Here is a 67,365-nt window from a genome sequence, read left to right as displayed (position 1 = left end):
TCGGCTGTAAATCTCTCCCTCCTCGACTAGATTCCTTTGTACCCCACTGTACCCACAAAGTTGTCCGTCTTTGTAATGAGCTTCCATAGTGGTTTCATGATTGCAGCTTGATTAACCTTTCTATGCTTCGAATCCCTAAGCCACCTTCCTCATATGGATAACAGATATCATCCCATCCTATCAAGGCATGAGATTGTTTGTAGTCTGGCCCTGTCCATAGAAAGTTCCTGAAAATTTTATTGATGTCATCAATTATTTTTTGAGGTAGTGTGAATGCAGCCATCCAATACACACTCAGATTATTCAACACTGCCTTTACTAATTGTAATCTTCCGGCGTAAGAAAGTAATCTTCCCTTCCAACTTTGAATACGCCCTGTAATCTTTGATATTAAAGGACAACAATCTGTGGACTTCAGCCTTTGTAGTGATTAAAGGCGGGCCTAGATACTTCACGGGCAGCTCACCCTAGGAAATAGAAGTATTTGCTCTATGGTCGTACTTGTACTATCATCCACTCCGCAAAGAAAATATTGCTTTTTGTACATTCACTTCCAACCCCGATACTCTCGCTGAAAATATGGAGGTTATCCTTCAAATTTTAGTAGTTGTCTTCTATCATCTCGTACATAAAACACCATCAAGTCATCCGCAAAGGATAAATGTGTAATAATAGGTTTCGCACACTTAGCATGTAACTGATACTGGCCTTCTCTAACACTGTGATGCATGATTTCCGTAAATAAATCCATCACCAGAACAAACAGATAAGGCGATATTGGGTCACCCTGTCTAATCCCTCTTTTTCCTTTGAAGTATCCATACGACGATCCATTAATCATAACTGAATAAGACGCTATCTCCATACACAGTTTCACCCATTTAATGAACCTTTCTGGCATCCCAACTCTTCTCATAGCAAACTCAACTGATTCCCATCTAACTGAATCATATGCCTTTCTTAAATCTACTTTTGCCGCACATCTTGGTGGATATTCATTTCTGTGATAATTATGTACTAATTCTTGAGATAACAGAATATTATCCTGGATACTTCTTCCACTGATTAAGGCTGATTGGTTAAGATTCACTAACTGTGGCATTAATTCCTTCATGCTCCTTGTCATTACCTTGGTTATGCACTTATATATAACCCCGCAACAAGCAATATGTCTATAATCTGATAAAGACAGAGGTACTTGTACTTTTGGTATAAGTGTAATACACGTAGCATTTACCTCACTGAGCATCTGGTTCGAGTAGAAAATTTTTTGTATAGCCTTGATGAAATCATCACCAATGATCCTCCAAGTGCATTTGAAGAAAAAAGCAGAGAAACCATCACTTCCCGGTGCTTTTTCATCACCAATGTTTGCTAGAGCTTCTATTATTTCATCTCTAGTTACCTCTCTTTGTAACTCCTCATAGTTCTGTGTGCTGATTTGCTGCCTTGACCCAATACCATTAAAAATCGAGACATCCACATCCATCATCATATTAGGGCAGTAAATTCCTTTGTAGTACTCCACACATTCATTACCAATCTCATTGTAGTCCTGTATTACATTCCCTCCTCGCATCCCAAGTAAACATGTAATCTTGTTTGTAACTCTCCTTGCTTGCACTGATTTAAAAAGTAAGTCGTATTATTATCTCCTCCCCTATCACTTGATCTCTTGACTTTTGTCTATACATATCTTCCTCAGTTGTCGTTGCTTGTGCATAGGCTGTAATCACTTGTCTTTCTTTCATAATAATCTCACTGTTCTGCGGTTGAGTTTGTAGTTCTGTTTGCACCTTATCCATTTATTGTTTTATTTCTCTAACCCGGTCCACTACACTTCCCACTTTGTCTCTATTCCATTGTATAAGTGCTGTCTTCATCAGTTTTAACTTTCTCATGAAGACATACATCGGATTCCCGACCACCTCGCTTCCCCAAGCCTTTGCTACTGGATGTATTCATAAAATCCTTTTCTCTATACCAGAAGTTAAAAAATTTAAATGCTCGCTTCTTTTGATTCCTTTGTATCACTGAATTCACTATCATGGGCGTATGGTCAGAGACGACACCTGAATTCAAGAACTCCGCTTCATGGTTCTCATATGCCCCAACCCACTCGCAGATTCGCCATTACTCGATCTAGTTTTGCATTTTAATCCTATCAACTCGCCTGTTGTTCCAAGTATATAGATTACCTTTAAACTTGATATCTACCAGCCCAGCTTGGTTTACGCAGTCCAAAAAATCTGCATAGTTCTGTGGCCTGACTTCCAACCCACCGACTTTTTCACTTGAGTTCAGTATAGAGTTGAAATCACCCATTAGCATCCAAGGCTTCTGAATTTGGCATGCTAACTCTCCTAGGCTTCTCCATAATTCTCTCCTTGCATTCATGTCTGTACTCGCATACACAACAGATATTACCACCTCATCTCCTGATATCATGCTTACCTCCATTGTTATGTCTTTGTGAGTCCTTCTTTAATAACCCATTTGTACACTACCGATCCCAACAAACCCCATATATTACCTCCATCAATGTCATTGTAATTGTCCTCTAGTTGCCATTGATTAAAAGTTTTCCTAAAAATCCTATCTCGATTTTTCTTTTTAACTCTTGTTTCTACTACTCCCATCATACTAATATCATACTTCCTCAACATTTCTTTAACTTCTACTTGTTTGAATCCTTTATTGAAACCCCTCACATTCCAACAGGCGTAATTAATCATTAAGATTTTGAGTTTGTGCTAAGAGGCTTAGCTTCTCCCCTTCTTTGCTGCCCCTACTGCCCTCCGTCTGCTTTATGTGATTTCCCCTTATCTTTGCTCCATCTGATCGTGTAACATCACCTGATGGTTCATTCAAACCTTCATCCATCCCCTCTTCCCCTTCAGAACTCAGCACAAGATGTTTAAAACGATTATCTCCTTGTGGCAGCACCATCCTTTCATTCACTGCTGGGTTTCGTTCATTACTATTTTTTCCATTTCCAGCTGCATTCCTTTCACTACTGCTATGACTTGTACCAGTACCGCACTCTACTACCTTTCCCCCATTGATGCTTCTCGCCTTATAGCTATGTTTCTTCTTTGGCGATTGCCACTCAGGCCCTCACCGACCGGGAGTGTACTTTGTACTTCTCCGTCTTCTAACTAACTGCTTTGCATTGTTCCCCTTAATACCATCGTGTATTTTTCCATTACTATTTCAGCCCCTTTTTCCTTCAGATCCTCTCGCCACTCTCCTTCGCACCCTCTATGTCCGAAGTTTTGGATTGTATTCCTTCAGAATTCCTTTGTCTCCCTTTTTTCAGCCATACTTTTCTTTTGCTTTTTTTTCACTTTGGTCGCTTGGGCAAGTAATATCAAGATGACCAAACACCTTGCAACCACTACAAAGACGGTGGTCTCCAATTGTACTCGAACTCTATCTTGTACGCTCTTCGTTGATCCAATACTACTGGGATTCCCTCTGGATACGGACATGAGGTATCTATCTCTATACACACTCTTGCATACGAAGTTCTTGCCATATTCTCCGTTAGGCGATCTGCGGAACATCGGTATCCCAATCGCACTCCCCATTTGGCTAAAGCCATTCTTATTCCACATTTCCATAGGTAATCCTTTTACCACTACCCAAATAGGTATCGTTTTCAACTCTCGCGTTTCTGCCTCAACAAAAAGTCTCCAAGGCCTAACAACGAACAGCTTGCTTGCGATATGGAAGGATCCAATATCCAACGCTACCTTATGTTCTTCTTCCTTCTCAAACTGAAAAGTGAACATTGTATCCGCATAAGGCTTCATAATAAACTTTTTGTCCTCCATGTTCTCCCTACTATCTCCTTAACATAGTTGTAATTCATACGTTTTCCCACAAACGACCCAACCACCAAATTCTCGAATTTTTATTGAACTCGATTGAACGTGAGCTCGCACATGGATAATCTGCTTTCCATTGACACAATCGGTGGAATGTAACTCAGTTCATCTTTTTCCAGCAGGACCCTTTCCCAATTACCTCGCCAAGAGCTTTTGACTCTTGATGTTCCCTTTAACATTAACATTAATCGGATTTCCACTTTCTGTTCCAACCGTACTCTTTCCAATCACTTCGAAATATCATGGTTATCGGTCCCTCTTTTTCCTTTTCGTTTGAGATCCTATAATATCGGTGTTGTCATCATTGGTGATACCTTCAACTCCTCGAAGTTCTTGTTTTCCTTACCATAGTAATCAGACGTCTTCTTGTAGTTTATTCAGCGTTTCTTGAGTGCTCGAGACGCGTACTTCCCACTACCAAGTCGTGAGTTTCCTTTCCCTTCCCATCAAGATTATGCTCAAGATCAAGCAGCAGCTATATCAAGGGCAAGGTCCTTTAATACATGTTTTCCTGTTCGAAAGTTATGTCCCCTAGCTCAAATTTCTCTGCAAAGTCTATTCTTTTCCTGAATCTTTCTAACGAACCCACTCCGTACTTCTTGATGAAAGCAGAGTTTACTAAATCCATATCACTCTCCTCACTCGATGGTGAAATACTAAAAGAGTCATCTTCCTCATCCCTAACTCTAGCTGGTGTGCTAGGGTTTATTGCATTTGAAAAACCTAAACCGTGTGTTTTTTTCATGTTTTTTGTGTTTATTTTGTAAAAAGACCTAACTACCCCTAAGGTTTAAAATCCCCCCTAAGAAGTCCCCATTAACAACTAACAAGCTCTAACTAAGACTAATAAAGACATTCCAAAAAATATTCTAAACCATGGTTAAATCAAATAGAGACACATGTTATTAGGGGTGGAACTTGGGTCGGTCTAGCCCAAGCCCGATGAACTAAAATCCGATTTTTGTTGGTCCTGGGCTAACATGCCAGATACGTTATCCGGGTTTTGTAAAATCAAGATCTGACTCGATTTTGGATTGGGCTCAGGTTAGAATATAAAAAAAAAATAAAAAAACCCGAGTCCGTGTGCATATGTGTATGTATATCTTTCAATCATTCTATTATTGTAAAAAATAAGATTTAGAATCTCTATTTTATAGAGAATAATGTAATCAACAAAAATATTTTCCCTTTCAAACAACTAAATATCTTTGATTTCATTAGAAGATTTTAATTTCCGTCTAGGATTTGGATTGAAAATTTAAAGACCGACTAGGACTTGGTCTCGGGCTCGGGTTGAAACATTTGAAACTCAGATTGAACTCGGGTTATGCCTCAACCCAACCCAACCTGCCCGAGTTCCACCCCTACGTGTTATTAAACTTTAAAATGGGCTAAATCTTTACTTTGCTAGTTGCAATTTTCTACATGGCGCAGGTTTAGTAACTCACTAAAAATTTTAAACTTATAAATAGTTACAAAATCATAAATATAAAAACATAAAATCTCTCAATCTCTTTATAGTTTATAACGTGTGTACAATTTTTTAGGTACATTCTTGCACCGGCCCATGGAAATCTCAGAGCCGACCATGCTTATAGGGCCATTGCAGTAAAACTTTTGATTTGATTAACTAGTGTTGGTTAGAAGGACGAAAAGAATCATAACCTGTAAAAAGATGTATTCCTCTTTTCTCACACAAATCAAACAGTTTGACCTAAAAATGTGCTCGAAAATGGCTAAATGGCAAAATTTGTAGTCCTTTCCTTAATTTGCACTTGGAGTCTTGGACTAGTATTTGCCTATGCCGTATGACATAATTGTAAAAAGTCCAGCCCAAATCTGCCGACTTAAAAAGCCCAACAACCCAAATAGTCCGGACATCAAATTGTTAGTGTTTAGTCGCAAAGTGTTTAGGGGACTAATGTTGCAACAACCCAAATAATATAAATAGGCCAGAAATAAAAAATTCAGCCCAAATAGTTAAGAGTGTCTAGTCCATACAACCTTTATGGACTACTATTTTATTGGTGTGATTTTAAGAAAATATACAACATTAGAACTTGAAAATCTGTTTGAGTCAAAAGATAGGAGGCCCTGCAGGCCCTATACTTTTCTAATTTGTTAAACGGATAGTTGTTACCAAAGTCATAGAACACAAACACGCTTTTATGTGATTTTGTGACATCACATATACCATCCATTTTCAATGGGAGGCTGGGAGATAGTGAGGTTATAGACTTATATATTATAAGACTTCTAATTCTGCACGTTTCTGGGTGACAGTAAGGTCAGCAATGCACCACCTCAAGTCCTCGCTCCTCACTCCTCAACCAAGGACCAAAAGTCCAAAACGTCTCAAGTCCGAAGGGCTGAAAAACCAAAGCCCACCTTACTAAATGAAGGTATTGCAGTTGCCAATTGGCAATTAGCAGGCAAAAAAACAAACTTAATATTAGAAGGATCCCCAAATGATAATCCCATTCCCTTAAACTTGTTTCAAGTACATAGGCCAATGTGACAACATCAAGCACTGTGATCCATTTTTAAATACCTGTCTTGTGTGACTAATAATGACCAACCTAGTGATATCAACAAAAGTATCAATTATCATTAAAAAAGAACTGCTAATAAAATACCCAGATACATTATTTTATCATCAAAAGTACTGTTTTAAAATTGATTGAAGTAATTAACAAAGATATTGTTTGACCCAGATCCACATGAGAGGAACACAGATGACATATCAATGACAAATTCCATCACTCAAGTCCTAGAATAGGAAAATGAAAGTTAAAGTACAACTAAAAGAAGATGACAATCAATACACCAGCATTCATAAGCAAAAACAACAATCTAAAACACCCTAACATGCTCTCACACTCACACTCGCATCACTATCCACTAATTACCTCATCAATCACTATCTTACAAACCACGCTTCATTACCAACCAATTTCATAAGAAAAAACCAAAAATTAATTACTAATAATAGTTTAAAGAATATATCTCAGTAAGAAAAACACAAGGGCAAATTTATGTCGATACAAATAAAATAAAAATCTTATGTAAACGTCTGGGCCCTCCATTGGAGTACGTAAAATAAAATAAAAAAACACCAATCTATCTAGCACATTACATATCTATGCTGATTCCTGATCTAGTAATCTTCCTGTTTTGAATTGAATATACCTTTACAGATTAGAAACATTCTTTTACCAACGTTATTCTCCATCAATCAAAGATAGAAATAATGTAAAGGAACACTTAAAGCTACCTTTTCCACTGCAACATGAACACACACACATAACATGTACACATGTATGTGGGTCTATAAATGGTACGTAGTAGAGAAGCACTTAAAACTAGTCCAAGTCTCAAAACCTTAGAAACTAACAAACTTCACTTCAACAGATCACAAGTTCCAGAGAGAGAGAAACATAGATCTTTCAGAACCCAACTCTTTGATTCTCTCTCTTTATAACAAAAATATTACACTCTTAACACTGTTTAATTACTCTGCACACTTTCTGTTTTATTCTACACAGAGAAAAAACAGAGCAGTCCTCATAATCTGCACACAAAAAAAAAAAAAAAAAAAAAAATCATCAAGACGATATTTTGAGAGATATTCAAGTAAGTTTATGCGATTTTATGTCAAGGGGTTATTTCAAAATTTGATATTTTGTTTATTTTTGTCTGGTTATGGGGTTTTTTTTGTTGGCTTTCTGCCCATAGATAAAGTAGTAGTATTATGATATAGTATCTCTTTGGGTTGTGTGTGAAAATGTGAAATAATGAGATGAATACAAAATATTAATTTGTTTTTATGTGCAATGTGTCTGCAGATTATCTCTCTTGCATTCTGCAATCTGTCAAAGTTTTGAGCTTATATCATTACATCTTTCCTTTCAACACAAGACCCAGATGGTGAAATGCTGTTAATAAGTGATTCTTTAAGCTCAAACTTATTGTTGGTCACCAGCATTCAATCTTTAATAATCATCTTCATCAATTGTTTTAATCAGCAGAATGCATGATAATAGGACTACCCTTTTTGTTAAAGGGTTTATCGAGTTGCCCATATTGGAGAGAATATCAGTTTCAATCAATTTAGTACTATTTGTTCTGTTCCTGTTCTTTGTATTGGCAAAAGGGTTGTTAGCTTCTCTTGGGCGTGTTCATCTTGTTAAGGAAGACGGTTCGAATGCGAATTCAACGGATATTATTCGGCGTGGGGAAGATGGTGTTTTGAACAAGATTGAGATTGGTACTGGTTTTAAGATTTCTATATTTTGCTGTTTCTATGTTTTGTTCTTGCAAGTATTAGTTTTAGGGTTTGATATTACTGGTTTAATTAGAGAGGCAGTACATGGGGTGGAGAAGGATTGGAACCTTCTTTACTTCTCTATTGCTCAAGGGTTAGCTTGGTTTATATTGAGCTTTTCAGCTGTACATTGTAAATTCAAGGCTTTGGAAAAATTTCCATTGTTAGTGAGGATATGGTGGTTTGTGTCATTTGTCATTTGCTTGTGTACTTTGTATGTTGATGGGAAAGGTTTGTTTGAAGATGGGTCTAAGCACTTGAATTTGCATGTTTTTGCAAATTTTGCTGCCACGCCGGCTCTTGGTTTCCTATGTTTTGTTGCAATTCGAGGTGGTACCGGTATACAAGTATGTAGAAATAGCGATCTTCAAGAGCCTTTGCTGGTCGAAGAAGAACCAGGTTGTCTTAAGGTGACCCCTTATAGCAATGCTGGAATATTTAGTTTGGTCACACTTTCCTGGCTAAACCCTATTCTGTCAATTGGTGCAAAGAGGCCTCTTGAGCTTAAGGACATTCCACTTCTTGCTCCAAAAGATCGGTCAAAGACATCTTACAAAGTATTGAACTCGAATTGGGAGAAACTGAAAGCTGAAAACACTTTGAAGCAGCCATCTTTAGCTTGGGCAATTTTGAAGTCATTCTGGAAGGAAGCTGCATTGAATGCTATCTTTGCCGGATTGAATACACTTGTTTCATATGTAGGTCCATATTTGGTCAGCTACTTTGTCGACTATTTAGGAGGGATTGAGACTTTCCCCCATGAAGGTTACATCCTAGCTGGAATCTTCTTTGCTGCCAAACTAGTGGAGATTTTAACCACTAGGCAATGGTACTTAGGGGTTGACATCTTGGGCATGCATGTAAGGTCTGCTCTAACGGCTATGGTTTATCGAAAGGGGCTTAGAATTTCAAGTTTAGCAAGGCAGAGTCACACCAGTGGTGAAATTGTAAACTACATGGCAGTTGACGTGCAGAGGGTAGGTGACTACTCATGGTATCTCCATGACATATGGATGCTTCCTATGCAAATTATACTGGCCTTGGCAATTCTTTATAAGAATGTCGGGATCGCAGCAGTAGCAACACTAGTTGCAACTATTGTCTCCATTGTTATTACTGTGCCTCTGGCTAAGATGCAAGAGGAGTATCAAGACAAGTTAATGACTGCCAAGGATGAAAGGATGAGGAAAACCTCCGAGTGTCTCAGGAACATGAGGATTCTTAAATTACAAGCATGGGAGGACAGGTATAGGTTGATACTGGAGGACATGCGGAATGTTGAATTCAGATGGCTTCGAAAGGCATTGTATTCACAGGCTTTTATAACATTCATCTTCTGGGGATCCCCCATCTTTGTATCAGTTATCACTTTTGGCACTTCTATATTGTTGGGCGGTCAGCTTACAGCCGGAGGTGTTCTTTCGGCTCTTGCAACTTTCAGGATACTCCAAGAACCGCTTAGGAATTTTCCTGACCTGGTCTCAATGATGGCCCAGACAAAAGTCTCTCTCGATCGAATTTCTGGGTTTCTACAAGAGGAAGAGCTCCAGGATGATGCCACAATCACTCTACCTAAGGGACTCACAAATGTAGCAATAGAAATTAAAGATGGTGAGTTCGGCTGGGATCCTTCCTCCTCAAAGTCAACATTGGCAGGAATAAAGATGAGAGTGGAGAAGGGAATGCGTGTAGCTGTCTGTGGCATTGTTGGTGCTGGAAAATCCAGCTTCCTTTCGTGCATCCTTGGGGAGATACCGAAAATCTCTGGTGAAGTGAGTTTCTTATATCGAGTCAATTTTCTGTGTCCAGTTTTTTTTTTTTTTTTTTTTTTCCTCCGGCTGAATTATTTTTAAGGTATTACGGTTTCTTGTACTCCTGATGGCTTTAGGTAAGAATATGTGGGTCTGCAGCTTATGTTTCTCAGTCAGCTTGGATACAATCTGGAAACATTGAGGAAAACATTCTTTTTGGAAGCCCAATGGACAAGGCGAAGTACAAAAGTGTTATCCATGCTTGCTCACTGAAAAGAGATTTGGAACTTTTCTCTCATGGTGACCAGACCATCATTGGAGATAGAGGCATTAATCTCAGTGGTGGCCAGAAGCAAAGGGTGCAGCTTGCCAGGGCACTTTATCAAGAAGCAGACATTTATTTACTTGATGATCCTTTTAGTGCTGTTGATGCTCATACTGGCTCGAACTATTTAGGTAAGCGATAGTTTGCTGATTATAGAGTCTGCATTTCTGAACTACTTTGTCTTGAACTACTGTCAACATTTGAACTTTTGAAGATTCTGTGTTATTGTTTGGTTAACTTTACAGTATGATACTGTAGGAATATATTTTGACTGCACTGGCTACAAAGACCGTGATTTTTGTTACCCATCAAATTGAGTTTCTCCCATCTGCTGATTTGATACTGGTATGTGGTCCTTATTTGTCATTTTATGCAATAGATTGTTCATCTGTATGTATTCAAGAATGGAAAACTTGGTAACGTTTCTCCTATGACAAAATGTGTATCTGCTATATCCTTCACCATCTCTTTTTCCATTTTTGCAGGTTCTCAAGGAGGGGTGTATTATACAGGCTGGGAAATATGATGATCTATTGCAAGCTGGAACTGACTTTAACGCATTGGTTTCTGCTCATCATGAAGCGATTGGAACAATGGATATCTCTGCAAATGCATCTGAAGATTCAGATGAAAATGCTCCTTTGACCGGGTCGGTTATGTTTAGTAAAAAGTGTGACTCAATAGCAAGTAACATTGATAGTTTGGGGAAGGAAGTGACAGAGCATGAATCATCTTCAGACAGGAAGTTAATTAAGGAGAAAAAGAAAGCCAAACGCGCGAGGAAAAAGCAACTTGTCCAGGATGAGGAAAGGGAGAGAGGAAAAATCAGCATGAAGGTGTACTTGTCCTATATGGCTGCAGCATATAAGGGGCTATTGATCCCAGTGATTATCCTTGCACAGACATTATTTCAGTTGCTCCAGATAGCCAGCAACTGGTGGATGGCTTGGGCCAATCCACAAACTAAAGGAGACCAACCTAAGACGAGCAGTGTAGAACTTCTTGTTGTTTATATGGCCCTTGCTTTTGGGAGTTCATGGTTTGTATTCATAAGAGCCGTTCTTGTTGCTACATTTGGTCTAGCAGCTGCACAAAAATTCTTTGTAAAAATGCTTAGAAGTGTCTTTCGTGCTCCAATGTCCTTTTTTGACTCTACACCTGCTGGACGGATCTTGAATCGTGTAAGCTTTTGTCTATGAATATTTTTTTAAGTGAAAGCCCTATAGGAAGACCATGTTACTTTTTGAGTTTCTGTTCCTTTGAATTAGTTATCGTCGTGAATTACCAGGTATCTGTAGATCAAAGTGTTGTGGATCTTGATATTCCTTTCAGACTTGGTGGATTTGCGTCAACAACAATACAACTTATTGGAATAGTTGGTGTAATGACAACAGTTACGTGGCAAGTTTTACTCCTTGTTGTCCCAATGGCCATTGCTTGCTTGTGGATGCAGGTAATTAAATAGTTCGTTGCCGGCAATCCTTTTAAGATGAAAGATGAAGAAAATTCAGAATCACACTTTCCTTTGTATCTGCATCCCACTTGACACAATTTAAAACTTTGAATGTTGGAGACTTGGAGTTGAGCAGTTGTGACTTGATTATGTTCGTGCTTTGTTTGTACCATATTATTTTTCGACGGATTTGTTGTTCTGTTAGTAAAATGTTCAGGCGAAAGCAATCTATTAATTAGTAAAAATAGTATATGTAGTCTTTTTCAACTGTTTCTTTGTGAATGCAGAAATATTATATGGCTTCTTCCAGGGAACTTGTTCGCATTGTTAGCATCCAGAAATCACCTGTCATCCATCTCTTTGGAGAATCAATTGCTGGGGCGGCTACAATTAGAGGTTTTGGTCAAGAGAAGCGGTTCGTGAAGAGGAATCTGTATCTTCTTGACTGTTTTGCTCGCCCTTTCTTCTGCAGCATAGCTGCCATTGAGTGGCTTTGCTTGCGCATGGAATTACTCTCGACTTTCGTCTTTGCATTCTGCATGTTTCTGCTTGTAAGCGTGCCACACGGAAGCATTGATCCAAGTATATAACTCTTCCATTCTTTCTCTTTATATCTGAGTCCTGCTCATTTTCTTGAAAAACATCCCAATACTTGACTTCAGATGATGACAATGTATCATAAATATAGTTTGAGTTGAGCACTTACTGCAGTCCCCTATTATCAGATCTTTAAGGTGTTGGAAGTGCTTCTGTGCAGGTATGGCAGGTCTTGCTGTGACGTACGGCCTTAACTTAAATGCACGCTTATCACGGTGGATACTGAGCTTTTGTAAGCTTGAAAACAAAATTATTTCTATTGAGCGTATTCATCAGTATTCTCAACTCCCAAGTGAGGCTCCACTTATCATTGAGGACTCTCGCCCTCCATCCTCATGGCCAGAGAATGGAACAATTGAACTTACTGATCTGAAGGTTAGTTAGGCTTTTCTTTTATGATTGCACTCACTTTGTTAATGATTGCTATGATTATATCCATAAAACTTATATAAAAATGATTCATTCACGTTATTTTGTCAAACTGATTATCCCTATTTTCTGAAAATTATTATTTTTTGAAGGTTCGTTACAAGGAGAGTCTTCCTGTTGTCCTTCATAATGTATCATGTTCATTTCCTGGTGGAAAGAAGATTGGAATAGTAGGGCGTACTGGAAGTGGTAAATCAACGCTTATCCAAGCTCTATTTAGACTAATCGAACCAGCAGGGGGAAGGATCATCATAGATAACATTGATATCTCTAGTATTGGCCTTCATGACTTATGTGAGCCGCCTGGGTATTATTCCACAAGATCCAACGCTGTTCGAGGGGACAATAAGGGGAAATCTTGATCCCCTGGAAGAGCATACTGATCATGAAGTTTGGCAGGTGATTGTCAGTCTTTCACCTTTTGAATTTGCGAGGTGTGTAAAAAAAATTTCAAAAATTGATAATAGGTTGAATTTCTGTAGGCTCTTGACAAATCACAGCTTGGAGAGGTAATCCGCCAAAAAGAGCAAAAGCTTGACGCTCCAGGTGTGTTTAATTGCTAATGTTAAAATAATGTACTACATACGAAAATGGACACATTAGATTGACGCTTCAGTTGTTGTTTTGTTGTTTTTGAGCCAAGGAACTAACAATATGGTGAATTTTGTGTCAAAATGGCAGTGCTAGAGAATGGAGAAAACTGGAGTGTTGGACAGCGTCAACTCGTCTCTCTAGGCAGAGCTCTGCTGAAACAGGCCAGGATATTGGTTCTTGATGAGGCAACGGCCTCAGTTGATACAGCTACGGACAATCTTATCCAGAAAATCATACGTACAGAATTCAAAGACTGCACAGTGTGCACTATTGCTCATCGTATCCCAACTGTTATTGACAGTGATCTAGTTCTGGTCCTCAGTGATGGTGAGTACAACTTTACCCTGAGGATACCTTCCATTACAAAGGCTAGTGTGTTTCGATGATTAGATTTATGTTAGACGATAAATGGATCGAGGCATTTAGGTCGGGTATTGACATTGTGGCATAAGACCTCACTGCAAGGAGCTTACGAGTCAATCCAAAGATTGAGAAGTAAAAATAATGTGAAAAAAATAAAAAAATCCTAGAGCTAGACATTAATCACCTTCAGCATTTAAGTAGGACACCATGAACACCTGCAAGCTGTTATTAAAATGCCTGTGTTTCCAATTTGAAGTTTATTACCAGAGGCATCACTTTGTTATTTCAGTCATGCCTGTTAATGAATTGTCAAAATTATTTGGGTGTCCTGTTTCAGGTCGTGTTGCAGAATTTGACAGTCCGGCACGATTGCTGGAGGACAAATCATCCATGTTTTCAAGGCTGGTGGCTGAGTATTCTTCTAGGTCGAGTGGCATCCCAGAATTCTGAAGTCAAGGGCAAACACTCCACACCTTCAAGAAAGACGACAAAAGAAAACTAGAGAGAACATGAGCACCAGCTGCTCTCGCTACCACCATATTTGACTGGTCAGGATGATGATGGGAGCTAAAGGTACATATGCTATCTGACCGACCGACGAAGAGAAAGATAATTACTCAAGTGATTATGGGTTATTCTTGCATTTGAAGCAGGATTGAAACTGCAGCGTGGTCTTCCAAATGAGTAATAAGCACCAATTGTAATTATAGAGATTAGAAATAATTATGCGAAGCGAAGGAAATGTGCAGTTGAGATTGTTCCACGCGCAGTTTTGGCTTGTAATTCCACAGATGCTAACTTTCTTTAATAAAACGTAGAGCATTAACATTCTTATGATCTTATCTATTCTACTTTCTGTTCACTTAAATTATGTCTCAAACTCTCAATGATCTAAATCTTAAATATTATTAGTCTCCCAAGTCCCAAATTAGCAGAGAACTTTTACTGCCACAGGCAAACCAAAATTTGCTTCACAAATTACTCCAAAACATTGTGGAGAGTCTAGGGGTCGAACTCGGCAGGTTGGGTTGGGTTGAGGCATAATCTGAGCCTAACTTGAATTTCAAATGCTTTAACCTGAGTCCGGGCCAAGCCCCAATTGGTTTTTAAATTTTCAAACCAAGCCCTAATCCGACCAATTCGGGTTGGGTCAGATTATGTCGGATTGGTTAAACTTCTCGGGTTTTCTTTTAGAATCAAGATGGAAAAAACATCGAAATTGAAATATTCTAATGAAATAAAAGAGATTTGATTGTTTGTAAGGAAAACTAAACTTATTGATTACATTATTTTTTCTAAAATAGAGATTCTCAATCTTATTTTTAATAAAAATATAAAGATTGAAAGATATACGAACATATATACACACGGGCTCAGGTTTTTCGATTTTTTGATATTCTAACCCCGAACCCAATCCAAAACCTTGATTTGTTCGTACATAACCAAGCCTAGACCACAGATATGACATGTTAACAAAAATTGGATTTTAGTCTATCAAACTTGGGTTAACCCGACCCAAGTTCCACCCCTACGTGGAGTTTGTAGATCGGGCTTCTCTAGGGGCCACGCGAAAATCTATACGACTACAAAGTGCAAAAACTGAACAAAACTTTTCAGTGTACGCGTGGAATAATGATCAGTTGACAAATACATAGAGGCCCAATTGGAAGCCCAATATGCTATATAATGGGCTTAAGCCCAAAGCCCATAAAAAAAACTTGTTCTTCTTTTACATTATTCTCATTATTTTTTCTTGTTTTGAGGTGACCCCAAAAAAAGCAGTGAGGAAAAAAAATGATGCAGAATTATTCTAGAAAATTTGGGCAGAAATTATTGAACCCATCATCATCATCTACATTACTATCTTCATCGTCACTCAATTCACACTCTTCATTATTCGATTCCACGTGTAAGTTTCTCCTCTTTTTTAAATAGTTGAATTGAATTATTAATTGATTGTGTTGTTTTCAAATTTTAGATTATGGAATTGATCGGCCTAGACACGTGTCGAGTCTTGCGAATAGAGGAGTTGGGCATCTTGTTAGGAAAGGAACAGGTGGAAGATCATCTGTGAGGTATAATAATTTATTTTAGAATTGAAATTGATAGTTTGTTTGAGTTTTTGTGGAATGATGTGTGTGGTTTGGTTTGATTTTGGGCAGTGGCATTGTTGCTGCAGTGTTTGGAGCTACTGGGTTCCTTGGCCGTTATGTCGTACAACAACTCGGTAAAGCTGCATTACAATTACTTGTTATTGTATGAAGCTTTTGAGCTTGAATAGGTCAATTTATTTCAAAAGATCATTTATTACTATAGCCAAAATTACTACCATGAAATATCATTGGCAATATGGATGTAATGCTTTGTTTGATAGTGCAGAAATATAGTCATAGAGAAATTTTCTACCGTAGTTTTCCCACAAACGTGTTTGATAGGCTTGAGTTGATAGTCCTGTGGATAGATTGTTCTCACTTGGTACACACAAGAAAGTTTTTCGATTATCAACAGAGCCATAAGTGTTTGGGAAATATGAAATTCATTGGAGTTATAAACATAAGTGTTTAACTTGTGAGAAATCTAGTGGCGCTGTCTTTACTTTGTATACTTCTCTATGCATTCAAAGCCTCGTCTAGGATCTAGTCTTAACCCAAGTGCCTAGGGTTGCCTAGGCATGGACTAGGGGTTAGCGCTTGCGTCCTTAACTGGATAGAATCTATGTATTAATTCATGGCCAATTTTGATATTACTACTTCTATCAACGGATTTCCCTTATCCTGCCCACCTACCATGTCTGTAAGCTGTCTCCTTTTCTAGTCATACAGAGTTATCTGGAGTTCTGGAATCTGGATTCGAATGGTCTCCATAAATTGAGATTGATATATACAAGCTCTTCTGTTTCTTTCCAGCTAAAACGGGTTCTCAAGTTCTCGTTCCTTTTCGTGGTTCTGAGGACTCTCCTCGACATCTCAAATTGATGGGTGACTTGGGTCAGGTACAATTTTGTTCTACAAGTTTTGTGCAACCGGAATTCATATTTTGGTTTCTTTTATAATGCGCGCCAATAGTTTTTTGGCCTTCTATGATGCATTCAGATAGTACCAATGAAATACAACCCAAGAGATGAAGACTCAGTTAAGGCAGTGATGGCAAAGGCTAATGTTGTTCTCAATCTGATCGGTATGTTATTCTCGTGGAAAACCTAATTGTTGTGTATATAGGAGGTTATGTAATTGTATCATGCTGATTAACTATTGCTTTGATAGGAAGGGAGCACGAGACAAGAAATTATAGCTTTGAGGAAGTCAACCATTCTATGGCTGCAAATCTTGCTATGGTAAGCTCCTACTTACTTTTCTTACCTTCACAATTCACTCATTTGTACGTGTATATAATCAAAAGGAGGTTACGTTACACACTTACACTTTAGCATAGGGATTCCTTATTAATGGATGATATCTCACACTGTGGAAATTAAGTTTCATATATTCTATCATTTACGTTGATGATGAGAACGGACTTCCTTCCAGTTACTTATGTACTTTTGTACCATGTGAGAAAAGTTTGGTACTTTATGCAGATTGCTAAAGAACATGGTGGCATCATGAGATTTGTACAAGTTTCTTGCTTAGGGGCAAATCCATCCTCACCTTCCAGAATGTTAAGAGCGAAAGCTGCTGCAGAAGAAACTATTATGAAAGAATTGCCTGAGGTATTATTTCTGCTATTTTTTTCCTAGCTTGTTCTTCTTTGACTTCTTCGTTGTTAATTAAAAGATATTATGTTGATACACGAAACCATCTATCTACATCGTTTTGCCATTAGCCAGGACCTAATGTCATAAGTCCCACCAATGTAGCACCCCAAATAGGCCTAATTAAAACCAACAAAATCTGCGTTTTATAACTATTGCTAGCTTTTTTTGTTCTTTTTCTTTAAAATAGTGAGTTTATTATTATTATTATTACTATTACTATTGGTTTGGGCTTAATAGAGTAGCAGAAATATACTCTTGATTTTAAACTACCAATATGCGATAATGCTATTATGGGGACAAAACTGATAAGGACAAAATTCCGAAATAATAAACCCAAAAAACCACCCTCATTTCAAAAACACTCTTAAGGACAATAGTCGACTCTTGTCCGAAAGAGACAATATTACCCCAGTATACACAAGTATTGGTGCATACCGCATTAGGTATGCACAGACGTCTGTGCATACCAAGCATCACAAGAAAATGGTATGCACAGACATCTGTATGTGCATACCAAGCATAGAAGGGTAAAATTGAAACCAGATGTCTGTCCTAATTAATAATCGGGAAATTTGGTTTTTCTAGTAGTTATAACTTATAAGCCAAAAAATGTCCTTATCAATGGTTTCAGCTGTCTTAGACTATGATTAAAATTGGAAGGTGGGCCTTTTGGCTTATTTCTTGTAATGCTTTATATTCAACATGCACACTCACTTGTAGCGTTACTTGAGCCTAACATGTGGGTGGGTGATGTTGGGCCATTGAGCCAAACTGGAATAGTCAGGTCTGATACCATCTGAACTCTAGAGCAGCCAACTAAAAACCATAGGAAAATGTTTGGAGCAGTGTCAACACAATGAGCGTGCTCTGACACATCTTGGCGGGCTTTCTTAATAATATATTTGGATTCGGATTGCTAGCGATTTCCTTTTTATGTATCTTTTGTGGTTGGAAGTCTCTTCCACCCTCTTGTTGACAAGATTCCAGTATATTGTTTATCACCGATTAACAGCACATCCTTAACTCCTTCAGTATAATGTTTCGACACACTCCATGGGTTCCATGGTATTTTATTCGTACAAATGTCAATAACCATTATATGATTCTAATAAAATTTAACCTTTACCGATCAAAAAAAAAAACAGTCATATAGATGTAAGAGTATAAGACATACTTTTCCATATCTATATTCTAGATGTTTATATATATTTAAATACAAAACATTTTTACATGAAAATAGAAAAGCGGTTCATTATGGAAACAATTCCGTAAGAGAGGACAATGGTAATTTCTACCTTTCTTTTCAATTTATTTCTTTTGCTCAATTAATTTCTTTGTTTAAAATATGCATTTTTTTTCCAAAAAGACTACCATTTTTTTTAAATATTCTTTGGTACCTCATTCCTAAATCTCAAAAAAGTTGCCTTGCATTAAATTCAGTGTACTGAATATATAATAATTTAATTCACAGGCTACAATTATGAAGCCTGCTGTCATGATTGGCACGGAAGATCGAATTTTAAATAAGTGGGCGCATGCTGCTAAAAAGTGGAGCTTTCTTCCCCTAATTGGAGGTGGATCTACCAAGTATGTCTGCAATCTTTTATAATGCACGAAGATTTCAATACCTCTGTATGCACTTCGATTGACATCTTCATCTGAAGAAGAAAGAAATGAAGAAAGCTTGATAATTTCTTTGGGCAGGATTCAGCCTGTGTATGTGATAGATGTTGCAGCTGCAATCATTGCTGCACTGAAAGATGATGGCACAAGCATGGGGAAAGTGTATGAACTTGGTGGACCAGAAGTGTATACTGTGCGCAAGCTGGTAATTTCACTCTCATACTCTTTGTATATACTAGTTGCTGAATGCCTGAATCTAGAAACTTGCTGAAGTATCAAGCTTCCTGCAGGCCGATCTCATGCATGAAACAATCCGTGAACATCCCCGCTATCTGAAGGTTCCAGTTCCCATCGCAAAGGTATGAATATATTCTAAAGTTTAAATGGATCAACGAAAGATAAATTGCTCAGTCTCCTAAGAATTACGGAGTAATGGAAAGATTATAATGATTTGAGGAAGGGGAAGGAGAAGGGGAAGAATGTTGAACTTGAATTTCTTATGTTTTTCACTTAATAGTAATTCATAGCTTCCTTTGCCATGCTTGTATGTGGGATTGTGTTGTTGTCCATATAGTAGTGCCCTCCTTCCCCTTTTTCTTTTTCGTACATCCCACACTATCTTTTGGTTTTTACACTGGGTATAACATGGTTTATCTGAGTGGATGAGTCTGAGAGATGTCCCGTAAATATGATTCTTATGTGAAGATAGTGGATGAGTCTTTCAAACTTGTGCAGCATTCATTCTTTTTTCTTTTTTTATAGGAATATATCTGGATATTATACATCATTTATTTGAGTCTAATACATATGCTTCTTGACAAGCTCTAAAGACAAATATGGAATTTTTTAAAGGGATCTGGTAACAATGACCGACATCAAGCATTCCTTCACGGGCCCACAAGAGCACCAGTTAATTGTTCTGAGAGGATTTCCACCTCAACATTGAGATCAGTTTAGAACCAAAATCAGCTATGTAGGACATTTAATACCTATTGTGGAGAAAAAGAAAACATTTGCACATTGATTTTGTGCAAATGTGAGCAGGTGAGATCCTTTTAGTAAAGAAAAACTAAGAAACGAAAAAAGAATGTGATCAGGAGTGTTAACTTTGACTTGAACTCGTAGCAATTTAATGTATGTTCGTAGAGAGAGGGGGCGGGGGGGTTATCTTTATTTTAAGTGTAGTCCTTCACTAATATCCAGTACTCCAGTCAATTATCGATGCTGGTTCCCTTATATGCTGTCTCTGTAACTAAGTTTGTGGCTAAGGTTTCAGTTCCCAGAATAACTTGTATAGTTTTATTATCTTTGAAATACCAAAAGTATTGAGCATGTGTAGAAATGTTTCACATACTATTCAGCGGTTGCTGATTATAACTATTATCATGCTACGCATACAACCTTGATAAATAAACATGGCTCCTTCGTTCCATCTTTGTATTGGCCCGTTGAACTCTTCTTTAGGCCAATCATATTGGATATCAATCATGATATACTTGAATCCAGTTACTGTCCCCTCATGCAAGGCCTGTATGATACATGGGGGCATAGGTTGGCCGTGACAAATTTGCTGACCATGCTGTTGCGGAAGTTGCATAGTGCTGTAGCAGTTCTCTGCAATTTTAGTTGGAAAAGGCATGGGTTCAGACCCGACTTGTTCAAGTCTTTTGTTTATTTATCTTGATTTTGTTTTTGTAGTTTTTTTGAGTTAACTATTGATTTGGTCTTCATTTTCCGCATGGCCCCAACTAAAGCTTTTGCTACAAATTTAAAGAGTTAGTTTGAAATCATCTATGCAGGTTCTTTCATCTCCTCGAGAATTTTTACTGAATAAAGTTCCATTTCCTCTACCTACACCGGAAATATTCAATCTAGATGAGATAAATGCCTACACTGTAGATACAGTAGTGTCTGAAAATGGTTAGTTCCTGGCATTCTTCATTATAACATTCGTTTTTTTCTTGTTGTCATTGTGAATTTGTGATTTGTGAGCACAGTATATTTCCTATTTCAATTAATACTGTCTAATTATGTTTTATTTTCTTTTGGTTATGTCCGTGTCTTCCAGCTTTGACTTTTGAAAATCTCGGTATTACACCTCGTAAGCTGAAGGGGTATCCTATCGAGTTTCTTTTCTCATACCGTAAGGATGGACCCCAATTTGGTTCAACATTCAGTGAAAGAGTGTCTCCTGAATCAGCTGATCAGCCATGAATTTTTTTGTACCGTGTTTTTTTGAGTTCTGCTGCCGGATGTTCTCTTCAGGCAGGTATTCATCAGATGCAGGCATTGTTGTATGGTTTATGGGGATATGTTTCTGTTTGTTAAATTTTGCTTCGTCATGAAGTGAATAAGAGTAAAACCTCATTGTTATTTATTTTGTAAAAAAATCAATTGCAATGTATCTGATTGGTATTGAGACACCGGTAGCTGTAGGTTTTCCGGAGAAGGCTTGAGCAGGGAATAATAAAAGTTCTGAGGGCTTTCCATGACCAATAACAGGAATTAAAATTCTCTTTGTTGTTCCTGTTCTTCCAACATTCTGTCCCTTGTGTTTGCTAATTATCTGCGCTTAGGTTGTTTCCATTATAATGTACTTTTCCAGATTACCTGCTAATGGGAATTAATTATTCTTCTGTTCGAATACTAGTGCACTGTATTGTTATGTTTAGCAATGTCTATCAAAGGACATCAACAATGGTGCGGAAGTTTTATCCCTTTCTTACTAATTGCCATTTTCACTATTATAGGAGGAAGTTTTCAATATTATAAAGTTGCCGTGGCTTTTAGTGCATGTAACATTCGATTGAATTTTGTACGATTCACATATCCCCGAAAGTCACTAGAATATGAAATTTCTCCCCTCACCAGAGTTGGTATAGAAGAAACTGTAGATCGTCTATTTTCAAGTTAGACCCAAAATAAATTTTGAGGAGCTTTTTCCTTTTTTCAGATCCCAAAGGCATCCACTTCCACAAAACCTTTGTTTTGACTTCAAAGGTATCTTGGTCCTTCCTCTTGGTTGGTAGCACCCTAGCGCGTCCTTTACTTTGTTGGTCACTCAGTAATGCTTGAGGGAGTTGTAAGCTCCGTGTGTTTTTCTGGTCTGTGATGTGAAATTGTGATGCCAGGGGCACACCATCAAAATATTCCTCTTGTTGAAAAAAGTAGTAGAAAATAAAAATAAGTCACAGTTGATAAAAGAAGTAAAGAAGTTAATCTGGTTCTGGCCATTGCCTTTGCGGCTTTTGCCTATTTTGATTAGTGATTCACTGATTCAGAAGTGAAATGTAAAAAGTACAACTCTTTTCTTCTCCAAGCCTCTCAATAAAGCACCCAAACTGAGCACCTGATCAGTGGATACCATACCAATCTCAACAGGCAACAGCAGAATTTATGAATGAACTGTTTCACGTGGTTTAGAATTTTGATACTCTATCAGTCCAGTTAATCTTCCAAGCTCTGTTATGTACCAAGTGTCATTCCCATTTTGACCACCTGACACTTGTGAAATTTTGCAGCACTAATTGTCTTTCGTGCTGGCAATATGTACTGTCTGGAGTTAGGACGACAGCCAGACATGGGTGCACAAAGTAAATAATCCTAATATAGTAAACAAATCTAAACAAACCTGTATGTCCGTACCAAAATATAAATCTATGAGCTGAACTGAAATGTGTACTACTGTAATCACCAAATTTAGCATCAATATATGTCTAGAGTTATTGATAAATCTATTGATAGTATATAATTGCATGCTTCAAATACTGAGAGTATAACGACAATGATAAATGATTCAGAGAAATTTTGTACGAAAAGAGAAAAGCTGTCAATATAATTTTAGCCAAGTGAAGTTTGTCTTTAAAGTTTAAAAGCAGCAGAAACAAACCCTAACCACTCACTCAAATTCCCCACCTGATACTTTTGTGCTCATATCAAAAAGGGAAATCATGTAAGAATTGTGTGTAGTTTTTTATTACTATAAGATTTCTCTAGATGGGTTCTATTTTTTTTTTTTTTTTTTTTTTTTAAAACTTTAAACAACTCTTATATTACGTTTCCAGATACACACTCATCTGTCTGATAGCTGACTGCTTGTCTGAAATCTGAACAAAATTTTTTCTCTCTCATCAACTTCTTCCCATGACTGAACCACTTTCAAGCTCCAGTCTCAAAACCATTTCTTCATGAATTAAACCTTTCTTGATTATTTTCTAAGTAAAAAAAATGGGTTCTTTAGTTCCATTTCAAGATCTCAATTACCCACCTCTAACAACACCAAAAATTGAACCAAAGATTGAACCTTTAGATGAATTTTACCAACAATATCAACAAAATCAACAACCCCATCTCTCAAATGCAACCTTTCTACAGTCCCAATTACCAGTACATGAAATTAGTCAAGAAGAGCAACAAGTCTATGCGGAATTTCACAGGATTTCAGAGATGTTTCGGTCGGCTTTCGGTAAGAAAAGGAATGGTGAGTTACAAGTTTTACATAATGATGAACTGTCTATTGTGCCACAACCATTATTACAACAAATGGATGGTAGAGTTTCAAATTCTAGTAGTGCAATTGTTGTTAAAAAGGCTATGAAACATAGGTCAGGTGAAATGGTTAGAGTAACTGACCTTGGTATTGAAGACCAAATATATTTTAGAGACTTGGTTAGAAGGACTAGAATGATGTATGAGTCATTGAGAATATATTTACATCAAGAAGAAGAGAATGTCAGGGGTTCAGGGTTTGGGAAAAGAGCTAGAGGTGATTTGAAAGCAGCTACTCTGATGAAAGATAGGAGTTTATGGTTGAATAGAGATAAGAGGATTATTGGTTCTATACCTGGGGTGTTTATTGGGGATGTGTTTTTTTTCAGAATGGAGTTGTGTGTGATTGGATTACATGGGCATGCTCAAGCGGGTATTGATTATGTTCCGGTTAGTCAGAGTTCAAGTGGGGAGCCTGTTGCGACGAGCATTATTGTCTCTGGTGGGTACGAAGACGATGAGGATGCCGGGGATGTGATTATTTATACTGGACATGGTGGGCAGTCTCGGAATTCGGTTAGGCAGTGTGTTCATCAGAAGCTCGAAGGAGGCAATCGCGCGTTGGAGAGGAGCAAATATTATGGTATTGAAGTGAGGGTGATTCGAGGAGTCAAATGTGACACAGCACCGGCCGGTAAGATTTATATCTATGATGGTCTTTATAAGGTCACTGATTGTTGGTTTGATATTGGGAAATCTGGTTTTGGTGTTTACAAGTATAAGATTGTTAGAATGCCTAACCAACCTGAGATGGGAAGTACTGTGTTTAAGTTTTTGTGCGGAGTTGAGAAGAAATCCTTTGTCTATTAGGCCATCTGGTTATTTAAGTCTTGATATTTCATTGGGAAAGGAGACTTCACCTATTTCTCTATATAATGACATTGATTCGATAGAGATCCTATGCTTTATGAGTACCTTGTGAAGCCTATATACCCACCATTTTCGTTCCCATAAATGGATAATGGTGTATGTAGGTTGTAACTGTACATCTGGTTGCTCTAGTGGTTGCTATTGTGCTCAGAGAAATGGGGGTGAATTTCTTTATGATCGAAATGGGATTCTTATGAAAGGGAAACCTCTGATTTTGGAATGTGGAAAGTTTTGCAAATGTCCACCGACTTGTAGAAATCGTGTGAGCCAAAATGGAGGGAAATATCGATTGGAGATATTCAGGTCGAGGGAAACAGGTTGGGGTGTTAGGCCCTTGACTCTTATACCAGCTGGTTCTTTCATATGTGAATACAGTGGGGTGGTGCTCACCAGGCAACAAGCAGAAATTTTCACAATGAATGGTGATAGTTTGGTTTATCCAAGTAGATTTCCTGGACGATGGGTGGAATGGGGGGATATATCCCAAGTTTATCCTCAGTGCTTACCCGCCACACTCCCCTCAGCTCCACCTTTGGATTTTGCAATGGATGTGTCCAGAATGAGGAATGTTGCCTGCTATTTCAGCCAAAGTCCAACTCCTAATGTGTTGGTGCAGTTTGTGATGTATGATCATAATAATGTATCTTATCCAAGATCTTATGCTTTTCGCAATGGAAAATATCCCTCCTCTAAGAGAGCTCAGCCTTGATTATGGGGTGGCTGATGAATGGACTGGGAAGCTCGCGCTTTGTAACTGATAGAACAATAAGGATGCTGTTTGACATGGTCTTTTGAGCAAAGGATGCTTTGATCACTTTTTGGATCCAAGTTACATCCTCATCTTGGTAAGCACTGTCTCTTTTCTGCACTTTTTGTGCAGTGGATATGACGCACCTCCTGATTTTTAAAATTTTTTTTGTAGTTTTTATGTCTTTTCATGATATCGTTTTAGATGGTATATAATTTTTGTACGTTCTTATTGATTACTAGTTTATTTTGTGCCAAACATTCTCCATCGTATTGATGGTGGCACAATTTTATACCATGCTACTGGTCTTGACATGTTTAGTGTTGTTTCTGCTCTTAGAATTTAGTGGATTATTATATCACATATGTGCTCTTTGTACACACTTCTCTTCATATTGTTCGGGTTTCTTGGTGCATTTATTTACTGGATGTTTGGGTGGACTTGTTTATTGCTATCCAAATGCTCTTGTAATATCATTGTCGTTTCTTTGGGTCTTAAGTGCGTGAAATTATTGAATTTTTAAATGGTGCTATACTGCCATGTCCTTATCAGTTTTTGGGGAGTTATTATCGGCATCTGGTTGTTATTTATCTGTATGTAGTATTATATTGCCGCCGCTTCTATACACTTTTCTAGATTTCTCTTTGGTTCTTTGGTTGTGCTTGGTTACAGTTTTTTTATTGTCACTTCTGTCTGGGTTATATCTGTTTGTGTTATTGATGTCTGGTTCAGGGTTTAGCTGGCTATTGATACGTATATGGTTTTATTTTATTTTTTTGCTTTGAATTCTTTTTTATTTTATTACTCCCTGCATGGGTCAGAGCACACTCCATTGGTGACTGCTAACCGTCGTTTTTGTACATTTGTAGGGACGTTGGTATCGAAAGTATCTGGGTGGAAGTCAATTGGGTATCTATTGAATATATTACTAACACCTTACGTAAAAGCATAAGAAGCTGTACATACAATTATGGAAAGGGGGCATTTGACAGCTCATAACTGATCTACCTAACAATATATTTTTAGTTTTTCCATCACCCTTCTGTGGTGACAGCTCAGAAACCTCATATACAACCACTTTGTGTGAGTTCACACGTCATGTATTTAGTGAGGAATGTTTCTTCACCCTCGTTTCATCTGTTACATTATTTTTAAACACAGATTTAATTTATGAGACAATCAGCCATGTTGAATAGGCATAATTCTTATTTGTTTGGATTGAAGAACAGTAACATTATATACCATTATATAATATTCGCTTAAAACTGTTCTGCTTTCTATGTGTTCATCATTTATTAATTTGGAAAGAAAACTTTATAAGACCAGGCAGAATACTTTGAATATGTTTAGACCTAAACAATGGTGATTATGTCGAAGTTACTGAGGCAGATATTTTCGAAGGTTTTTGTGGACTTACTCCTTGGGTAAAAAATGTAATAGCAATTCACACATGGACATGTGGCGGATATGACATTGCTTTTTTATCTACAGTTTTTAATAAAGTGGGTATGCTTGTAGAGCTCTTGTTGAGACCTTCCAAGCAAGATGAATAATGAAGACCAAGTTCTGAATAAGAAATGGAAGAATAATGCTAAGGCAATTGTGCCACTGGATACATGTTCACACGTATCAAGTGCACGGGAGGGAAAATTCGTGCTTTGGGGGAAGCATGTATGTCATATTAGTACCACGATCAAGTTGAAATGTTGAGGGAATAAACAAGTTTCAAACTAGTCCATTAGTGTGGTCTGATGCAGAAGCCATAGCTAACTGGTGGTCTGCATTCTACAGGGACATGTTGGTTTTTGAGTGATAGGAAGGTGTTTAGATATTTCATAAATAGGGGTTGGCAGTTAGGCATTTTTGGTGAAGATATACGAGCAGAAGAAGAGGGTTACTTCTAAACATGTCAAAGCGTACACATTTATTCACAATGATAGACAAATATTAAAGAACGTGTTTAGGCAATGCTTGTGATTCTAATATCCAATGTTCTCATTTATGGAAAACGCCTTCATATGGAAGATACTTTACTTACTTGCAGGGGAATCGATGGTCATAATTGAGAAATGTTTTTGAGAATGCAATCAAAATAATTATTTCGTTATACTAATTTATATACTTTAACTCTAAATGTTCTGTCCTGTTTCCCTCGTTCAATTTAATTTCTCGCTATGAGTTCTGTGTATGGTATAGTAAAACATTAATGGTGCACTCCATGTTGTTATTGTTTGGGTCACTTCTCTGAAAGGGGAGCAACAACTTCGTTTGTTGTTGTTATTGTACACAAGTTAGTAAGGTTGTAGTCATGGTTACTCTTGTTGTCATCTTTTATGCACCTAATTGATTTTAACGGTTAGGGGAGCATCAACTTCGTTTGTTGTTGTTATTATAAGCAAGTTAGTAAAGTTGTAGTCATGGTTACTCTTGTTGTCATCTTTTATGCGCCTAATTGATTTTAACGGTTCTGTTTCTTGCGTTCATTATGGCTTTGATGGTTCCTTACAGGCCTTGTGTTCCTTATTTATTTTATCTTATTTGATTTTTTTATTATTTATTTTTGCTGTTGTTGTTGGTCCATATAAATCATTTTTCATGTCACCGCCGATCTAGATTGAAGCCGCTACCTGGTTTCAGTAGCTGGCTTAAATTTAATTTAGTGTCCGGTAATACAGGAAGGGATTCAACACATTCGTTCCATTGTTTTCTCCCCTTCTATGATGCTTGCGTCTTGGATCTGGCAGTTCCATTTCTACTTGAAAAACAGTCCTAAGATTTTCTTTATCTTGGATCTCATGTGGTTTATCTGTTCAAAACACAGCTATACATTTCACCTAAGAAGCCTTTTGTTCATTAAAGTACCTTCTTTCAGATGCCTCATTAGCGTATCTCGTTTCAGATTCTTTTTAATTTTCATATGGCTTTGGTAATTAGGTACTTAGAGATGATGGTACACTTCGTTATACCAAATACTCTTTTTTAGTTCTAGTACAGATACCTTTCTTTTCCTAAGAAACTTTGAGATGTGTTGGATATATGATTGTGCATTTGGATGTTGGTTTACTATTTGGTCACACATGATTACACCGCCCTGACACTAATTTTGCACTCGTTTTGTAGCAAGCTAAAATTGTAGTTCTCAATGGTACTGGTACCCAAACTATGAAAGCTTTTGCTCTTAGTTTCTTCTCATGGTTATCATTGTATAAGAACCAATATATTATCGAGCTTTATCTATCTCTGAAAGTCTTAGCTTCTCCCGTGCAGATGAAAGTTTCATACTCTCTGAATAACATTTGAGACTCGTGACCAACAAAATTGCATAAGAGTTCCACAGTTGCAGAATCTGGTCTTGAGGGTTTACTTCTATGTATTATGTACAGGATTTTTGTTCTTCACTGTGATGCTGAAAAGGGAGTGGAAGGGATGGAGGAATGAAGACCAGTGATGCTGAGAAGATGTCGACCAAGAAATTTATGTTCTAAGATGATTGTGCTGGCCTTTTTTTGAACTTGTATGTAAACCCAAGTTTCACTAAGGAGCATCGCAAGAATTGCTTTGTTGTAACATTACACGTAAATAGTAAAACTTTGTCCTAAGAAGAAAATACTCGTCGGGAAAGCAATTCATCTAGATAAAATGCATATATGCAGGTGGATTCTCATGCTCAATTTTGTCCCATGTATCTTGTATGTAATAATTTGATCGAGGCTTGCCTGAAGCACGGAAGCATATCAATGTGCACGCTTAAATTGTTTTGTATGTATGTACTTTATACAGGATTCCATTAAGGTAATGGCATCTCTGGTAATGTAGGCTGCCACCCTAATTTATTGGTTCATCCAACCTAGTAAGTGTTTGCTGGCGCCAAAAGCTACTGGTTCAACCAGTAAATTTACTCATCCTTTCGTGTTCTTGTTATTGCTGAAAGCAGTTTTGCGTAATATTCAAGTGATTCCTAATTTAAAAAGAATGCAGCTGGTTAGGGGATTAGCCAACTCAAATGGAATATAAGCTTGCTTTCCAATTCAGTTATTCTAAAGGCAAAATATGAAATGGGGCAGGAATAAAGAGCGTACATAACGAAGGTAACTAAATAGTCTCTCAAATTCGCTCAATCTGATTCATGTATTCACAAAGAGATAATGGTTTCGCTGATAGTGTCAACTTGGGAGGAACAAATGCTGGTGCATCAACTACGATTCACCACAGCATTGCAAGTCATGGATCCGAGGGACGTTGCTGCATTAACATTTACGTAACCAGCAACGTCCAAGGCATAAACAATTCCATTTTGATGGGGAGTAAGGTTGTGACAAGAGATCCTGGAGTTCACTTGCATTTGGGAGATTTGTACATGGAGGGAGGAATTTTAAAAACAAAGAAGTGGAAGAAGTTTCTTAGATTTGGAATTTATGTAATTCTGTTTTGTATTTTTAGTTTTCTTCTTTTGATTGTTTTATCATTTCGGCATTAACATTGTGCTCGAGTACAGTGGCGGAGCCAAGGGGCAAACCTACTATTTGTAAAACTTTTTAAGTGAAACTCTCTTTGTAGTTCACTTGACACGGGGGCATTTTTTTTTTCCCCAAAACCCAAATTTTCCGAGAATTCCGATATGATATTTTTTCGAATTTGGCAAGGATATCTGTGTTTTGATTTCTGAAATTCCAATTTTTCTGAAAAATAATTGAATTGGATTTTGTTTTCAAAATCCGATCCGACCTAATTTCCGAATTTTAAGATATATTAGCGGTCTATTTCATATAGTTACTAAATTAAAACTACATTTAGTTAACAAATCAAATAAAACTCCTAGAGAAATATAACCTTGTCTCTCTCACACTTTTAAGAAATCAAGATTGTCATTCTAGTACATGTCTCTCTTTCTCCCATCTTCCTATTTATCTCTAACTTGGACTCTTAAATTCATCATAGTATTTTTCTTACGCATAATACCCCAAATGAATAATTAAATCAAACACCTAAATACTATTAAGAATGACTATTTGGTCTTTTTACACCCATGTAAATCCATATTACCGATATTGTCATTCAATTAAAGTGTTGGCTTAACATTTTGAATGGGAGTAATCGGTCATTTTTTTTTTATTTTTTGGTAAGCCTGTTTTAAATGAGATCAGTAACTCTTTGATGCTGGCGGGATTCGAGTCCCAGACCTCTGGTATATTTTATTTACATTTTTTTTTTCCATGGGTTACAAATGAAAGTTGTAAAAGTGATATGTGGTTATCATAATATTAAGGAAAAACTAAAAAGCCTACGTTGAAGTCTAATTTTTTATGAGTTGCGATGTTGTTAGCCATCTAATCTTGCTATATGATCGTCTCGCTTAAGGTATACTAGAACTATATAGTCAATACAAACTATAGTGTAATAGCTTTTTTACAAGCACACTCATTCAATCAAGCTATATTGTGATGCATTGATTGATTCTACGTTAAATGTCTCAAACATATTTGTTACGAATAAGTCTCAGTTAATTAGTCAATCCTAATTTTTTCTGTTTGGTTCAAAAACATAAATTTTGATTTAGTGCGTATTTCCATATAATTCTTATTTTTCTGTTTGGTTCAGGTACTCTAAACAAATGTAAGTATATCTATGAGATTTTTATTGGAGCACCACAAAACTATGAGGAGTCACATTAGCATCAAGGAGTGTCGGAGGCACCTGGATTTTTTGTGTAGCAGGAGAGCATGATTCTACCAGGTACCGTTGTAGGCACTTTAAAGTCTATTATATTTTTGTTAGTGCAGTAAATAAAAGTTGTTTGTCTTATTCATGTCTTTTTAAATGTAGATAAACCTGGTTTGAGTACTTTTGTTTATTTATGTCTTTCTATTTAGTGGGTTTTGATTTTATTTGAGGTTTTGGTATTGTTTGAGAGTTCTAATTATGCTTTTATATTTGAAACCCAAAAACCTGAAATTGGTTTTGAGGATGGAAATCAGAATCAGGAGCATGTGGAGAGTTATGTACGTGTCTAATCTATGTGTTGTTGATTGTGCTAATTCCATAAATTATGTCGTATCAAGAAACAACTTCCATATTACGAAATCGTCAGAATGGTGAGTTTTTCCATTTTCCAATAAAATTGCAATTTTTGAGTGCTTGGTCTGATTTTCTGATTTTAATGGGGTCTTAATGGGGTATGTTGTGAAAATATTGATTTAGAGTGAACATAAACTTTTGCCTTGATCTACCAATGAAACCATAAACCACTTGGATTTTGAGAACTGAAGATGATGTTAAAGGCATTGAGAGGAAAGCTATTTTTGCAAAATCAACTCACTTTGGGCGAAATTGGTTTTGAATGCTGTCAATGAAGCTATATGAAGTAATCAATGGGAATCTGTTCTTAAGGTATGTGGCCATTGGCTTTTAATTTTTGTTCGTATTTTGTTGATCCTTTATGAACAAATTGGAAGTGCCCAAGAATTACAATAAAGTGTCGCTCATTAATTGAGTTTCAAGACAAATTTCTTAAAGCTTATGAAAAAAAAACTTGAATGTTGAAGCTTCTTAAGGTAGACGCAATGATACATTCTAATTTGGCGTATAATGGAGGTACCAGATCTTTTCAATAAACTCCTACAATTTCTTACCATTATATCTTTGAGTTTTTTATTGGTACGGTGTAGTCCTACACTCCTACGATTGTTAGAAGGATATACAAATCAACATGTATTAACTAGAAATGCACCAAAAGAAAAGCATGTCTCATTACCCATCAATTTGGTTGAGAAAGAATTGCAAAAAATTAATATAATGATAGGGAGTTATTTATGTTAAAATGTTGTTACTGAATTTGCTATAGTTGCATTAAATTTTTGGGTGAGAATGAAGTAAATTCTCTCCGACTAATAGTTTTATTTTTCGTCCTTGAGGTCATTGAGTTTATGCCTTTCTTAAGGTTTAGGCATCTTACAAAATACACATCAAATTAATCACTATCATGGAGCGTATTGATCGCCACTATTGACATTTGTTAAGCTGATATTTATTGAACAGATTTGTCCCTCATGATTTTTGCAGGCGTAGACCGGGTGTTGTTTTGCATTATAAAATGGTTGTTGTCATACACCGTACCAATCACACTCATGGAACGTGCCCAGATATAAAAAAAGCATTTGTGTCCAAAAATTCAAATATCAGCTATATAGTTATTGCATTTTCTATGGTATTTCACGGACTTTAACAACAACCATTCATTCTCTCGAAACAATAATTTATAATGATTTATCAAAAGTTGAGCAAAAGGGAATGAAATGTTCAATTTTAATGAATGGGGTTGAAATCTTCTCTGGCCATGTACCTCCAATCTCACAAAGGCTTTCTTTACTCCAATCCTTAGCTTGGTTGTTGGATTCATTTTTTTGGTCATATAACGTAGAAAGGTACTCCAAAATTAGTTCATTTGACAAAAATACAGGTTTGCTGCACTTAGAAACATTGCTACTTGAATGACCAATAGTTGTTTAATATATTTCTATAACTTTTTTTTGTCGACGTATTAAATTTACTGGATGTCAGAAAGTAAATTTATAGAAATAGCTTCATTTAGATGTTTTTTTATGGGACTAGAAAACGGGGGAGGGGAGAATGGACATAGAGCATGTGCTATATGTTGGAGGTCACCTTCTGATCCAACTTTATATGTAAGGGGGAGGGGAGAATGGACATAGAGCATGTGCTATGTTGGAGGTTACCTTCTGATCCAACTTTTTTATGTATTGCAGGTAGTTATGGAACAGTGGACATTATACTTGAGGCATTAAACTCAAGACCACTACTTCTTTGCTTGACCTTGGGTTCCTGGGTGACTTCCCTCTTTGAAGGAGAGTGCATGATGATTTTATAATGTACACATTGCAAGTGTTGTACAATAAGCAAAACCTTTAAATTTATTCGGTGTTTGTAGTATCTTTCATATGTGATTACTATATTGTAAGGTATGCTTTTCTTACAATAATTTTTCTTCTCAAAACTGTTTATCAACTTGGGTTCTTACAATTATTTTCCGATAGTCATTATATTAATAGTGAAGGGACTTGATTTTCATCTACTAATCGATCAACTAATAATGACATTTTTTTTGTTATGCAGGTGCAACGATGCGTGCCCAATTTACTAGAAAATGTGTGTACATGGTTATCGTATAAAGCCTTGAACATCTATGCATGCTTTGGAAACGAACTCTTAACACCAAAGTACTTTTCTCTACCTCAAGTTGATTTGAGTAGGTACTCTTTTTATTTGCTTTATGTGTTTTTTTGTTGATAAAACTTATGCTTGCAGGAATGCTTAGAAGAACATATCTCAACGTTTTATCATTGATATCCCAAACATTGAGTGTTTGTCTTACGTGCTTCTTGCTAACATGCTGTCCCTGAAGAATAAAAATTAGGTTTGTGATAGTTCTTCTTTTTGATTATGGGATGTCTTATTGTCAGTATATATTTAATTTACTTGATTACTTCCACCTATATTTTGCATTCTTTTGCTATCAAATATTAAGTTGGTTCACATTTACAGATATCAAAGACCATGGCTCTCTTTTAAAAATGGAATTTGAGTCTACAGACAAATTAATTTTGTTTAATCTATATGTTAGCATTGCCAACAGAAGAAGTTTGGCCAAGAAAGGCATATCCTTGCCACTTTAAAATGGTTACTGTACTACTTAATGGTACATCCCATATCATTTTTTTCAGCCTATTCTAGTTAGCACCATTACACGATATTACGTATTACTAATCGTTAAATTACATTATGACATTTTGTCCCACAAGGGTTTGGCCTTCCAAAGTTCCAATACAATTCGTTTGACTTGAAATGTTTACTGTTGTTGTAGCCTCTGCGACAGTTCATATATTCCCTGTTAGAGGAGAGGATAGCCTCCTTAGTTTTCAAAGTACGTATTCCAATTCTTTGTACGATTACCAGTTCTTGCGCCATGTTATCCATCACGCCCTTTAAGTATTTGAGAGTGTTTTATACTGCCCTCTTTAATTATTTGAAGTTGAGGTCAGCATTGTCATAAAAAACCTTATTTATGTTTTTCCATGTGAGTACTATACCAGTCCAGTTATGGCAGCTGCTCTCCATATAGATCTTGACTTAATAGACTTTACTCTTGCGAAATAACAAGATGTAAGCAAAGTTCTTTTCTGTTGAATAGGTTGCCAATATGACCAACATTCCCGTACGTAGCTGCTACCGTAGAGCATGTTTATTTGAGACTACAATAAATACATTTGGTTTCTTGCCTCTGTGTTTGTTGAAGTTTAGGCATTGCTTATCTTATTTCAAAAGATACAAAACACAGAGTCATGTTCAGAGTAGTGTTTATAGACTATTGATTTTACTGTATCAAATTGAAAAAAAAAAGGACTTTTGATGGTGCAAAAAATCCCATCTAAAGTTTCCATCCAGTAGCTATTTTAAAATAACAATGTTTTGATGAAATGTCTCTTTTGCTTATGCCACAAAAGAGATAACCATGTTCTAATAATATCCATCTTTTTCTCAGGTTTCCAACCAAAAGCTTCATAGGTAAGAAGTTTATTAATATTTGCACATAAGTTGGTGTTTATAAACTATATTTTTGATTGATTAAGTTTTGTGTTGGCTGTTGGGGGATGGTGGAGTGGCCATACCCACATTTTCTTGGAAGAACGAACTCGAGGAGAAGATGATGCTGAACTGACATAAGAAGAAATTGAGTGATGGGTGACACTTCAGTGTTTTGATGCCCATTCCAAAAACAACGAGTAGATTGTATGTATGTAAGTCGGATATTAGTTGTTTAGTAAAATTGTTGAACACAGGAGAGCAATGGCAATGATTTCCACTGATATGTCAGGATCACTAAGTGCCCATTTATTTGCATCTTTTAGAATGAGCAACCATTCCTACAATTCTCACGGTTGAAGTTTGTCGACCAACCAGTATTTTAAAGTATAACAACTTTTTTGTTCAAACATTTAGACTCATTGCAGGCGCAGCGGGCATAATACTAAAAGGACAATGATAACTTATCGACAATTACTTTTGCATTTAATTTGATTAGCTTTTTTGAGAATTTTGAGCTTTAAATGAATAATTTGGATTGATTTTTTTTAGTGGTTAAAGGAACATCCAAGCTGCCAAATTTATGGGCATATTGTGACTACAGATCATCATGAAGAATTGATTAAGGTTGGGTAAGTCCATCATTGAAAAGAAGTGAGTCATTTAAGAAGTTTCCCTATGTTATCTTTTGTGCTCCACCATTGCGAATTGCAGACTATCCAAGTAATGTTAGGTACTGCTAAGAAGTGAGGAATCTATTCTGTCACCTTGTCTCAAGCAGCACAGTTTACACTTTTCGTTTCACATTAGTTTTTTGGCTTCGATAATTGCTTCATATAATTGCAATTCATAATTTTCTTTTGTAGGACTATGATAATGTATGATGGTGATCAACACTTAACTTACACAGTTATGTTGAGATTCTAAGACTATCGCTTAATGTATTTTCAAGTTGGTATGCCTAGGTGTCCAGGTATGCATCTCCTTTCATTTTTTACATTGTTAAATTAAAGGTTACATTAATTGAAGTGTTTAGATGTTATACTCCTAATAAAAATGTATGATTAAGTTGGGAGAAAGTGGTAAGATGTTAAGAACCATGTAGAATTATATGCAAGACATCATGATGGAAGGGGAAGTTTCTAACTCAAATACGATTTTGCCACCAAGGTACCTACTGAATGCGAATGGAACAAGGCCTAGCCCAGGAAAATACGAGCTTTGACTTAGATGGATATATCGAATAGGATATATATATGGATGCTTGCTTAGAAAGTTAGAAGTACGTGTTGTTGGTGATGTTATTTATTTATTTATTTTTTCTGATAGTGGGTCTCAAATAAAGTCAAAATATGTCTTGGTTCTATGGTGTAACGCTGCAGTCGATCACACATTCAAATTTAATTTGGAAGTGTAATCAGATTCCTGAGAGTCATTCGGGCTATTCTTGATAAGGCTAGCCATTTAGGCATATTATACGTATTATTACTTAGATTATTATATGCTTAAGTTGTAGTTTCTTATAATTTAGTGTATTAATCATTTTTTTTTTCCCGAATTTGTTCATTATGAAAGTTGTATAACGGAAAACCCACCTTAAATGAAAAAAGAGAATGTGATGCGGTGTTTAACCAATTGGTTTATGTATGTGGTTGCCATATTCTTATTTCTTTTTTCCTTAACCGTAAACTAGTTCACTAATTGTTTTTTCCCCTGTTGCAATTGAATGATGCATGTAACTAAAATTTTTGTGCATGCAACCATCGTTCCTCAGCCTTTTTCCCTCTTAATAGTAAACTGGATGTAGATGAATCATGAATGCAAATCTTTATATTTTTTTGTTTTATTAAATCCAACATTTATTTGAGAGATTTTTTTTTAGTTATGCAGATTGCGAAACTAAAGATCTTTAAAAGAAATTTCATTAACAGAGTGAGTCGAGAGGTTTTATCAAAGTTCTTTGGACAAATAAAAGGGTGAGTCCACCACAAGTTGAATCTTTGTGTTAAAACAAAAAATATGAAGTGCAGGTTTCCAAACGTTATGGAGTTGCAACATAAAACTCAACACCACCACTTCTGCGTTGCTAGACTTTGGATTCTTCAGTTACTATACGTTGGACAAATGCAGAGTCTCACTCTTATTTGTGCGCACTACATGCACTTAGTGTATTATGTAATCTTGAAGTGTTAGGGATGTGAACCCGAGGAGTGTGTCAATGACTGTAGATGAGAGAAGGTCACTGTTGATGGGATTATTTGACCCGCATGCATATAGTCTAATGTGTATTAAACTGGAATACTATGAAATTTTTTATTATATTATATATCCAGGCCATTTGCATATGAATATTGTAGTAGTTTATTGTTCATATATCCATATTATCACTTAAAATTATAGCGATAAAAAAAAGACGGTGAATGCCTACGACAAAAGAAATTATTTGTTTTAACCGATAAATAAATTATGTTGTTTCAAAATTTTCTCCCATACTAAGTGCTAAGAAGATGGTATAGTTAGAAGGCAATTACAAGTATCTTAGATAAGTTGCATGCTAACATTGAACAAACACATCCAAAGACTTTCAGAGGGCGTGCATATTAGCTAGTAGAATTAATACATTAACATGAAGAAAAAACTTGATGAATGAACGTGTTAAAAGGTCAAGTTGTTAACTGAATTAATACATTTCAAAATGATTTCAAAATGAATGTATTAACTGGATAAAAATAGTTATCCCTAAAAGAGAATTCGATTATATAATTCAAATTTCCGATTTACTTTCGAATTTTGCCGATTCCAAATTTTTTCTGATTTTCCGAACTTTCTGAATTCGAAAAAGAAATTATCATTCTAAAAATAATTGGATCGGATTTGGAAAAGATATTGTCATCCGAGAAAATTTGAATTTTTTTCCGAAAGCCCTTTATCTGATCCGAAGCGAAGTCACCTTCACTTGACACAACACCCACTTTTGTTTGAATTCTCTCTTTTGCCTATAGAGTAAAAATTTAATTTATTACAAGGATTAGAACTATTAGGGGTCTAAAAGTCATTTGGTAACTTCATTGTTATTACTGGGAACAAAAAGGGTGAAAGAAAGTTAGTACTGTCATAGTAAGCTTGCATGCTCCTAACCGGGTGTCCGAGTTAGTTTACGCGCAATTCGACTAATTCGGGGGTCCTGGTTGGAAATTCAACCGGGTAATGTCTTGCCAGTGGCCTTGAGGGGAATTGAACTAGTGACCATTGGGGAGCAAACCCAAGGCCGGACCAGTTGTGCATGCGATATTTAATAGTTTACGACTTTACAATAGAAAATATTGTATAGACAATTACACACCTTATTTGTAAAAAACTACCACCGGTTCACCCTAGAACAAATACTTGGCTCCACCTTGGTTGAGTATACGTAGTACCGCTACAAGGCCTATATATATTATTAACTCCAGTATAACCAAATATTATATCAAAGCTCGAGAAATGATGGAACCAATTTACCTTATTTTCTTGCAGCTACAATATATAACAAAGCTGGAAGAACCAGTGGTCGGTTACTCAGTTACACCATTAGCCCAATAAGAGCATTTCCAATGCAAGCAACAATTTTTCACTTCCATGTAAGACTTTCTCCTCATTGTTATCTTTCTGGTGAAAAGTTGTCAATGGTTGCCCAATACAGAGGTGACTATAAATTTCGGACGGAATGTTTTATTTCGTCTGAATGTAAAAATCGAAAAAACGCGCCGGACGGATTGAAATATCCCGTCCGAAGTTAAAAAAAAAAAAAAAAAAAAAAAAAAAAAAAAAAAAAAAAAAAAAAAAAAAAAAAAAAAAAAAAACGAAAACGAAAATGAAAAATTTCAAAAAACACACAAGACGGAATAAAAGATTCCATCCAAAGCTCACAACTCAATAACAATCTCGATAGCAAGTGTTGCCCTCGTTATCACGAGAGTTACAAGCTATTCTCATTGTCACCCTTGCATTGGGCAAAAGTTTTTAACTCCATAAGAATGACAAGTCCCTATATAGTTCCCCTCATACTGACTTGCATTGAGAATGCTCTAATGGATATAGTATTTTTGGCATGGCCAAAAGACAGACGTTGTATATTTGAGAAACACTAACTTTTTCCTATTAAGCCGTTCAATATTGGTTTTATAAGGCTGCACCTCCCTGGTCATCTTAAAAATTATATGGTGTTAATGTTGATTTCACAAAGATGACTTTAGTTTACACCAATATCTATCCCAATAACAATTGCTAGACAAACATCTTTCAAATTTCAAAATGCACATTTATTAAACTCATCAATACATCTTCAAATGTATTTAGCAGCTGGAATGTATAACTCATCAAATGAAACTTGTCATACAAAATGGGGTTGCCACGAGACAAATATTAACTATAACAAATCTCTCACACACTCAAGTAGGGGTGCAAACTGATATGTTCGGATGCGGATATGTCTGTATCCGAATTCGAATCCGAAAATTTATACCGATATCCGAATCCGATGGATATTAAAAAATTTATCCGAATCCGATTTCGGATATCCGAAACAGATATCGGATAATATCCGATCCGAAAATAAAAATTAATTAAAATTTTATTTGTTTTGAATAATTCATTTTACCACTATAAAAACTAGTATAAATATATATATATTTGTCATTTATTATTATTATTTTGTTATTATAGTTTTATATTATTAGTTTATGATTTTATATAATATTTTATACAATAAAAAATTAATTAATTAATTATATATAAAAACTATTAATTTTTTAAATCGGATCGGATATTATCGGATGCGGATATGTCGATATCGAATCATTATCCCAAACCATTCGGACATAAAAATATCGAATCGAATCGAATCCAAATTTTCGGATAATATCCGATTTACCGAATCAATTCAATCGGATTCGAATATTTGGATATCCACTTGCACCCCTACACTCAAGACGTGAAACTGTGAAAGGAATGAAGGATGTGATTTAGTCTAACGTATAGGGCCTGCCCAGGAAAAAGGTCTAGTGTTAGGAACTAAGCAGTTAAAATTGGTTTTCGAAACTAATCGGTCGAGAAGCGATATGCGATTAATCGGTTAATCGGTGATTTAATCGGTTATATCGGATGTATATATTTGATGTTTTCAAAATATATAATAGTATAATCATACCAAATATTTCTAAACAGTGATCCGAGATACAACAAAAAATATCAAATTCTCATAATCACATCTAACTAACTCAATTTTGGAGTACTACAAATATGTCAAACACAAAAATTACGTTAAATATTTAAAAGAATAAGGAGATTGAGAAGCGATAATATTTATTAGAAAGATAATACAATAATTTGTATATTTAACTTTCGTTAAGGATGAGAAAATAAGTAAACTCTTAGCTTTGTGTATTGATTGAGTTATATTATTATTAATACAGTTTAAGAATCCAATTCGTTAATTTTACGTATTTTTTTGGATGAGGAACCGATATTTTCAATAATTTTTTTTCTCGGTTTAGCGAGAAATCGGTCATCTCGGCCGATTAATCAGTCAATTCGGTGAGAAAAAGTTAAAAAATCGGTAAAAACTAATCGGTTTATAAGCGATACGCGATTAATCGGCCGAGATATCCGATATTAATAGCACATGTTAGGAAAAGCTTGTGGCTTCAGTCTTGCTCAGCGTTGCTCTCAAATCAAATCATCATTTGGCATTCCTCATTTATATGAACTAAATGAGTCGAGCTTCATGTTATTTGAGCTAAACGAGCCGAGCTTCATCAAGCTCATTTGTTACACGAGTTTTTATTTGAGCTCGAGCTCGACTCATATAGTAAACGAGTGAGCTCGAGCCGAGCTTAAACGAGCCAAGCCCAAGCCGAGCTCCAAGCCCTCGGCTCAAATTCCACCCTTATACACTTCTATCCCCAGTATCAATTTTGGATAAAAAAACTTTATAGCACATGCGAGTTCGGTTTATTCTAGTTTAAAACTATACGAGTTCGACGGTTCAATCAGCAGTTAGACAGATGGTCCAACAAAAAGTCTCGGTTTTCACCATGCCAATTCGAACCGAAAAGCTTACCATAGTTTATACTATGTCCTTTACAAGATGAGTTGAGAGCTAATATTTTATAGATATGGTCTACTAACAATAAATGAATAGTTACTCCACAAAAAAAATTAGCTCATTTGGAAACCTTTGACCTAGTTAAAAATTGTTGTCAATTTTGAATTTTTTGTAACAGTCTAGATTCTTCGATTTTGCAATCATCTTTTGATATTGTTAAACACCATCAAATGAATTGAAATTTTATGGAGTTAATCTTCATGGTTTGTTGGGCATATCCACAAAAAATTAGGTTATAGTTCCTCTTGTGGGTGAAATTGTGGGACATAGTATAAACCATGGTATAAAAATTATGGTATATTGATTCCTCCCCATTTATATTTCACAATATTTTGCATAACAAACATGAAGAGATGGAAATGAATAACAAACATGAAAGAGATGGAATTAGCACGTGTCAAAGAAGTCGATTGATTGAAATGATGTGAAAACTAACTTTTAGAAGAAAACGAGGAAACCTCCATTATTGATTATTGTAAGGGGAGAAAAAACCAAAAAACCTCTATTATTTTTAACACTAGTCTCTTTATACTTGTCTCCGCCACACGTTAACAATATCCTATTTTATTTTTCATTAATTTATAGACGTGAAACTATCCTTTTATCCCTATAAAAAGACAATAAAACAAAAAAATAGCATGAGCTGTAATATTCGTGTTTGGAAAGGGCAAAATTGGAAAAAAAATAATGAATTGATGAATTTACTGTTGAACCCCTCGTTTTCTTTAAAAAAGTTAGATTATTTTGGTTTAAAAACTGACCTTCACCCAACGTTAGGGGTATTTATGTCAATCGATTTGAAAACCAATGGTGCGGGCTGCAGGGTTCCCATTTATCCCCCTCTGGCCCTCTCCTCAGTCTTCATTATTTCCCCAGACACATTAAATCTAGTTATCCTCTCATTTCTTGATACTCAAGCCTCCTTTCTCTTTGTTCAACTCTCTCTCTCTACCCAGTAGTTCATATGAGTTCATTCTTAATCATGCCTGTAGCTCCTAAGAAAGATGAAATGATTGACTATAGTTTGTCCGAAAAGGACAAGAAAACACTTGAATACATTGAAGATGTTACGAGTAACCCCGATGACGTTCAAAAGAGGGTGCTCGCCGAAATCACTACTCGTAATGCACATGTTGAATACTTGCAACGGCATGGACTAAATGGTCGAACTGACCGCGAGACTTTTAAGAAAATCATGCCTGTTATTACTTACGAGGATTTGCAGCCCGATATTAGTCGGATTGCTGATGGAGATACGTCGCCAATTCTTTCTGGACTCCCTATTTCTGAATTATTGACAAGGTACATGTGTCTGCTGAATTATTCCTTTTTCTTCAAGTGTTAGGTGAATAGCTTATTAATATTCTTTTAGTCAAATAATTCTTTGGATAGATACAGTATAATATCTGGTCTAACATCTTTTAGGCAAATGCCTAGCTTCATTAAGTTAATTAATGAGTTATTGTTTGATTTTGCAGCTCTGGTACTTCTGCTGGAGAGAGGAAATTAATGCCAACCACTGAAGAAGAGCATGGGCGGCGATCATTGTTTTACAGTCTTATAATGCCTGTGATGAACCAATATGTTCCTGGTTTAGAAAAAGGCAAAGGAATGTACTTCTTGTTCATAAAATCTGAAGCAAAAACTCCAGGAGGTCTAGTTGCTCAACCGGTTTTAACAAGTTACTACAAAAGTTCACACTTCACGAACAGACCTTATGATACCTATAATAACTACACTAGCCCAAATGAGACCATTCTTTGTCAAGATTCCTACCAAAGCATGTACTCCCAAATGCTGTGTGGCCTCTATCAATACAAGGAAGTTCTTCGTGTTGGATCCATCTTTGCTTCAGGTTTCATTAGAGCAATTCGGTTCCTTGAAAATCACTGGACTCTCCTTTGCAACGACCTCCGAAATGGGACTATTAACCCTCTAATTACGGATCCATCAGTTAGAGAGGCTGTCCTGAAAATAATCAAGCCTAATCCAAAGCTTGCCGATTTCATTGAGGCAGAATGTAGTAGGAATTCACGGCAAGGGATCATAACAAGGTTATGGCCCAACACTAAGTACATCGATGCCATTGTCACTGGAACCATGTCTCAGTACATTCCTACTCTTGAGTATTACAGCAATGGGCTTCCACTAGTGAGCACTCTTTACGCGTCTTCGGAGTGCTACTTTGGTCTGAATCTTAAGCCTTTATGTATGCCTAGTGAAGTCTCATACACCCTCATTCCCACCATGGCCTACTTTGAGTTCATGCCAATTCATAGGAACAATGGTTTCACCAATTCAATCTCTGTACCCAAATCCTTGAATGAGAAGGAGCAGCAAGAACTGATAGATCTTGCCGATGTTAAGCTCGGTCAAGAGTATGAGCTCATTGTCACCACCTATGCTGGTAAGAATAAAGACTTGGTCTATGATACACAACGTCGCAATTTATGAAATCGCTCACCTTCAAAGAATAAACGTTCACTTATATGTAATTTTTATAACTAACTATGTATTTATTTTCATTTGAATTGGCAGGACTTTATCGCTATAGAGTGGGCGACGTGCTACGAGTTAGTGGATTCAAGAATAAGGCACCACAATTTAAATTTGTGTGTCGAAAGAACGTCGTTTTGAGTATTGATTCTGATAAGACTGATGAGGTTGAGCTTCAAAATGCAGTGACGAATGCTGTCAATAATCTTGTCCCCTGTGAGGCCACCGTGGTTGAATACACAAGTTACGCAGATTTATCAACCATCCCTGGCCACTACGTTCTATATTGGGAGCTTCGACTCGATGGTGTCACCCCAATTCCTCCCTCGGTTTTTGAAGATTGTTGTCTCACAATTGAGGAGTCTCTCAACAGTGTTTATCGCCAAGGCCGAGTTTCCGATAAGTCCATTGGCCCCCTAGAGATAAAGATCGTCGAGTCAGGAAGCTTCGATAAGCTCATGGACTATGCAATAAGTCGTGGGGCATCGATGAATCAGTACAAGACACCAAGATGTGTGAAATTTGAGCCAATTGTTGAACTTCTGAACTCCAAAGTTGTTTCAAGTTACTTCAGTCCCAAGTGCCCAAATTGGATCCCTGGTCACAAGCAATGGCACAACTAAATTGGATGAGAGAGAGGCAGAATATGAGAAGGCTAGCTATGGATTGCAAGATACTTCTGTTGGTAATTTTAATGGAATTTGAATAAAGTACTCAAGTAGAACCAATTTGTAGACCAGCTTGGATTAGTTAAATCCTTTCTAAATAACCATTTTGTTTTCCCCCTTTTCTTTCCGTTTTGTAACCGTTTTAAATATGTATAGACTTGGTGTACAATTTCACTTCCTTATTTTTTTCTCTTCATATATCGTTATAGTTTCATTGAAATCAGCAGCATTTGTTTGAAATTGTTTTCTTTGTTCCAGCCAGATTTCCAGCTCATGAATTATCATATGGACTAAATGCATAAACGGCACCAAAGCAAACCCACTCTAACAGTCCTTCAGACACTACGGAGAGCTGCTAATCCTGCTATAGTACCGCCATGTAAGATTTTTAATATTTTTGGCTGCCCAACTAAATTTGAGAAGTAAAAAATTCAAAATTAGTTCTAATGGAGACATTGAAGATGGAGGTGCTAAAGGGATACAGACGGCATAGTTGGCGGTGCTAAAGGCGTTGAAGGTGGAGTTTCTGCCGTCTGTCCATTAGTTGCAAATTTAAGTTGAATTTTTATTGGACAGACGACACAAATTTTATCGTTCGTTGAAATTTAACACACGGACGGTAGAAATTATGAAGACCCTTATAGCAGTCCCATTAGAATAATTATTTGGTTTTTTGGGGTGCTATATCACCGTTAGCACTCCATTGGACTTGCTCTAATGGAAAATCCACGCCACACATTATTAAAGGGAAAATAGGTCTTTAGATGTGTTTAGGCAGCTGGAATATATAACTCATCAAATGAAATTTGTAATACAAAATAGGCTTGCCACAAGAAATATATTTAATCGTAATTCTCACACATCTTCTAAATGTTCATCTTGTATATAAACTTTCATAATTGTATTTCATAAAAAGTAAAGAAATAACCATCTTGACGTTCATTCTTTCAAGACGTGGAAGGAATGAAGGATGTGATTTAGTCAACTCTTGTTGACTCATTCAGCAGAGTTTGGGCAGTTGATGACCAAGAGTCCAAGATGAACTGGGTAGTTGGGCCTAGATAGTAATTTATTGGGCCAGTCTAGAAAAAAGAAAAAAAACAAAATTGGTATTAGAAAAAGGGAGATGATATTGGCACCACACTTATTACGCATTACACCCACTTTTATATGACTAAATCCGTCTGGCTAAAGATTTGCACCCACTTGATTAAGAAACCCAACCTTTTTGTTTTTTGAAACCTCATTATTTTCTCTCTTCTCTATCATAAACAAAACCAATCTTTTCTTCCATTTATAATGAATGAGTCTACCATAGTTTATAATATATACCCATAATACATTTCAAAAATAAAACAATATATACACAAACTATAACCTTGGTAAAATGTAAACTCCCTAAAACCAACAACAAAATTAAAAAACTCAAGAACCCCATCTCTAGTACATCTCTAGAGTTACAACAGTTTTGGTTCAAAAGGAATTGGAACTGGATGCTACAAGAGCCAATAGAGCCTCTCTTCTCAGGCAGAAAAGCAGAACGCATTTTGAGGTGGATGGAGATAAGAACTCTGAGTACTTTCACAATATGTGTAAGTGAGTACTTTCACAATATGTGTAAGATTAGACAGGGTGCAGCATTGATCACTGAAATTATGGAGGAAGAAGGGACTCTGTGAACAAGATCAAAAGAGATTAAATAAGAAACATGTAGTTGGGTTTTGATGAGACCAAATTTGCAGCATATCAAGTTCTACCTGACCCTGGTCTGCTTAGTATTGTTCCTAAGCTTCTGGATGTTGAAGACAACTAGAAGTTTACTAAAATTCTAGAATTTGAAGAAATTCAAATGGTTGTCTTTAGTATGAAGGCTGATAGTTCTCCGGGACCTGATGGCTTTCAAGGGCACTTTTATCACAAGTGCTGGGGAATTATTAAACAAGATGTTTGTGCTGCTGTTCAATCCTTTTTCATTCAAGGAAGCTTACCTATAGGTCTCAATACCAACTTCATTGCATTGGTTCCTAAGGATAAGGATGCTACAAAGCTCAGCCAGTATAGGCCTATCTGCATGGGAAACTTTCTTATGAAGATCATTACAAAGTTGATGCAGCTGAGGTTGAATGTTCTAGCATAAAAAATCATTACTAAAAACAAACTGGTTTTGTACCAGATAGATGCCCCCAATCTAGTATATGCTTGGCTTCAGAACTCATGAATGAAATGAATGGTAAAAGGTTTGGGGGCTCTGTTGCTTTGAAGTTGGACATAACTCAGGCCTATGACACCATGAATTGGGACTTCCTCTTCTAGGTAATGACTAGGCTAGGTTTTTCTGAAATATGGATAAAATGGGTTAGTACTATAATCAAATCTGCTTATATTTCTATTTTTCTGAATGGTGGTCCAGTGGGTTTCTTTAACATGAAAAGGGGGCTTAAGCAGGGGTACCCCTTATCACCCCTTATCACCTCTGCTCTTTGCCATTGCTGAGGATACACTTTGCAGAGCTTTACATTACTTGAGGCTTTGGAACCACCTGAAGCTAGCCTTTAGTAAATTTGAAAAAGTTTTATGCTCCTAGTCACTTACTTTTTGCAAATGATATCATTATATTTGCAAATTATGACATTAGAGGTATCAGAAAACTTAATTATATCTTGGAGAGATATCAAAAAGCTTCTGGGCAGTTTGTCAATAAAGCAAAAAGTAAGGTTTTCTTTGGAAACTTCACTTGCGCAAGGAAAGAAGTAGTGCTGAAGGAATTGGGGATGGTGGAGGGGTCTCTACCTGAAAAGTATTTAGGCATTCCTTTACATAAAGGAAGGGTTTTTAGAGCTTCTATACTTCCAGTACTTGATAGAATCAAGAAAAAACTTACCAGTTGGAAAGGAAGGATGCTTTCCTTTCAAGGGAGAAGTATATTGATCAAGTCAATGTTATGCAGCTTACTGGTTTATAATATGGCCATATACAAATGGCCATCAAATGTGATCAAGGAAACTGAAACTCTGATGAGAAACTTATTGTGGTCAGGTGATCCTACTTTGAGAAAGGGTATAACTGTTTCTTGGGCAAGGGTGTGCAAACCGGTAGAAGGAGGAATTGGAATTAGAAGATTAATTAAAAGACATGAACTTGGCAATGCTAATGAAGCTAGGTTGGGGCATACTGACTGGGAATAATGACTTTGAAAGATTCATGAGAGCAAAATACTTCAATATGGATGGGGAGATCATAATGTATCATAAACCGAGCTCCATTTGGAATGGCATCAGGAAAGCTATTGAGGACGTGGATTCAAGAACTCAGTGGATTGTTGGTTTTGGAGAGAAAGTAGACATATGGAGAAGCAATTGGCTGGGAAGCAAATCATTGAAACAATTGCTCAACATAAGTACACAAGATTTGAAGGGATGCCGGGCTAAAGTGTGTGACCTTCTTGTGAATGATACTTGGCATATCCCGGACCTTATTCAACAACTTATTGATAGTCTGAATATTGGAATTAACTCGGTACAAAAATACAGCTCTCAGTTTGAGGATTACCTTATATGGTCTCCAGATCTTAAGGGGGAGTTTTCTACTAAGTCGGCACATGAGGAGATCAGATTGAAGAAGCATGTTGTTGGGTGGAGTAAATTCATTTGGAATAGCCACATACACCCGACCAGTAGCTCTAGCTTGGAAAATTATACAAAAAGGGATTGCCACCGATGACGAGTACGAATTTGAGATTCACCTGGTGTCTTGTTGTAGGATGTGTAACAAAATGCAGAGACTAAGCAACATCACATATGGGAATGCTCTTTTCGGCGCAAGCAATGGATTCCGCAGACTTTTAATATCATCGAGTCTATCTTAACTCTCACCGATGCTTTGAAGGTTAATAACAGTTGGAGTGCACGAGTACAACATCTATGGAACTCATGCATTGTAAAATTTTGGAATGGTTGCTATTTGGAAACAGAGGAACCGAAAGTACATTTCGGCGACAAGAAGGCTTAATGTTTGGGAATGTAAACTCTATGTCAAAACTCAAGTGAGGATCCTTTGGTAATCTTCGAAGGGACACAATTACAACTTACCTCAAGAAAGCAGATTCAAGTTTTGGAATGTGAATCCTAGACCCAAAATGCACCTAAGATCAAAGAATGTTTTGGATTCCTCCGAACCCTAATATTATCGGACTTAATAATCGATGGTGCTTCCCTAGGCAATCCAGTCCATATGGTATTGGTGTGAGTTATAGGGGACCTATGGGGAGTTTAAGATGACCTTGGTTAAGAATATCGGCACTAGAACCAATTATCGAAATTTGAATGTATGGCGATCCTTGAAGGCATCGAGCGAAAGGGAAGGGGGATGGGTAAACTTGTGGGTTGAAACTGTCACCGGGCTGGCGGCAAAGAACAACGCTCGTAGTGGCGATCTCCCTTGGCGCCTACAAGCAAGATGGCGCGTAACTGTTTGAATAAGATGCATGATTGGAAGATAACCTCTATTTGGAGAGAGTGCAATATCATTGCAGATGTGCTGTCCAAAAAAGGAGCTGCTCTGCCAATCAATGAAGCAATCATTACTGATGGAAAACCTTCTTGGTTACACAGATATGAAGTAACTTTTCAGAAGTTTTTTAGGTTTGTGTGATTGTCGCTACACCATGTTTATGAATGGTAGTAGTTAGGATTATCTAGCTTGAATTTTAGTGGGGGTGCAGGCTGTTGCTCCTACTAATCTTTTTGTATTGTTCTTTTTTCTCTTTTTTAATCAAATTTTAATCTTATTGAGCAAAAAAAAAAGTACATGCTATTCTACATGAGCTTCATTTAATTAGTTATCCAGCTTGACCAATGCTGCTAAGTAGATAAAAGAATGATAGTTCAATTACAATATCCTAATTGTCAACAGAAAAAACAAAAAATAATATATTTTTCTATTTTTTTTTAATTTTTTTTTTGAACTTTTTATGTACAGAGAGAAAACGAAAAATCTAATTGTTAGAGCGGGTGCCATCACTAAGCGGGTGACTTTAACAAACAAAGACTTTTTCAGTCCAACAAAAAAAAAATAGCATTAAGAGGGTGCCAGTTAACATTTTAATGTTGCTGCTTTTTTTTTGTTCGATAATCAAAAAGCTTGTGGCTTCAGTCTTGCTGAGCTTTACTGTCAAATCAAATCATGGTCTGCCATTTGCCAGGCACTGTACGGCTACTTACGTTAAGAAAGCTATCCATAGTGTGTATTTATGACATAGGTACTTAGGTTAAGAAAGCTAGTTTTGATCAAGACACTTGGTTCTTTCGTGATTTGGAACTTGGAAGGGCTATACGAACTACCGAATATACATACTAACATGTTTAAGAGCTAGTCACATCACAGTAATACATTTTGGGATTTAAAATTTGGCTGGTGTCGAACGGCTAATATTTAATCTGAATTCAATATTGATGGAGCATAATTAAGCATAACCGCGCATTGTCTTTTTCATTGTCTCGTTCAGTGATATTTTTCTTACAAACCTTCTCTAAGTTGTAACAAGTAAAGGCATCTCTAATGGAGAGTATAAAAATCCACCTCCACATAAATGCCATTAGAATTATATATTATCTAAATCCCAAATATATAAAGTGTATATTTACTATTTGTAACTATTCCAATGGTAGGTAGAGGCAAATGTGTAAAAATAGATAACAACGGACTTAAACTGTCACAGCCCATTCAAAATAATGAAAAATGACGGGTTTGGTCCGTCGCAAAAGCTTAAAACAAATAGTGGTCCACTTTTATACGTTATTCTTTCGCAATAGTTGTAAATCACTGAGCGACGGACTTAGACCGTCGCAAAAAAAAAAAAATAAAGCTTCACACGTGAGTTGAAGTGACGTCCGGGTTTTTTTTTATTAACTAATAACGGGATGAGAAATTCCCCACCCCATCTATTGACTAATAACTTATTACCTACGATATACAACCCCCATTGGAAAGATTTTTTTAGCATTTGAAGTGTAAATTTTACATTTTATACTGTTTACACCCCCCATTGGAGATGCCTTAACAAAAACACCTTATGTTTTATATCGTACTAGTATATAGATATAGCCCGTGCTCACGCCACTGTTTCAAATTAGGCTCAAAAGAATCCCAACTGACCGAATGATAAAAGCCCAACCCACAAAGCAGCCATTGTGGACCAAATCAACAATGATCCAATACTCTTTCAAATTAATATTTTAAACTATACATCCTATAAGATTTTGGATCTGTCATGTCATAATTTGTGATAAACATTTGTAGCCGCTGGATAAGGCCATGCAGACCCCACACCAAGCATTTTTATTAGATAGATGTCTATAAATATAGGCACACTAGGGTATGCCCCGTTTCCACGCCTTGAGAGGCCCTCGACGCGTGACCCCACCCCTAGGACAAATACCTTGTTTAAAACAATGAAATAAGAACTCCTCTAAGTACAAGTATTGGTTTGAAGGATCCTCGTCTAGCACAGACAAACTTGACGCGCCTTCGGCACTAACTTGATCCGCCTTTGACACTACCAATAACAACCGAAGAAGAAAACCATAATGTATAGGAAGTTTGGACAGAACCTCCCCCCTTTCTTTGACTCTCCACTGTTTTGAATTGTGTAAGAAGGCTGGAAATACAATTCAGTTTTAATGGATATCTGAAGATGCCAAATTTTATCCATCATCTAAATGGAGTTAAACATAAAGCATCACCAATACATAAAATATGATAAACATAATACATGAAACGGTGTTCTACCAAAGTGAGGGCATGTATATTGAGGAGAATTCCAGGAAAACATTACAAAATAGGGGTCGTAAGAGCACCTCAAAAAAGTATGCCCTGAGGACAAATATCATTATTTGCGATCATAACTTCATCATAAATCCCATAAGGAGCGTAATTTGAGTTACTAAGTTCAGCACCTCCCTTGTAAATCTCATGCCTCCAGAAGACTTAATTGAAGAATTAAGTAATTGTCTGGTCTGTCTGCTTGGAAAGCGTTGAATAAGAACAACTAGTAGAAAGTAAATAAAAATTGACCACGTAGCAAAGCACGGTGTGGAAGTCCCTTAGCTAGTGTGAACAGAAATTGAATATGTATTTATTTACTTAATGTATAAAGCAAGTTTTATTATTCCTTCAATGACCATGAGCTAATCCCCCCCCCCCCCCTCTCAGGGGGAGGGTTATGCTGCTCGTGTGAAAATCCGGATTGACTCGTTAATATTCTAGAATCACTACTTAGGATTTAGGCATAGATTAGACATCTGGTCCCAAAATGATCGAGACCAATTTAATTTGAGTGCCGATGTCTGGTCTCGTCGCGCGACCTAAAATATCTCGCTAGCTCTGCAGTGTCGACATTTCTCTCCAATTTGTCCAGCTGATGTGAAATCGAGCCAGGAGCTGAAATAATATACCGGAGATGAGATATTAGTTAAACTCCTTATGCTAGTGCAATGCGACCTAGAGATGTGGGCATGCGCTAGGGATCAATACTTGACGTTGTCTCCGAACACGAGACGAATTAGAGATGTAGTGATGTGATAGTAAACTGTTGAAAAACAATTCTTGCATGAGCATGATTAACTCTCTCCCTGTTTCTCCATCTTTGTTTACCTACATCAAAATCACCATAGTAATTTACATTAATTGCACTACCGTTAATTTAATTAAATCCAACTAAAAAACCTAAAATCCTACTCACCAAAAGTTGTAATTCCAGTTGTGAACCTTTTCCGAGCCCTAAGGTTTGGACGATCCCTTACTCGACCTATCCTACCAAACCCACGTGAGTAAGGTAACTTGACTAAAATGTACGACTATACGGACGTTGGACTTTGGACTTTGGACTTTGGTCTTCGGACTTTGGACTGTGGACCTCGAACTTAAGAAAATAAGTAACTGAAAGAAAAAATGGCCGTTTAGTACCATGAACTTTGCTGGTTTTATCAATTTGGGCCAAGAACTTTTTTTTTTGAGCAAATTGGGCCATGACCTTTCTTTTTTATATCAGTTTGGGCCACCGTTACCATTCCGTTACTTCACATGTTTATGTGGCATGCCGGATGTATATGTGTCCGACCAAATGCTTATGTGTCACCGTTGAAGTGCACACCTAATCACCGGTGACGTGGCATCAAAATTTCAAAGTGTTTCAAACCCAAAATTTCACAGAAATTTCACCGAAATTTCAAAGTGTTTCCCCAAATTCATTACTAGCCATAGGATGTAAAGACAACACAATCCCACCACCCATATTACTATAATTACCATAATCATAAACACTCAACAACCATTTCAAATCACCAATAGAAGCATCAAGAACACTGAAAAGTTTACGGAAATCAGTACCTAAAGTTATCGTGAATAACGGCGACGAAGAACCCCACTCTTTTACACTTTCTAACAAGTGTTAATGCACGTTCAAGATTCTTGGTAAGGTCAAAGAGAATTCTATGGAAGGGGGTTCATATAATGAAGTAGTTGAGCTTCTAATGAGGCGTAAAAACGGGCGGAGCATTTGGGAAAGATGTTCGACTAGTTTTGAAGTTTCGAACATTCGAACTTGTAGGATTCTGCTTCTTCAGCTGATTTTAGGATTCTGTCTGTTAGGAGTTTTAGGAGTTGGAGTTCTTCTTCCAGCAGTTACTTTAAACAGTTACTTTACTTCGTTCTCATACTATGTTAAAGGAATTGGAGCTACCCCAAAGATCGAAAACGCTATCCTTGCCTTAAAGATCGGTTCTATGGTTTTGAACAAAAAACCTATTGAAACTTGGTTTAGCAACACTTCCTTGCCACACTAGCACACACTTGTTGATTATGTTCAAAACTTTAAAAGTTTCAGGATTTAATTTAATATGGTATACCTCAGTGAGTTGTTGAATATTGGTCTCGATAGGCAACACCGGACAATTATGGTGTGGTTCCTTCGGATGTAGCTAGGACTGTTTCTTGAGCTGATTAATCTCATTTCGAATAGTCCTTACGGCGTCTCCATTGCCAACCCAGATAGCCAGCATACAATGTATAGGAGAACGAACCACTCGTTACAAGGGGATGTATTAAAGCAAAATATCTACTTTCTGTCATATGAAGAAGATGAGATGATGCATGATGACATCATCACTATTTAGTTTGGGCATACGACTTCTTAAACTTAAGTTTACTTTGGCTGGGCTTAAGTTTGTTAGAAAAAAATGAACCGTTTCAGTCTTTTTATGTAGCGGATTTGGGCCCATTGGGTCCATGGGTAAGTCCAGCACACATAACAGACGTTTGTACACATAGGCAAATTTTCTAACGGAAATACACCGGTGGCCCAAACTGATACAAAAAAGAAAGGTCATGGCCCAATTTGCTCAAAAAAAAAGTTCTTGGCCCAAATTGATAAAACCAGCAAAGTCCATGGTACTAAACGGTCATTTTTTCTAACTGAAATCAATAAACGTGTATAAAAAGCGTTTTTATCAAATGGCGCCGTTGCACGCCGAAGGACTCTGGACTTAACGTAATAACTGGAATACATCCATAAAAACCCCCTCCCCTACCTCCTCATCTTTTAAATTTCATTTTCATTTATAATACTAACGAAGTTACGTAACTCTTTAACCCTTTACCCTAACTTTTTCTACTAACAAATAGCTGGAACCAAGTTTTGTTTATTTTCATTATGCGATCTAAGTACTCGTAGGGAATTTGAAGTATTGAACAGACAAAAGAGTCTCGACGAGACTGAATTAGTAAGCATCTTGAGACTAACACGGAGTATCAACACTCCGGTTTTCGTGTCTGTGCCACTTTCCTTTTCAAGACTCTTTTGGACTCTCGGTCCTATTTTCTAGTAAGCATAAGCGGGGAGTTAGTCGATCGCTATCTCGAGGGAATCGGGGCGCCGTGTTTCAAACTCTTAAACTCCTCAAACTTTGTCGAGGATATTATTTGCTATAACCTATTTTTACCTCGTGATATTTGTATGTTGGCATGAGAACTCCTTGCATGTAAAGGTGGTTCGTCATTACATATTCACGTTAACACAATTAATATGATTCGAATATATTTTGATATATGCGTAGCTTCAAACCACCTGCTTAGAATATTTTTGTATGTGTATGTTACATCAATTCACGTACGCGGTATTCAATTGCATGAGTTCGTTCTCGACATTCCCCTAGCTCACATATAACTTACATATAGTTGCACGTATAAGTAATATAGATTTGCATGTGTAGAATTCCTGCGTAAACTAGTATATGTTAGTTAGTTTTTATTTTGACATCTATCGTTTTAATTGCATATTTCGTAATCACGTCTCCATAATACATTAATTACGTAAACAAAAAAAAAAAAAATCATAGTAATTAAAAATTTCATCTAAATCATCATAATAACACCCCGCATAATACACCATCATAAATCATCACCCTATTCCATCAGTGTCTAGGAAACTCGAAAGATTGAGGTTGTCTAATTAAGGAACGCGAAAGCGGACAATCTCCCTCAATCCTCTCGTGTGACCTGGCTGTTGGAATATTCACACGCTATCCTAGCTTACCCGCTTTCGAAGTTAGCAACATTTCAGAGAAGGCGGCTTCACACCTCTCTTTCCTTAATTCTAAAACCTCCGGTCATTATTCATTCCTTATAAGCCTTAAATTAAAATTTATATTTGTATGAGACTACGGTCCGGTAAACATAAGGAATTAGAACTTACATATATCGCCGTCGAAAATACAAGAAACAACTGTTTATGTTATCTCCTAGACATAGTTCCTCCTCCAGTAAATCAACCTCGTCAAACATCTCGGTTGCCATTATCTCCTTTAATTATGGTCGAGGAAAATCTCTACCAGTAGAAACCCCTTTCGATTTCTATATCGCGCCACGGGAAGAAGGGCCGCTTCTCGCATTAAACTCGATATGATTGTAGGTGATTTTCGCATTCCGCCAAACATTTTCGGGTTGTTACCTGTTTACCATGGTTTAGACCATGAAAAACCGTACAATCATCTTCGTCGGATGCAACAAGTAGTCACCACTTTCCGCCATCTGACCGTTACCAACGAACTTAGGTTGTTTCCCTTCACCTTAGCTGATAAAGCTTCAGTTTGGCTCGCCGGACAAGCGCCACAATCCATTGACACATGGGCCAAACTCGTACAAGCATTCATGATAAAGTTCTATACTCGTAAGAAAACTACGTAAATGCTTCAAAAGATTCAATTCTTTTCGCCAAAAACACCCGTGAATCCTTTTCGAAGCATGGAGCAGATTTATCGATGCGCTTCTCGAATGTCCCCATCATCAACTCGACACGGCAGTATTAGTCCGTTTCATTCTTTAATGGTCTCTCGACCATCAAAAGGAAACATTAGATATCATGAACGGCGGTTGTTTTATGGACAAGGGCGCTTGAAGCATACACTTTTCTTGAGAAACAAGCTTCAATGGCACCCATCGGGGAAACACTTGATTCTTCTAGATCTTCTAAAGACACTTCGCCAAAGTTACGCCTATGTTCGAGGTCAAACCCGATCCGAAATTAAAAACTCTAATTGAGTCCCTAAACAAAAGGTCGATGCTCTTTCGGTACAAGTAAATGAACAAAACCCAAACAGTCATGGCCGCCAACGCTTCCCCATGCCCCTCTTTGCTTAAGTCCCGAAAGCATGCCGATTCTTATTGTCCTTTGGTATACGAAAGTGTCCTCCCCAATCTTCAAGAGGCTCAGGCTTTCAACATCCCTAATGCACCTTGGCGACAACATCCGAATTTAGCTTGGGCACCCCTCGCCCAACAACAAGCTCCTCCGGTGTCAACAATGTTCTGTCACGCACCACTTGCGAACTACAATTCCTATCATCAAGGAAATCCTCCGCTAATTCCGCCAAGGGAAAAGTAATTTTCCCAACAACACAAATATAGGTACCAAAACAACCGCGAACCTTGTTCCCGCTTAATCAAGGATATGGCTACCAAAATCAAACCGTGAATAATAACCGCGGAACTAGTTCTCCCGCCGCTCCTCTGGTATAATCCACAACCGATAAAACGGCTGAAACTTTTCCGATATACATGAATCAACAGAATCAAATCCTAGCTTCTATCCAATCTCTTCTTTTTGTTAGCTCAGGATAAAAGTCAAAAGGGCGTGTTCCCTGGGCAAGCAGATCCAAACCCTAAGCCTACAAACACTGCCTTTGAACTCAACAATGCACCAGGATCTAGTAATCCAAGCCAGGGTGAGGTAAATGCCATTACCACTCTTCATTCTGGCCAAACCATTAACAATAAAATACGTATGCCAGACGAGGAATCAACGGAAACCACGGCTGACGTCCTTCCAATTCCTACTTCGCAACCTATAACGGATGAAGTTGTACCTTCCAAATCTACACCCACGTCCCTAGGAAAAGATATCACTGATCCTTATACACGATTCAGCCCAAAAGCTCCGTTCCCTGCCCGTTTGGTAAAGAACAAACATGACGAACATTTTGATGAGATCCGTGAAACCTTCAAAAATTTGACCATAAACTTACCTTTCCTAGATGCGCTTAAGCATTTACCCAAGCATGCAAAGTTTTTGAAGGACATGTGCACCACCAAACAACGCATTTAATGTTCCTCAACAAGCATTCCTCATCGAAAGCAATTTCCTCTATTACCACTACCAATGGTGTGGTAAAGTACAAAGACCCGTGTCAATTAACCGTACCATGCACGTTGGCGACAAAGTATACCGCTATCTTGACTTTTAGACCTAGGTGCGGTGTTAACCTACTTCCTTACTACTTATTTAAGCGCAGTTAGGTCTTCATGAATTAAAACCTACCAATATGACTCTGCAACTCGCGAATCGCTCCATCAAGTACCCAAAGGGCATAGTAGAGAACGCCATAGTCAAGGTCCAAGATTTTTACTACCCAGTTGATTTTGTCATTTTAGATACTGAAGTTGCCTGTGACTCCATTCCTATCATCTTGGGACGTCCTTTTCTTGCAACTGCTAACGCTCTCATAAATTGTCGGGACGGTTCAATGACATTGTCTTTCGGGAACCTTTCTGTCGAACTCAACGTGTTCAAATTAATGAAACAGTTTTCCGATCCTATAATGGAGGGCAAGATTAGCTTGGTTGATAGTCTGGAACATAATTATTTCACAAACTCTTTTCCCCCAGACGAGATACACCAATTTCTTTCTTTTGATAATCCGAAGTTTGACGATGACTCGTACATAAAGGATGTCCATGCATTATTAGAGTTAGTACCACTATTTGACCCTAATGCTGCGTTGCAGACTGATTCAGAAGAACCGGATTTGCTCTTTTCCATTGAAGAGATGATCTCTCACGAATCCTTGATCCCCAATCCTCCAACTCCGGATTTAAAACCTCTACCCTCTGATTTGAAGTACGTGCATCTCGATCTCGATGGTAGTCACCCTATCATAATTTCTGCTCACTTGACTACCGACAAATAGGCACGTTTGATTCATGTCATTCGTGAACACCGCTCCTCTATCGGATGGTCCTTAGATGATATCAAGGGAATAGACCCTAGCATATGCATGCATCGCATACATCTTGATGACGCACAAAGACATCGTGAGAACCACAACGCTTTTAATCCCGCCATGAAGGAAGTAGAGAGAGGAAGTTTTTCGTTTATTTGATGCGGTATCATATACCCTATCTCGATAGTGATTGGGTTAGTCCTATCCACGTTGTTCCCAAAAAGTCCGGCATTCAAGTTGTACAAAATGAAAATGGTGAGTGCATCTCCACTCGTGATTCCTTTGAAATGGAGAATTTGCATTGACTATCGCAAACTTAATGCCAGAACCCATAAAGATCACTTCCCTCTCCCATTCATTGAGCAGATGCTAGAACGTTTAACCGGTCATGCTTACTACTGTTTTCTTGATGGCTATTCCGGATATTTCCAAATTGTCACGATCCAGCCGATCAAGAAAAGACAACTTTCACATGTCCCTTTGGAACCTTTGCATACAAACGAATGCCTTTTGGTCTTTGTAATGCCCCAAGTACTTTCCAACGCTGCATGCTTCACATTTTTAGTGATATGGTGGAACGTTATATGGAAGTCTTCATGGACGACTTTTCCATTTACGGAAATTCCTTTGACGACTGCTTATCCAACCTTTCTAAAGTATTAACGCGTTGCTAAGAGAAAAATCTGGTACTCAATGGGAGAAGTGTCATTTCATGGTTACCAAGGGACTTGTTCTAGGTCATATTGTTTCGAAGACGGGATAGAGGTCGATAAAGCTAAAATTGTTAAAATTGCTTCGCGCTTACCTTTCCCACGCATACTTCAGTGATATCCGTGCCTTTTAGGCCAATACTGGTTTTACTGGAGATTCATTCAGGATTTTTCTAAAGTTGCTCGACCCTTAACCAATCTCCCCTTAAGGATGCAAGATTCGACTTCAATTTCAATTGCAAACAAGCTTTTGATACTCTAAAACCGCCTCGACTACCGCTCTTATCATTCAACCCCGATTGGTCTCAACCATTCGAATCGATGTGTGACGCTTAGCGACTTTGCTATTGGCGCCGTGACTAGGCTAACGACGTGACGACAAACCCATTGTCATTTACTACGCTTAGTAAAACTCTTAACGACGCCAACGTAATTATACCACAAACCGAAAGAATTCTAGTTGTTGTCTATGCTTTGGATAAGTTTCGGCCTACCTAGTTGGAACATCAACCATCATATATACCGACCATGCCGCAATTCGGTACTTTACTCGCGAAAAAGGACGCAAAACAACGATTGTTCCGCTGGATCCTTCTCTTACAAGAATTCACCCTGGACATCAAAGACAAGAAAGGAACCGAAAATGTCGTAGCCAACCATTTATCAAGGTTGGTTGGTGACATCGATAGTGATTCTGAAGCTATCGGTGATTCCTTTCCAGACGAATACTTGTACTCTATTTTCTCATCTCCATGGTACGCGGATATCGTTAACTACCTAGTTACTGAGGAAGTCCCCTCCTTTTGGTTACGTCCTGATCATAAAAAGTTCTTATCCACTGTGAAATATTATTTCTAGGATGAAGCCTACCACTTTAAGTATTGTTCCGACCAACTCATTCGTCGCTGCATTCCCGACTGGGAACACACCGACGTATTATCCTTTTGCCATGAACAATCTTGCAGAGGTCATTTCAGTGGAAAGAAAAACTGCAACCAAGGTGTTACAATGTGGTTTTTACTGGCCTACCCTTTTTTGCGATGCACACGAACATTGCATAGCTTGCATTCGTTGTCAGCACCTAGGTCGAATTACCAAACGAAATATGATGTCTCTAAATCCTATCTTGATTGTGGAAATTTTTGATGTTTGGGGCATTGATTTTATGGGACCTTTCCCTATTTCTCAAGGTTTTCTATACATTTTAGTCGCTGTAGACTATGTTTCCAAATGGATTGAGGCACTCGCATGTCGCTCAAATGACCATAAGACTGTCGTGAAATTTATTAAAGAAAACATTTTCTCTCGTTTTGGTGTCCCCAAAGCTATCATCAGTGATGGGGGTACACATTTTTGTAATAAATTTTTTGGGTTTTTAATGAAAAAATATGGAGTTACTCACAAGGTTGCTACTCCATACCACCCACAAACGAGTGGCCAAGTGAAAGTCTCCAACAGAGAGATAAAGTCTATTCTGGAGAAAACTATCAACCCATCAAGAAAGGACTGGTCTCTCCGCTTATCGGATGCCTTGTGGGCATACCGAACAACATTTAAGACACCTATAGGGATGTCTCCTTACCACATTGTTTTTGGAAAACCTTGTCATCTGCCAGTTGAACTTGAGCATCGTGCCCTTTGGGCTATCAAAAGCCTCAATTACAATATCATCGAGGCAAAGCGAAGCTTAAAACCGCAATTAAATGAAATGGAGGAGATTCGAGTGGTGCTTATGATCTCTCAAATCCTACAAAGCTAATATGAAAAGAGTGCACGACAAGCACATTTTGGCGTAAGGATTTCAAAATTGGCCAAAAGTTTTATTGCTCAACTCCGTGATTACACATCTTTCCCCGTAAATTGAAAAACACGATGGTCCGGTCCTTTCATTGTGTCATTTGTGAAACATTATGGGGCAATCTCTTTGCTTAATCCAAAAGATACAGTGAATTTCAAGTCAATGGACAACGCCTAAAACATTACCAATTAATTACGCCACCGGATGTTGAGCGGACTCTTCTTCGGGATCCAAAGATATAATGCACTAGATGTTTCTGGTTTGGCGCACTCAATCTTGTTTCTATAGAGGGTACGCCATTTTGGTAGCCGGGCCATCTTCTATTTTATGATCTCCAAAGTTCTTTGAAGTGTGTGGTTGTGTTGTAGCCGGAACCTTAGTCCACTTTAAAAAACTTTTTTTTGAACCGAGTATAAATGTCTTTCGCGAACACGAGAAAATGTGCCTTTCGTAAACGATGGGTACCTAAAATTTCACCTCCTTCCTTCTCTTTTCCTTTTCTACTCTCTCGCCAAACTTCAGCTAATCATTTGGTGTAAGTCTCACTCATCACTTAATAGGGAATGGTCGTAGTTCTTTTGCTCGTAAACGACGTGCGCGAAGGATGGGTTGGTGTATGCATTGCCAAACACCCTTCTGTCTAGGCCCTGACTTCCTATCCGATACTAGCCAGTTTAAGGTATACTTTTGTCTAACACCAGCTGCGCAGGATAATCTTCGTCGCCGCACCGTTTCTCCCACAGGTTGGGATTCGTCTTGAGAATCTAACGTTAACAGACTCGATTCGTCTTGAGGATTTGACGTTAAAAGACTCATCTTGTAGATATGTTTATGTTATTGCCTTTTCCCTTTGCATTAAGTTTTGCACATGAGATTCGTGTCCAACCTCGGATGTCGCATACTTGGAACATAAACGGGCAATGGATTCCACCAGACCAACCCTAGAATTGGTTACTTTGAGTTCTCTTGGGGCGGTTTGAGGATAGCCGTATGTAATAAGGGCAATTTTATTAGACCGTAGCGTGCACAGTCCAGGATGGTACCGTCCTGCCCCTAACCCCATAATACATAAAGGTAAAGCCACAGTCTGGCTGGATTGGGTTCGCTCCAGAGTCGACATGACAGTTGTCTATGATTATAGATGGTGACTCTTTTGGACATCCAGTGTTCTTCACGTTTATCTCCTTTGTATATAAATAAAACATTGTTTATAAATAAAACACCCTCCTTCTTTTCAAAAACTCTTGTGACCTTTAAGAATGACTCATACAATTGAATAGCATTTTTCGTGCCGATCATTTCAATATCTCATTCGTCCAATTCGGAGTCCAAACGAGTTGTGGGTAAGCATTTAGATTTTTTTAGGCTTAAATCGGGCTTTAGGCTTGATTTGGGCTTGGGGAAATTTTTTGGCCCAACCAAAATATCGAATTCTCGGTCCATTTAAACACAAAAAACCGGAACACACGCATCACATTTACATCATTCTTCTCCTTAAAAAACCGGATCTTGCCCCCTCTCAATTTAGTCTCGCACGAGACAGGCCCACACTAAAACCAGGTCTTGCGCGAGACCCTCACATCTCCGACCAAGATTTCCTTCCGTCAGAACATCCCATTTCTCCCCCTCATCAGTAATCAATAGCCATCCTCTCCCTAAGACCAGTAATGGCCGAAAACAGGCGGATTTGTGTGGAATTTTTTTTTGGAAATTTGTTTGAAAACGGGATGTTTGCTCCATTCTTTGATCATGAAATTCACTTTAGAGGATGGGAGAGTTTGTTATATACCAATGGAGGGCTTTATTCCAAGGATTTGGTGATGAAATTCTACGACAATGGGAGCTTTAATGGCGACCATTTTTGGGTCACCGTCGAGGGTGTGCGCCACGAAGTCACACCTGTGTTGCTCTCCGGGATCACGGGCATTCCTCTGGTCGACCACGTACTGACTCAGCAGCAGTCCGTGTACCCACGGACTTACGACCTAATGCTCGACACGCTAATCGAGGGAGAGTACAACATCGATGGGAAATGCGCCAGTATACGGCTTCGGTCGGAATCGGAACGGTGGTCATGGACTCAATGGTTGGGATCAACGCGTCATTGGCACCTCGAAGCCTTCGGACATCAACAAGATCTTCCTCCACCTTCTCCGATCCTCCAGAGCGAAAGGGTAATTTCGCATCGTTGCCTTTCTTTTTGATATTATCACACATGCCACTCTTAGGTCAGCCCCTCTTGCCGTTCTAGTAACGCAAGTTATGATTAAGCTAGGTTTTCTGTCCGCCACCCCACTACTCCCTATACCACAATATGAGAATATGCTTGTCTTCGAGAAATGCATACAGGACCCTTGGGAACCCACAGCACCTAAGGCTGCCGAGCACGCTAGCGTAGGATCCTCTCACCCACCCTACTTTGATGAGATTGCCATGAGTAAGATCACCCACCCCATAGAGGCCTTACGTGCTGTGAACAGTGGTCTGAGAGACATGTACACTTGCCAGGTATCGATGAGACGTACCTTAGGCGAGTTAAGGACAGATATGACCACTCGCCACGAGTCGATGACAGACAACATGGGTGAATTCCAGCAGGAAATGAGAGCTTCCATGACTGCATTTCAGGACAATATGCTTACTCGCCAGAACCAGTTCCAGCGAATGTTCATGGCGAGCCAAAGATCGGGCTTCGTGCTCGTGATGGATACTCCGGGTGATATCCAGGAGCAGTTAGCCTCCACGGGAGCTCGTACTGCACGACGTCGCAGGACTCCAGGTTCTTCTTCCGACCCCGAAGATTCTCGCTACAAAGACCGAGGATCATCAGTAGCTAGATTTATTTTTTCCGGTCTTGTATAATATTTATATCAGATATTTTATTTACGTGTTTGCATTTTCCAGCTTAATAGTAGATTGTTTCCTAAAAATTTCTATATTGATATATTAGCTATATCTAATATATATTATAGTATATAGGTAGGAACATATATTGGTAATAATAAATTATATACATATATATAAATATATATTTTAAATGTCATACTTAAACAACAAATTTTAACGTAAACTAACGTTTTATAAAACGTTCAGAAACCGATAATAAAAACGCATAAAAAACGGTCATGAACCACATCTAAAAAACGGTCAGAAAACGGCAATTTTCTTTCTATAAATAAGTTCAACTCTTCCTCCATATTCACTCATTTCATATTCTTCCCTCTACACTTCTTATTCTAAAAAACGTTTTTAGATCACTCCAAGTTCAAGATTCATGGATGCACTAGAAAAGTTTGAGCAGCAGCAGATTGAATATGCTACTCAAGTCTTCATGCTCGGTTGTTTTATTATAGTCATGTTGTTAATGTGGCATATAGTTCTATCTAATATTTAGGTTTGTATTTAAGTCATCGTATCATTATGTTGTGTTTCCATACCGTTGTACGTTCTTACATCTTATTGTGATAGTATATCTATATTTTCCTTGTCCTTCTACTTACGCTTTTCTAAAAAAAAAATAATAAAAAAATAATAAAAATAAGGGGGGGGGGCACTCCTTGTCACATGCCCCATTCTTCTCATCCACACTATACATCCACTTTTGATATCTTAGAAGATACACGTGGTCTAACTATCCCGTGACACCTCGAACGTATCTTTTACATTTTGGATGGGTGCCTATTTATAACAAGGATAGACACCTCAAAAAATTTAACTTCCTTTTTCCAAAATAATCTTTTTTTTCTTCACCACTCCATCTTTAATGGCCTTCACTCGAAGTTTCGTGCCGAAAGCAAAATTTTATGAAAAATTTCCAAAATGGTCTTTTTCATCCTTTTTGACATCGAAATATTACATCGAGGATGGTACCCTCTTTACACCATAAGCAAGCATTTTATTCCCAGAATTGGTCTTGTTATTTTATAAAAGCGGTTATTTCCAAACGGACAATTCTTTGTCCGTGCTAACGGATGCTGAACATGAATTGACTATGGAAATCATCTCTGAGGTACTTCAAATTCCTATTACAAACCAAGGTATACACCTTCAGGATTCACCTTTCGATAATATCCGGCATCTGATGTTTGCAACTATCCTTTACGGCGAATACAACCGGAAAAACCGCATTGTTTATCAGCGATCTTTGCAAAAGAACCAATTATCTGTGATCCAATGGGTAGCTCATAATGTCCTCGACGCCTAAGACTTCGAAATAACCAAACCCTCCTCCTCCATTTACTCGGGTCTTGCAGAGTAACTGCAATGATTTTTGCATTATTAAATTTCTCTGGAATGCGATCGCACGTGCCAGGAAAAAGGCAGCTCCTTTACCAACCATTGTGACACTTATCATGATACATTGGGGTTTTTCTAGTACTTCTCCTCATACACCTCTTCGAATAGCTAACATTCTTACCATTCACTCAGTATGTCGGAACGGATTCTGGAACCCCGACGTTGCAAAGAACCATGTCGGTGCAGGAACCAACGAAGATTGTTCCATCGACAACATCTTTACTGAAAATGCATTATGCAATGTATTTAATCCCATGGAAGGGCTTCGCTTAATTCAACAAGGACTGATGACATTATTCAAACGTTAGAACATTATTATCACCAGCCTTCTTGAATTTCAGGACCTGCGGACAATAAACGAAGAGGAACAAGCACAATTCTTGCACGACCTACAACCAATTCTTGGCAAATCACACTCTCATAATGGAGAACCACGCCGAGATTTTACCGCATTGAAAGCAAAATGTTGCAATGTGTCTGTTGCAACGGACGGACGACATAGAAAATCTTATAAACGATCCCTCCCACAAAAGGATCCTCGCCGTTATTTGGGCCAATGAAACCATTTAAATTTTGCAATTTTATATTATTTATCATTTTCTTTTTAGTTTTAATTTTCGATGACGGTAATTTGTTTTACTTAATTATTCTCATCATACTCTAATATTTGTTTATCCTTGTCTAAACAGGTCACATTCTTTTCACACATCTTCTACAATGGAAGCTCCAAAGATGATTCCAAAACAATCTTTCCATTCATTGTTGAATTCTCCGGCATATGAACATCTTTTCCGAGACTGCATCACTTAAGTTGGTTGGAACTCTCTTATTCTACACCGGAGCGGACATACTCCCCCGTGTTTGGCAACTTATTTTTATGATCACATGGAAGATCTACCGGTCCGGATTTCCCTTTGAATGGTTTTACACTACGTATTGGTAACACCCGACACGCTTTTTATGAGCCAACAGTGGCTATGGCTCTAGACCTTCCCCATCTTCAGCCAGATCTCCCCATTCAATACATGATAGAGAATGACTTTAATGACTATTCTAGGGAAGATTTTGCTGCCCGGTATGGGGATGGCCTTGCCCACGTCAAAGAACGTGCCAAAGCTGGCCGATGGCCGGACTTCACTATTCCACTAGCCAGTATGACCATGAATGTTGGAACTGCCATATTATTTATTCTTGTGAACATCATGGGGCCGGGGATTGGCATTTTTCCACTGCATCAAAGTCAGCGTGTAAGACATTCCATGCATTGGCCCAAAGAACATACCGCCCGACATTCTGTAACTAGTAATTGAGAATCTTAAGAAGGCTTGGTCTTTTCGGGCAACACTATATCACCCCGCCAGCCATAAAGATGCGGAGGATAGTGCGGACGTACTTTCCTCGCTTTATGCCACCTTTCAGGATGGGTAAAGGTCGGCTCTATGTGTCCAACAAACAAGATAATTCGTTCTTTTGCGATTTCGGACATGGCGACGCAAGGTATCTTAAGAAAGTTCGTTTCTTTTCCTCGATGATGATAAAATGATAACTCATCTAGACAATGCAAAGAAGAGGAAGTGGAGTGAAGTCGGAAAGCTATGATAGATTGGTGGGATGCAAAGGAATGACATTTCTACTGAGGGGACGAGGCAAGGATGGACTATCCCCTAGTTCAGGTTGGGGCAATGTGAGTTGATGCATGTACATATTTGTTTTACGCTTTGATGTGAAATAAATAAATAACCTAACAGTGTGCTACTCTAACAGTGTGTTTCTACTTTTATGATGTATAATATATAGTGTGTTACAATAAATTTTTGTGGAAGATGTCAGCTAGATTTTTGCTCAAAGCCTCTCAGGTGTACTCTTTCTTCCTCTTAACACTTTGAGGACACAGTGTCCGACTGTTTGGGGGTGGTGAGAACCTTTTGCAAAAATTAGGCATGCATAGTTGTATATAGTTTACTTGATATCTAAATAAACGTATTTAGTGACAAATTCTCATTTCCCTTTCTATGATGAAAAATATTTAGAAATCTCACCCTAGCATCAGAATTAGGACTTGTTTTTAGAAACTTAATTTAATACGTATGCAATAGTTTGTACATCTTTTCATGAGCATTCATGCATTGACTATCATTTAATGTACACAGCGGTAAGTTTCTGGGACCCACGTTTAGACAACTTAGTTTTCATATCCTGTAAGAATCTAACCAAAAGCCTCAAAATGTGTGATATATGAGTAATGACACAGAGGAGTAGTTCTTCCGAATAGAGAAGTTCACACGTCTACTTACTTGATCACTACCCAAATCCTATGCGAGAATTTAGGCCTTCTTTGGATCGATATAGCCAAAAATTCACACCTGTAAAACAAAAATTTACCGCTAGTCGCCCCACTGAACCTTTCATTAATCCTTTCTACTTCACCAAAAAAATCATTACCCATCTAGTAACCACAAATAAATAAGCCGACCTAGATGATGAGTATGAGAAATAGGATGAAGTGCAGAAAAATGAAGAGAAAAACCTTGTCACAAATCAAAATCAGTTACCTGTTTCAGAAGAAAAGAAAAAGAAAAAGAAAAAATAGAAATATGTTTCCAAAAATCAAAAGAAATATCAAGGTTAGAATTCCCCCCAAAAATCAAATCAAAAGGGAATACAAAAGCTTGAAAAATCCAAGTATGGAAACCCATGTTAGAAGCAGGAAAGAAAATAGGGATTCTCTAGTATAAATATCTCGAAGACCTTATTCTCTCATACTTATCATTTTTTAATTTTCCATTCCAGTTTCTTTTACACTACCACATAAACCCCATAACACCTAATAAAGACC

General features: G+C 37.5%; 4 protein-coding genes, 1 long non-coding RNA gene and 1 pseudogene across 28 annotated transcripts; all 6 read left to right on the top strand.

Annotated features, from left to right (window-relative positions):
• Window positions 1-7,262: 7,262 nt before the first annotated feature.
• LOC147506385 (ABC transporter C family member 5-like) lies at window positions 7,263-14,558 on the top strand. The gene is given in 13 exon segments (XM_086558557.1): window positions 7,263-7,523; window positions 7,736-9,986; window positions 10,103-10,447; window positions 10,549-10,635; window positions 10,776-11,471; window positions 11,579-11,743; window positions 12,031-12,325; window positions 12,501-12,715; window positions 12,862-13,062; window positions 13,064-13,168; window positions 13,252-13,315; window positions 13,451-13,690; window positions 14,064-14,558. Coding segments are annotated over 12 exon segments (4,593 nt in total). The 5' UTR covers window positions 7,263-7,523; window positions 7,736-7,919; the 3' UTR covers window positions 14,177-14,558.
• Window positions 14,559-15,471: 913 nt separating this feature from the next.
• LOC147506384 (NADH dehydrogenase [ubiquinone] 1 alpha subcomplex subunit 9, mitochondrial-like) lies at window positions 15,472-21,599 on the top strand. 2 transcript variants are annotated; one of them, XM_086558556.1, is made up of 12 exons: window positions 15,472-15,635; window positions 15,705-15,800; window positions 15,918-15,953; window positions 16,633-16,718; window positions 16,819-16,903; window positions 16,990-17,060; window positions 17,304-17,435; window positions 18,952-19,067; window positions 19,185-19,308; window positions 19,394-19,462; window positions 20,903-21,023; window positions 21,172-21,599. In XM_086558556.1, the coding sequence occupies exons 1-12, from the start codon at window positions 15,521-15,523 to the stop codon at window positions 21,315-21,317; spliced, it is 1,197 nt and encodes a 398-aa protein (XP_086414682.1). In that variant the 5' UTR covers window positions 15,472-15,520; the 3' UTR covers window positions 21,318-21,599. The 2 variants fall into 2 exon arrangements, with proteins under 2 accessions (XP_086414682.1, XP_086414681.1); XM_086558555.1 differs by having other exon boundaries at window positions 15,705-15,801; window positions 15,889-15,953.
• Window positions 21,600-22,789: 1,190 nt separating this feature from the next.
• LOC147506383 (histone-lysine N-methyltransferase family member SUVH9 pseudogene) lies at window positions 22,790-28,990 on the top strand (annotated as a pseudogene). Its single transcript, XR_015193734.1, has 3 exons — window positions 22,790-23,055; window positions 23,168-25,366; window positions 28,537-28,990. The product of XR_015193734.1 is annotated as a histone-lysine N-methyltransferase family member SUVH9 pseudogene (transcript).
• Window positions 28,991-30,818: 1,828 nt separating this feature from the next.
• LOC147506382 (uncharacterized) lies at window positions 30,819-37,211 on the top strand. Of its 22 annotated transcripts, none has more exons than XR_015193722.1 (7): window positions 30,819-31,002; window positions 31,245-31,361; window positions 31,536-31,656; window positions 33,033-33,503; window positions 33,592-33,700; window positions 34,148-35,839; window positions 36,757-37,211. It is a non-coding gene; the product is annotated as an uncharacterized LOC147506382 (long non-coding RNA). The 22 variants fall into 22 exon arrangements; XR_015193715.1 differs by having other exon boundaries at window positions 30,821-31,002; window positions 31,468-31,656; XR_015193727.1 differs by lacking the exon at window positions 30,819-31,002 and having other exon boundaries at window positions 31,014-31,656; window positions 34,148-34,207; window positions 34,826-34,848; window positions 34,944-35,839.
• A 4,612-nt stretch (window positions 37,212-41,823) lies between these two features.
• Window positions 41,824-44,371, top strand: LOC147506381 (indole-3-acetic acid-amido synthetase GH3.5-like). The gene is made up of 3 exons (XM_086558553.1): window positions 41,824-42,313; window positions 42,490-43,418; window positions 43,550-44,371. Exons 1-3 carry the CDS (start codon window positions 41,976-41,978, stop codon window positions 44,128-44,130), a joined length of 1,848 nt encoding a protein of 615 aa, XP_086414679.1. The 5' UTR covers window positions 41,824-41,975; the 3' UTR covers window positions 44,131-44,371.
• A 2,936-nt stretch (window positions 44,372-47,307) lies between these two features.
• Window positions 47,308-47,895, top strand: LOC147506380 (uncharacterized). Its single transcript, XM_086605757.1, has one exon. It carries the CDS (start codon window positions 47,308-47,310, stop codon window positions 47,893-47,895), a length of 588 nt encoding a protein of 195 aa, XP_086461883.1.
• The last annotated feature ends 19,470 nt before the right edge of the window (window positions 47,896-67,365 follow it).

The sequence above is a fragment of the Coptis chinensis genome, chromosome 4, assembly GCF_015680905.1.
Source record: "Coptis chinensis isolate HL-2020 chromosome 4, ASM1568090v1, whole genome shotgun sequence".
Taxonomy (NCBI): Eukaryota; Viridiplantae; Streptophyta; class Magnoliopsida; order Ranunculales; family Ranunculaceae; genus Coptis; species Coptis chinensis.
The sequence above is the reverse complement of the archived record's forward strand: the minus strand, read 5'-3'. Positions and strand labels throughout refer to the sequence as shown.

What these genes read in the sequence shown, in the direction of transcription:
- LOC147506384 (XM_086558555.1), top strand. Translation starts at nt 15,521, where the DNA reads ATGATGCAGAATTATTCTAGAAAATTTGGGCAGAAATTATTGAACCCA. An exon ending in TGGCTGCAAATCTTGCTATG is followed by an intron (nt 17,061 to 17,303) that starts GTAAGCTCCTAC and finishes TACTTTATGCAG; the next exon opens with ATTGCTAAAGAACATGGTGG. An exon ending in TGTATACTGTGCGCAAGCTG is followed by an intron (nt 19,309 to 19,393) that starts GTAATTTCACTC and finishes AGCTTCCTGCAG; the next exon opens with GCCGATCTCATGCATGAAAC.
- LOC147506381 (XM_086558553.1), top strand. Translation starts at nt 41,976, where the DNA reads ATGAGTTCATTCTTAATCATGCCTGTAGCTCCTAAGAAAGATGAAATG. An exon ending in ATTTCTGAATTATTGACAAG is followed by an intron (nt 42,314 to 42,489) that starts GTACATGTGTCT and finishes TTGATTTTGCAG; the next exon opens with CTCTGGTACTTCTGCTGGAG. An exon ending in CATTGTCACCACCTATGCTG is followed by an intron (nt 43,419 to 43,549) that starts GTAAGAATAAAG and finishes TTGAATTGGCAG; the next exon opens with GACTTTATCGCTATAGAGTG.
- LOC147506380 (XM_086605757.1), top strand. Translation starts at nt 47,308, where the DNA reads ATGAACTTGGCAATGCTAATGAAGCTAGGTTGGGGCATACTGACTGGG.